This window comes from Miscanthus floridulus, chromosome 19 (assembly GCF_019320115.1).
Source record: "Miscanthus floridulus cultivar M001 chromosome 19, ASM1932011v1, whole genome shotgun sequence".
In the NCBI taxonomy this organism is placed as follows: Eukaryota; Viridiplantae; Streptophyta; class Magnoliopsida; order Poales; family Poaceae; genus Miscanthus; species Miscanthus floridulus.
Genome location: NC_089598.1, coordinates 100,178,799 through 100,240,085, shown reverse-complemented (window position 1 = coordinate 100,240,085; position 61,287 = coordinate 100,178,799). Strand labels below are relative to the sequence as shown.

The window sequence follows — 61,287 nt, the reverse complement described above, 5'->3', positions numbered from 1 at the left end:
CAAAACATGCACCGACCATGTCGAAAAGCCTACTGTGGATCATAGAGAGAAGGACAACAAAGGAAGACCAGGGGCTTACCGTCCATGTCCGCATGGAGCTTGCGCGCCTCGTCACGCCACCAGGCCACCTCATCCTCCAAGTTCTGGGCCTGCTCCTAGCACCGGCTGACCTCCACGGTGAGTCTGGCGGTCACCGCCTCTATCACGGCCTTTAGATCCTTCTCCCCCCAGAGCTCGCCCTCTAGGAGGTCCATCTACTATTGGGCGTTGTCATGCTCCTTCACCCATCGTTTCTTCTCCTTGTCATCCTTCTCCTTCCTTCGCTCATCTATGACATGGTTTGCCACCCTCATGGCCGCATGCTCCGGCAGCGGTGTGACAGAGGCCTAAAAGCCCAAATCCATTGGTGGCTCGATGAAGCTCGGCTCCAGCCACATCACGGGATGTCTCAGGATCAAGAACATGCCATCGGACTTGTCCATCGCCTCCTTGATGCACTGCGCAATCTCGCTATGGCAAAGCGGCCCCTAAGCGAGCACCGTCCCACAAAGTTCCTTGACGGGCACCATACCAAACAATGAGAGGGCACGTGCCATCAGCGGTGCCAACCTTCTCGCATGATATGCTCCAATGACGCCGGCCCCACGAAGGCCATGACTCCTTAGTGACACGACAGCCTCGAGGATGGCGTGCATCCTTTTCTTCTCTTTGTCGGGTGGCCCCCATGGCCACATCGGCGGCGCCTCTTCAATCAAGCACCCGGTGAAGTCCAACAAGGGGGCGGCGGGGTCGTTCTTCAAGTAGAACCACTACGCATGCCACCCCTTGTTGGATCTGGACAACTAGTAGGGCATGTACTCGGCCACCCACTGCCCTTGGAGGTGGATGCCCGCGCAACCCATCGGCATCGGGATCTCCCCGCCTCTATCCTTCTTCCTATGTAGGGAGATGGTGAAGAAGTACCTTGTGGGGGTATGGCCCCTAGTATCCACAAGACAAGACATGGGCCGCACCATTAGAGGTGGCTCAGTCCACAAGATCAAGGCGTGCATGGCACTGGTCGACGTGCACCACAAGATATTGTATAGTACTGAATATGATACTTTCCTTGTAACCCTACCCCTCTAGAGTATATAAGGAGAGACAGGGGTCCCCTAGTGGTCAGATCTACATCTCATATTCAATACAATATACCAAAGACACAGGACGTAGGGTATTACGTCGATCAGACGGCTCGAACCTATCTAAATCGCTGTCTCTATGCCTTGTGTCACCATCCGGTTCCTGATTACGCGCACCTCAATTGATCAATCTACCTTCGTGGGATACCCTTCGGAAGACTGTCGAGCATCTTTTATCGACAGTTGGCGCGCTAGGTAGGGGCTATGTGTGCTGATCCCTGGCAAACCAGATGGAAATTTCTTTACCAACGATGTCGTTCGTGGTGGCTTAGATCATCACGGCAGTGGCATTCGGCTGCGGGCAGCAGCGGATGTGGCACATGGTCTTCACGACATCCCTTTGCTCCTACATCCAACGCCGTGACGGGTTCTGGCTCAGTATCTACTGTGTCCTCACCTAGAGATTATAGCATCCGGCATGGGGCGGTATGCATCATCACGTGGTGGTATGCCACCAACCGATGATTCTAGAATCATCCCTCCAGTAAACAAAGGGGCATTCAAGATCTGAAAGGCATGCTGGCTAATTCTGGCTTGCATGCATGGGTTCATGATCTACGTCATCATGCTAGCTAATTATAGCTTTCACAAGCAAGCAAGGCCAAGGCGTATATGGGTATATACACACATGAACAGGTCATCCAAACCATGTCCGACTACCAGAGCCTGCTAAATCTATCATCGATGATTGAGTTTGACTGCAACTTAGACACGACGGGGGCTTTGGCTTCCACACTGATTGCCTCCGCTACGACAAGAGATTGACGTCTTCATGACATGACCCAATCCAGCATGCAAAGCAATCAAGAGTTGTATGTATTCATGCATGTACATTGCATGTACTCAGCATCAAGGCCATGGATTTATCTACTCCAACGACGACTATGAAGACAATGCATGCATCAAGCACGCTTTGGCCATGCCCCATCTACTCCGCCATACAACATTATTTCTCCGACCAGTCAATGATCTCCCTGAATCTCCTAAGGCCAATCACTAATATAAGGACGACGTCGTCTGGACTACTTACTCCAACCACCTACCGTGTCGCAATGATGATCATCATGAAGAACGGCGCTGTGACAACCGCAACCGCCGCCATGATGACAGTTTGAAAAGCTCAAGGGCCGGACAATTTCGTCAACGCCGACCAGATAACGCCATATGCCGCTAACCAGACGTTATGTCTAAAGCTAAGTCACGCTTTAATATTTTTCTAAATATTCTTCAATCTTCGTATATCACCATAATGTTTCTTCGAGCTGTTTTCTCCATGTTTGCTCTCCAAATGATTTTCTGAACCCCTAAACAGTCATGTTGATGCTCGGATGTCCCCAAAGACGGCCCTATCTCTGGCTCCTCCCTACACGTGCATGAGTATCTGCCCTCTACGTTATGGGTGGTCAGCAGCGGCTCCTTAGCGACACTTTGTTCTTCCTACACACACACGGGCTCCGCGCTCTGCATTATGGTTAACAGGCTAGCTAGGGCTAGAGACTCAGCTACACACTAACTTGTTGGGCGGTTTATATTAAATATAAATACATCTTCACACCAACTGATCATTGAGCTGCATACGCTATTTCATCGCCATTCTGATTTTTCTTCAGAGTTCATATATTTTTACATCATGTACTACCCGTTCTACATATTTGTATTGTAGGATCATTGTCCAGGTGATCAGACCACCAGGTGCTTGGACTTCTCCACCGATCAACTAGTCAGACCGCTAGGTTCATGGACTTCATCGCCGACTAGTTAATCAGACTGTTCGCCGGTCCTTTCTACTCAATGCTCACTTCACCGCCGACCAATTCACCAGATTATTCGCTGCTCATGCTTCATCGCTAGCTACGTCGGGTACTCCTCGGTGCTCGGACGTCGCTAGCTACACCAGGGACTCCTTAGTGCTTGGACATCGTCAACTACGTCGGTTACTCCTCGGTGCTCGGATTCTTCGTGCTCGGGGACTAAGTAGGCACACTTCACCCCACTTCACCTTGCGGACATCGCCAACTACCATGGGGACTCCTTGATGCTCGGACATCACTAGCTATGCTGGGGACTCCTCGGTGCTCGGACATCGCCAGCTACGCCGGGGACTTTTCGGTGCTCAGACGTCGCCAACTACACTGGGGACTCCTCGGTGTTCGGATGTTGCCAGCTACGTCGGGGACTCCTCGGTGCTCGGACATCGCCAGCTATGCTGGAGACTCCTTGATGCTCGGACATCGCAAGCTACGTCGGTGACTCCTCGGTGCTCGGACATCGCTAGCTATGCCAGGGACTCCTCGGTGCTCAGACATCGCCAGCTACGCTAGAGACTCCTCGGTGCTCAGACGTCGCCAGCTACTTCGAAGACCCCCTCAATGGTCGGATCTTGCTACGCCTCATCGGTGTGCTATCAAGCTACTCCATACTATTCGAATCAGGGTGCTAATCTTGGGCAGCACGTCTGGAGTCTTGATACGCACATGTCAGATGACGTCGGCAAGCTTTCAGACTTCTTTTTCTTTGACCCTGCTATAAGATTCATTCTTCAGCTTCTAGCAGGCTCGGGGACTAAGTGGGCACACTTCATCTTGCGATGAATGTGCGCTTTTCAATTTAGGACTCCGCTCATGGACTGGTTGCCTACTCGGTCGACCTTTTGCCTTTCTTCTACTTTCTGACCCTAGCACCATGTGACTACGTCACCTACTGTCAGGCTTGGGGACTAGCTGTGAGGGTATGGCCTCTAGTATCCATAAGACAAGACATGGGCCGCATCATCAGAGGTGGCCCAGCCCACAAGATCAAGGCGTGCATGGCACTGGTCGACGTGCACCACAAGATATTGTATAGTACCGAATAGGATACTTTTCTTGTTACCCTACCCCCTCTAGAGTATATATGGAGAGGCAAGGGTCCCCTAGTGGTTAGATCTATATCTCATATTCAATACAATACACCAAAGACACAGGACGTAGGGTATTACGTCGATCAGACGGCCTGAACCTGTCTAAATCGCTGTCTTTACGCCTTGTGTCACCATCTGGTTCTAGATTATGCGCACCTCCACCTATCAATCTACCTTCGTGGGATACCCCTCGGAGGACTGTCGAGCATCTTTTGTCGACATACCTCCACAACTCGAAGTGTGGCTCGATCCCCAAGTACCCCTCGCACATCGCGATGAAGGTCATGATGTACTAGATCCCATTGGGATTGAGGTGCTATAGCTTGACCTGGTAGTGGTGCAGCAGCCCCTGAAAGAACTTATGAGGGGGAATCACGAGCCCACGCTCGTGGAAGGGCGTGAAGGAGATGATGTAACCATTGGGCGGCATCGACACCTCCTCATAGCCAAGAACCAGCCACTCCATCATGTTAGTCCTCCCACAAAGAAGACCATGCTTGACGAGGCCCTCCATGCATGCGTGGGTGACGTCGGAACGGTACCACGACTCCATGGAAAGCGAAAACGGAGGAGCGAGGACTTTTTGGTGACAGCAGAGAAGCGAAAGCTATGGATCTAGGGTGTTGGCGGTAGACTAGCAGAGGCAGCAGATCTGAATGATGGCGGTGGAAAGGTGGTGAAGGCAAGAATGTAGTTTGGCGTGCCAAAACATGAAGGGGGAGCCTGCTATTTATAAGGCGGGGTGAGACGAGAGGCAAGCCATCCACCTAGATCAACGCGCCCGCCATGCCCCGTCACTTCACCCCTCTGGGAATCGTGCACACGCCACCCCTGGTGTAAGGTCGAGATGGCGACTAGAGGGGGGGGTAAATAGTCATTACTAAATTTAATCACGTCGGCTAATAGAAACAAATGCGAAATTAAAACAATTTGGTCTAGCCAAGACTATACCCCTCTATCAAAGTCCACAAGCACCTTATAAAGATCCTACTTAGACAACAAAGGTGTCGAGCTAGCTAGAGGTCACATATCCAATTCTAGGAGCAAGGTCATACAAACCTATGCCACTAGTATTTCAAGTAGCGAGGGAGCTCCTATACATGCTAGTAAGTAAAAGCACAAAGCCAACTAAGCTCACTAGCAATACTCAATAACAAGGCAACCAATGCCAAGTTAGAGAGCGCAAATACTTAGCTACACAAACTAAGCAATGTGACTAATAAGGTTACACAAACCAAATTAGCCACGCAAGGGAGCTAGTTTTATGCTACACAAGCAAGAGAACCTCAAGAAGTACTTCTACTTCCACCTCATCTAGTAGTGATGGTCTCACCTGTGATGCCTCACTAATGGTTGAGAACAAGAACCTCAAGAAGGAGGTCAATAAGCTCACTCACACCTTGGCTAAGGCCTAAGGCCTATGGTGGTGAAGACCGCTTCCTTATGTGCTTGGGTAGCTAAAGAGCTTCTCTCTATAAAGAGGGATTGGGCTATACCCCAAGAAAGGTAAGAAGGCCTTTGCTCCTCATAAGACTAGTTTTGTGAAGAATAATGGTCGGTTTTGCACTAGTTGCAAGCAAGTTGGTCATAAAGAGCATGAGTGCAAGAACAAGAGCAAAAATGCTAATGTATCCTCAATTAAGATTAATTCTTTTTATGTGCTTACTAAGGGTACAAATGGTGTGAAGGCTAAGTTCATTGGTAAACCATGGATGGGCTCAAAGAAGAAAGTCATTTGGGTACCAAAGAGCTTAGTAACTAATCTTCAAGGACCCAAGCAAGTTTGGGTACCTAAAAGGAATTGATCTTCTTTTGTAGGTCAATTACAAAGCCAGAGGAAGGCATTAGGTTCTTGATAGTGGGTGCACTCAACACATGACCGGTGATGAAAGAATGTTCAACTCAATCAATACCAATGGCAATGATGGTTATGATAGTATCATATTTGGTGACAATGGCAAAGGCAAGGTCAAAGGGCTTAGTAAGATTGCAATATCCAATGGCATAAGCATTTCCAATATGTTGCTAGTAGAGAGCTTGAACTTCAATTTGCTATCCATGGCTCAATTGTGTGATCTTGGATTCAAATGCATATTTAGGGTAGATGATGTACATATCATAAGTGTAGATGGCTCTAACTTGATCTTCAAGAGCTTTAGATATGAGAATCTATACTTGATTGATTTCAATGCTAGTGAAGCTAAATTATCTACATGTTTGTTCACTAAGACTAGCATGGGTTGGTTATGGCATAGAAGGCTTGGTCATGTTGGAATGAAATAATTCAATAGATTAGTTAAGCATGACTTGGTTAGAGGCTTGAAAGATATTGTGTTTGAGAAGGATAAGCTTTGTAGCTCTTGTCAAGCTGGAAAACAAGTTAGAAACACCTATCCTAAGAAAAGCATGATGAGCACTAGTAAAGCATTTGAGTTATTGCACATGGACTTGTTTAGGCCAACACAATACACTAGCATCGGTGGTAACAAATATGGCTTTGTGATGGCGGATGATTATACTAGATACACTTGGGTATTCTTTCTAGTGGACAAAAGTGATGTGTTTGCAGCATTCAAATCATTTGTCAAGGGCTTTCATAATGAGTTGAAACAACCATCAAGAGAGTTAGAAGTGACAATGGTAGTGAGTTCAAGAACACTAGAATTGATGAGTTGTGTGATGAATTTAGAATTAGACATCAATTCTTGACCAAGTATACTCCACAATCAAATGGCCTTGTTGAGGAAAAATAGAACACTCATTGATATGGCAAGGTATATGCTTAGTGAATATAATGTGAGTCAATCTTTTTGGGCCGAAGCTATCAACATGGCTTGCTATTGTAGCAACCGCCTCTATTGTCACCTATTGAAAGAGAAGACACCATATGAGCTCTTGAATGGTAGAAAGCCCAACATTGCATATTTTTGGGTCTTTGGTTGCAAATGCTATATCTTGAAGAAAGACACTAGATTGGGTAAGTTTGACAAGAAATGTGATGAATGATTCCTACTTAGATACTCAACCACTAGCAAAGTATATAGAGTTTAGAATTTGGATAGTGGTACTCTTAAGGAAGTTCACGATATTGAATTTGATGAAACCAAGGGTTCACAAGAAGAGAACGAGAACTTGGAAAATGTTAGAGGCATTCAACTTTCAAATGCCATGAAGAATATGGATATTGGTGAATTGAGGCCTAGGCAAGTGAATGATGATGAAGATGATCAAGTGCAAGTGCTCTCTAACTCAAATGTGCAAGATGATACAAATCAAGCTAGTACAAGTGGCTCTCATGACAATGAACAAAATCAAGTGGCTAGTACATCATCTCAACCCAATGATCAAGCAAGTGTAAGCAATCAAGTTTTAATACTCCAACCAACCAATATTGCAAGAGATCATCCATTGGACATTATTATTGATGATATTTCAACAGGTGTGCAAACTAGATCAAGATTGACTTTATTTTGTGAGCATTTCTCATTTGTGTCATCCATTGAACCAAAGAAGATAGATGAAGCCTTGAAGGATGTTGATTGGGTGAATGCTATGCATAAAGAATTGAATAATTTAATAAGAAATCAAGTATGGGAATTAGTGGAGAGACCAAAGGGACACAATGTGATTGGAACCAAATGGGTCTTTAGAAACAAGCAAGATCAAGATGGGATAGTAGTAAGGAACAAAGCAAAATTGGTAGCACAAGGCTATACATAAGTGGAAGGTCTTGACTTTAGAGAAATATATGCTCCGGTTGCTAGATTAGAAGCAATTAGAATCTTGCTAGCCTATGCTTGTGCCCACAATATCAAGCTCTATCAAATGGATGTTAAGAGTGTATTTCTCAATGGTTACATCAATGAAGAAGTATATGTTGAGCAACCTCCCAGTTTTGAAGATAACAAGAAGCCCGACCATGTGTACAAGTTGAAGAAGGCATTGTATGCTTGAAGCAAGCACCTAAAGCATGGTATGAGAGATTGAGGGGCTTCCTACTCTCTAAAGGGTTCATGATGGGCAAGATTGACACCACTCTTTGCATCAAGAAGATTGGAAAAGATTTATTTGTGTTGCAAATCTATGTTGATGACATCATATTTGGATCAACCAATCAAGACTTTTATGAAGAATTTGGAAAGATGATGGCTAATGAGTTTGAGATGTCCATGATTAGAGAGTTAAGTTACTTTCTTGGTCTTCAAATCAAGCAATTAAAGAATGGTACATTTATAAGTCAAGGCAAGTATATCAAGGATATGATCAAGAAGTTTGGCATGAGTGATAGCAAAACCACTAGTACACCAATGGGAACAAATGGCAACTTGGATAGTGATGCAAGTGGTAATATGGTGGATCAAAAATTGTATCGGTCTATGATTGGAAGTCTACTTTATGTGACCGCATCAAGGTCGGATGTTATGTTTAGTGTATGCATGTGTGCAAGATTTCAAGTCTCACCAAGAGAAAGTCATTTGAAGGCTACAAAGAGAATATTGAGGTACTTGAAGCATACACAAACTGTTGGTTTGTGGTATCTTAAAGGAGCAAAGTTTGAGCTAGTTCGTTACTCCAACTCAGATTATGCGGGATACAAGGTTGAAAGGAAGAGCACATCGGGCACATGTCAATTATTGGAAAGATCACTTGTTTCATGGTCATCAAAGAAGCAAAATAGTGTTATATTATCAACTACCGAAGCTGAATACATATCCGTCGATAGTTGTTGTGCACAAGTACTTTAGATGAAGGCCACTTTGAGTGACTTTGGAATCAAGTTCAAGAAAGTACCATTGCTATGTGACAATGAGAATGCAATCAAGTTGACCAACAATCCGGTTCAACATGCAAGAACAAAGCACATTAATGTCTACCACCATTTCATAAAAGATCACCAACAAAAATGGGACATTTGCATTGAGAGTGTAGACACCGACGATCAACTTGCCGATATATTCACCAAACCATTGGATGAGAAAAGGTTTTGCAAGCTAAGGAATGAGTTGAACACATTGGATTTCTCAAATATGTGTTGATGCACCCCCACTTATATGGCATGCCTCTCCTTCAAGCAATCCAAGGTAAAAGTTGATTAGCATAGCATACATCCTTGCTAAGGACATATTTAGTGCATCTAGACATCTTTCATATTTAATAGGCTCATTCATGAAAATCAAATGAATTTAATGCTTGTATGGTATCACTATTGCTTCTATGCTTGATTTGGTCTAGTGGTAGCGTATGACATGTTTGTGGGCTTGTAAACCTAGTGTTTAATCTAGAAATGCGCTCTAAGTATTTAACTCAGCATGGTACAAGATAACCCTTATTTGGAGGTGTGAAGAAACTTGTCCTTAGATCAAACCGAGTTAAATATCTTTGATAAATGATCTAGATTAGACCAAATTTGGAAAGATAATCCTCACCCCATTTGATTGATATTGATACTCTCAACCTATCTATATTTTGAACCTTTATGGTCATTGATGACAAATGAGGAGAAAAACAAAGATATTAGTACTATAGGGGAGAAAAACAAAGATATTAGTGTACTAAGATAGTGAAAAGACAACAAAGAGGGACAATTTGATATAGGGGGAGAGATATGACAAAGGAAAGGGATCAATTAAAATTTTGAGCACACAAGTAGGGGAGCAAGCTCATGAACTTGTATGGTGCATTTGAATGTGCATTTTATATGTTTGCTTGCATGACACAAGTTTTAAATTTCAATATCAATGCTTGTGTGGTGCATGCTAGTTGTAGGTTTGAATGATGAAATAAAAAACTAGCATGCATAGGTTATGTAGTGATTTTATTTCCAAGTGGTATCGAGCTAACCATAGTGCTAAGGATGATATATTGGTGCACTCCAATTGGTATCACGTTTCAAAGGTCCATCTTTTATACCTTAGCATCATTTGGTAGACATTGTCTTCTATATTTCCTATCTAAGCATATGTGCAAGCTATAATCCAAACTCTTAGCACATATGTAGGAGGAGCAATTGCTACCATATGGGGTTCATAAAACTTGTCTATATCCTTTTACACATGGTAAATATGCTTGGACAAGCAACATGGATTCAATTGAATTTCAATTCATATCTTTGTGTAAGGGTTGTCATTAATTACCAAAAAGGGGGAGATTGAAAGCTCTAGTTTGGTTTTGGTAAATTGATGAAACCCTAAGTGCTAACCTAGTTTATAAAGTGATTATGAAATGGGTAGCACTACTCTAAGTGGTGAAACAAATGAAGATCATGACATGACGATGGTGTTGCCATGGTGATGATCAAGTGCTTGGACTTGAAAAGAAGAAAGAGAAAAACAAAAGGCTTAAGGCAAAGATATAAGTGGTAGGAGCTATTTTGTTTCGGTGATCAAGACACTTAACGAGTGTGATCACATTTAGGTTTGATAGCCGTATTATTAAGAGGGGTGAAACTCGTATCGAAATATGGTTATCAAAGTACCACTAGATGCTCTAACTCATTGCATATGCATTTAGGATCTAGTGGAGTGCTAACACCCTTGAAAACATTTGTGAAAATATGCTAACACATGTGCACAAGGTGATACACTTGGTGGTTGGCACATTTGAGCAAGGGTTAGAAACTTCACCGATGGAGTGTCCGCCCGTAGAGTGAATCGCCACAACGAGGACTAGCTTGCCAGCAAGCAAGTGAACCTCGGTAAAAAATCATTGTGTCATCATTTGATTCCGAGGTGATTTGTTTTCATTGGTATTCATTATTGTGATTGATTGGTTCACTCCTCGACTCGGCGGTATAGCCATCTTGCTCACTTTCTTTATATTACCGTAAACTAGTTATCAAGCTCTTTAGTGTAGCTAGTTGTGAGAGCTTGTTAGTTTGGTTAGTGTGGCTCTTTAGTTAGCCTTTGAGAGCACACTAACTTAGTATAGTGACATAGCCATTGTGTGGTTAGAAACTATAGAAACTAGAATTGTGGTAGGTGGCTTATATTTTTAGTAGGCTAGCGCAATACTTGCTTCGCCTCATAATTATCTAACCAGTTTGCTAAGTGTTGTTGTAGAATTTTTTAATAAGCTATTCACCCCCCTCTAGCCATTAGGACCTTTCAATATCCCGTGGCCCGTAAAGGGAGATAAAGATCCTCAGAATCCTTCTGTTCGAAAAAGCCTATGAAGGAGTATCCTACTCCTCCACAAGCTCGGGGGCTACTATCGGGTATCAGTATAGGGATACCCGGAAGAAGGAAGCTAGTGGTCATGAACGCTAACTTCCTCGGATGGTCAAGAGCGTATCTTTGTCTCGCCTGGCCCTGAGAACAATATGGATTGACCGCTAAGGATCTAGAGTCAATCACAGTTGACCCAAGCCGAATCCCCGCGAACGGGATGCCGGGGCCCCACTCGAATTAACCCATTAATAGCTCACTGAGCACCATGGCTCATACATAGAGGAAAATCATGGCATGGCTCAACCCCTCCGGTTGCGGAAACTACGGACGGGGTGATGATCCCAAAGACGAGCCGACCCTCGATCGGACCCCCGCTACGTGTGGGGGCTTGAGAAAAGTTGGACATGCACGAAGACCGAACGCACGGTCACAGAACAATGGACCCCTGTAGGGGTCGAAATCAGGAAAGACCTTTTTCGACCCACCAAATCTCAAGGCTATACCCCCGAGGGGTTCGATCTAGACGAAAGGGAATCACCATCCCCAGGTCGCGCCGTGGGCGACAAAAGAAGGCCGGGGCCCTTAGAGTCCCCTTGTTCAGAAAAGCCTCTAAAGGAGTATTCTACTCCTCCATAGGCTCGGGGGCTACTGTCGGGGACCAATACTAGGGTACCCAAAGAGTAGGAACTAATGACCATCAACATTGATTCATCCAAGCAGTCAAGAGCACGACTACAGCTCCAACCGACCTCTAGGCACGCAACCTCCACCTTGCCCGACCTTTGGGGGAGGGCTCCGCCTCGCCAGACCCCTAGGGGAGGGCTCCGCCTCGCCCAACACCAGGCCGAGGGCTCTCCCTCGCCCGACACCAAGGTCGCGAACTCTGCCTCGCCCGACCCCTAGGGAGGGCTCCACCTCGCCCGACATCGAGGCTGCGGGCTCTGCCTCGCCCGACCCTAAGGCCGTGGTCTTCGCCTTGCCCGACCTCTGGGAGAGGGCTCCGCCTTGCCCGACACCGAGGCCACGGGCTCTGCCTCGCTCGACACCAAGGCCATGGGCTCCACCTCGCCCAACCCCTGGGGGAGGGCTCTGCCTCACCTGACCCCGAGGTCATGGGCTCCGCCTCGCCCAACCTTGAGGTCATGGTCTCTGCCTCACCCAACCTCTGGGGGCAGGCTCCGCCTCGCCCAACCCCGAGGTCACAGGCCTAGCCCAACCCCGAGGCCGCGATCTTTGCCTTGCCCGACCCCTCGGGTGCGTGCTTCATCTCGCCCGATGGGGTCCCATACTGTCGCCAACCATTCTAGGTCCAAACGTATGGGCCTAGGTCAAAACTCTAACGCTAAGGAAGAGACCAGCGCGTCCCGATGTAACCCGTGGCTATAATGGGCCATGCCTAGGGATTCACATCAGTAACAGCGTCGGGAGTACCGGTGCTGTTTGGCCTAACCCTCGTACGAACATTGACAGGCACGTCGGTTCACCACGACGTCCGCCAGGACAGAGTGGAGCGCCGTGACCGGTAGACGGCACCTGCGCATGGCGCTAGTGATGGATAAGACCGCGACGTGGCGCCGTCCCTGTTCACATCTACAATGTTGGCGGGGCCCGCATGAAGAAGAAGAAGGACCTAGCGATCCTGAAGGCCCTCTCCCCCTCGTTTCTTCTATTTTCCTCCGCTGTAACCCGTGCTTTTCCTTGGTTTATAAAAGAGAAAGCAGGGCGTTCCATGGAGGACTTGCATTGCATCGATCCAGGCCAGACCTGATCGAACCATCACGAACCCATCGAACCTCGAACCAATCAGAGCACAATAGAAGCACACGGCCGAGCAGCAACCGAGCTCTCGGCACCCGTTCATTCTTTCTATCAGAGACTTGGGACCTATCCCTCTCTCGTCCGTTTGTAACCCCTACTGCAAATTTTCCGTGCTAGTAACACGAGCAGTAGTGACGAACTGGACGTAGAGACGTTCTGTCCAAACCAGTATAAATCTCGTGTTCTCTAAGCACACCATCCGAGCCAGACATACAATACTAAAAATTTACTCGTTGGTGGTAACTCAAAACACCGACAAATTTAGTCATTGATTTTAATAGCTAAACTTTAGCAGGGGAACCAAACAAGCCATAACTATAAAGTTTGTATTATAATAGTTAAAAATTATTAGTCTAATTATTGATTAAAGTTTTTAAAGTTTTAATCTTGATACGCGTGCGCGCGTAGGCAGTAGTATGGACGATTATAAATGTATATATATATATTTTTTAAAAGCAAATATTCAAACTGAAAACTCTTTTAACTTCCGTACCGTTTTTTACACGGAGTGGGCCAGCCGACGGACTGCCACACATGAATTTAACTCGCACTGTGGCTGAGTGGTGACGCCAGCCACACTCGTCCGCTTTGTACAGTACCGGTGCTGGTTTCAACCAATCGGAAAGCCTGCACCCCCAATAATCACGATCACATTCACAGCGCCCCACCTACCCGTTTGAACCCTGTCGGTGAACGGTGAAGGATGCTGCTCCATTTTTGTCGGTGCAACGGGGCTCGGCGTGGTAGCTGCTGCTGTTACCCGTAGCGGGGTCAATCGGACGCTCGCTCGCTGCCGCTCTAGAAGCAGAAGAAGCGGAAGCAGGCAAAACCAACAGGAAGGTCCATGGGCTTTTGCTTTCGCCGCCGGCTTTTCTGCTCGAGTGCTGTTCGTTCGTGGCTACTGGAGGAGCGCGTCGAGCCGGCGATCGACATTGCTTGTATGTCACGTATACTAATAAAAAATATTAAATATAGATTAATTATAAAATCAATTATATAGATGAAGGCTAATTTGTCAATCGATTTTTTAAGCCTAATTAATCAATCTGTCATCAGCATATCTTTACTGTAGCACCACGTTGTCAAATTATGAACTAATTAGGCTTAAAAGATTCATCTCATAAATTAGTTGCAAGTTATGTAATTAATTTTATAATTAATCTATATTTAATACTCCGTACATATGTCTAAATATTCGATGTGATAGGAATTTTACGAGGACTACAGGCCTCAATACTCGGGCATCAGCCAGCCCACGTGGCCTCACTGTTTGTGGCAACTACTACTGGCTCCTGCTGCGCCAGTACGTAGGTCCGGATTTAATCTTGAGATGAGATGATGCAAGTACCTACTTGCATGGTTCTCGTTGTCGATGGTTTGGGGTTTTGCCGTTTTGGTCTCCACGGGCTTTGTTTCGGTTGCTCTCACGCAAGGACCAAGCGTCCGAATTTGCACGCATTACTATTTACGAAGCTCAGGCATAAATTGAAAGAAAGAAAGAAAAAACGTTAACATGAACAATAAACACTGAGTGGAGGCACAAATTAACAGACAGCAAACCCGCGGTGACTAATGACCTAATAAATGATAAAAAGAAAGAAAGAAAGAAACATCAGACAGTACGGAATCCATATCAAGTTTCTCAGGTGCATTGCTACTTAATGGTGTCATCAAGGATCCAAGTGTGTTTCCTCGATTTAGAATATTGATATAACATGAACAATTAATTAAATAAGTCAAGAGAAGGGCGATAATTTTTTTTTTTAGATTACAAAGAAGGACAATACTCCCATACTTAGATGTGTAAGTGTTTGATTGGATATTTGGATGTAATTGAAACTTTTATCCAAATTATTAAATGGGAGGGAAACTCGCCCAATGCAAGCAGGAACTTAGATGTATAAGTATTACTGTATTAGTGATACCTTAAGATCATCAGTTAATTGAACTAAAGAGGAGGATTTACTAGAAACAAAGTGGAGTCAAGTGGGTTAAGTTTTGGCATGAAAATAGATACTTTTCCCAAGCTTATAATGCCACAATCAAACATAGAAGAAAACAATCACCTCACTTAGAGATAGTCTTTGCAACCAAATATTAGACCATGAAGGTAAAGTTCAACTTGTATGGAAATCCTACAAGGGTAGACTAGGTTCGTCTGATTCCACAATCATGCACCTGAACCTTGCTCACTTGCTTAGTGCAAGATATGACTTGGACTGCTTAGAAGCTCCTTTTAGGCTTTCACCATGGAAGAAATTGACAAAGTATGGCCAATCTTCCATCCAATAAATCTCCTTAAGTTGATGGTTTCAATGGATACATTTTAAAGAAGGGAGAATTCCTTATTTGACATCAGACAAATGACCCGTTCCTTTTTTGGCCCTCAAAAAATTTTCGTTCCCTATTTGACACCGAGTTCAACTTTCATTCCTTATACGACACTCCATTAGATTTTCCATCCGGGAACCGTTAACTGCCCTGTGAAAAGACGATTAACAGTTCCCGGATGAAAAATCTAACGGAATGTCATATAAGGAATGAAAGTTGAACTCGGTGTCAAATAGGGAACGAAAATTTTTTGAGGGCCAAAAAAGGAACGAGTCATTTGTCTGATGTCAAATAAGGAATTCTCTCATCAATATTACTCAAGAGAAGTTGTCTCATCTTGCTGCTACGTTTGGATGTGCTGTGGGCTCAATGCCGTTCACCTATTTGGGGCTACCCATGGGTACAACCAAGTCAAAATTTGAAGACCTGACCCCAATGATGGATAGAGTGGAAAGAAGGCTCTCAGCATGCTCCACTTGGCTGTCCTACTCAAGTAGACTAGAAATGGTCAACTCTACGATCACACCCATTACCACCTATGCAATGTGCACTATCAAGCTGCCAAAAGGGGTGATCGACAACATTGACCGAGCAAGGAAGCAGTGCCTATGGAGAGGCAATGATGCTGAACACAAAAAGGGTAGTAATCTGATTGCTTAGGAAATAGTTATGAAACCAAAGGAGAAAGGTGGACTAGGTGTTTTGAACCTAAGATTGCAAAATGACGCCCTGCTCATGAAACACCTAAGTAAGTTCTATAACAAGGCCGACATCCCCTGGGTGCATTTGATTTGGAATAAATACTACTCCACCAAAGTACCGCATGTTGCTAGAGAATCGGGCTCCTTCTGGTGGAAGGATGTGCTCAGACTCAATATCATTTTCAGAGGTGTTGTCAGGTGTGAATTAGGCAATGGCTCCTCCGTCTGCTTCTGGGATGATCTATGGACAGATTCGGTGCTAGCTCAAACATATCCAAGATTGGCCTCTTTTGTCAGAAATAGGGGTGCTTCGGTGCTGGAAATCATGGAGGCCGTTGATCTTGATATCTTGTTCCTACAACCTCTATCACAGTAGGCTTTCGAAGAGCTTGAAACTCTACAAGCTCAGTTGCAAGATATACCATATGATGAAAATGCAGTGGATCAATGGATTCCTGTTTGGGGCAACACATCCGATCTTCAAGATCATTTGGAAGTCTAGATGCACCCCGCGTGTCAAATTCTTTGCTTGGCTAGTTCTGGTAGATCGCCTCAACACTCTGCGTAGAAGACATCTCGACGTCCAGGGCACTGATATATGTGTCATGTGTGACAGTAGAGACCATCGACCATCTGTTCTTTGAATGCACGTTTGCAAAAGAATGCTGGGAGACTATACATATCAACTGGGACACATCACTACCTCTGCTGGACAGGTACACCCAAGCTCGAGGCGCCCACAACATACCTTTCTTCACAGAAGCAACTCTGATAGCAGCTTGGGAGCTGTGGAAAGTGCACAATGACAAGATCTTCCAGAGAAGAGCCCCAACCCCTAGTATTTGGTTATCGAATTTCAAGAACCACTGTAAACTTCAGTCTGTTCGTTTTAAGAGGTCAACCTTGTGTGTTTGGCTTGTTGCTTTTAGCTAGATTTGTATGTAAGGCTCTCTCTCCTGTTTTAAATTAATTAAAAAGTTACTGATCTCCCCCACAGTCTTTTTGGTAAAAAAAAAACAATCTATAGGCTCCTTTCACCATGGAAGCAATTGACAAATTAGTGGCCAATCTTCCATTCAATAAATCTCTTGATGGTTTTGATGGAGACTTTTTAACAAAACTCCGGCCGGCACATTATCAAAAGCTATAGTCTCTGTGACAATCTATAGGATCTTAGTCGAGCTAACACGAAGCATTTTTGTTGCCAAATACTAAAACAATACATAAAAGTTATGGTATATGCAACAAGCCGATACATGCAAACATTAAAGAAACTTGCAAACTAATGATTTCAAGGGTACCCACATTCTTAAATTTGGGAGAAATGACTACACTTTGGGGATAGCGGTCGGCTTTGCTCCTTTGCTCGCCGGTAGCAATTCCTTTGTATTGCCAACCTTTGAAATATGGAAGGTTCTGTAAATGGTTGGTGAATTGAAGCAAAGAAAACATGGGCCTCGCCAAAGCCGGAAAGAGCGGTCTTCACCAAGATAAAGATTGTGAAGTACGAAAATCCGCATCTGGAGTATCTAGAGTACGAAGAGTGAGAGGCTGAAGCAAAGATTTTGAGGTGAAGGTCCAAACTAGGAGGGCCAAACTGTGGAGACCAATTGCAATGGCACGATTCAATTCTCAACACACCCGAGTTATAGTAACAATGCAAATGCAGTAAGGCAACAACCAACCTGATCCTAAATATTTGAATAATGTAGTTGTTGAGAATGGCAGCTGTATAATTATAACTTGCAATGGTGTGCCACCCTATAAAAGGGGTCATTGTAAATAATATGAAAACCATTTACTCTTTACACCACGCTCTACTTCTACCATTTACTCTTTTTTTTTGTCTTAATTATCGGAGAACCCACTAGATTTTCTTATCTCATACGAAACTCTTAAGTCTGAAACCCCCAAATAGACCTATACTAAATAAAGAGGGGGTGGGGAGGGTGAGATCATCAACAAGGCTACCCTCAAGGTTTATATCGTAAGCATTAATTAGATGACACATGATTTTTCATCGATTTGGCATGAACTTTTTTCTCAAACACGCAAAAGGCTTGCGTATCATTGTATTAAGATCGAGAAATAGTTTGGTTACACGACGCGTCACGCAATGGCGCACTAGGGGGGCATATGTTTTTGCAAGGAGCTTATCCCCACCTAGAGAAGTTTGAACAAGGTGATTACTCGTGTACTAGACAGCTGTGGCACAACCTTAAGAGGGATATCCTAAGGATAGCAGCTATATACGCAAACCCCTTTTCTTTGTAGAGCAGAGGAGAAATGCAAATACAAGTATTTATTAGGGGATATCCTTACCATCGATATGGAATAACCTAATTGAACATAGAGATGTGGATATCCTTAGCATTATCAGATGGTTGAACAGAAAAATATAGTGGATGTCTTAGGATCCTCGATTAACTAAGCTAAATGGAAGCGGTGGATACATGATCATTAATAATCAAATAAGTAGAGAGGAGATATGAATATCTTTAATGTCACTAGCTAATAATAAAACAAAACATGTGGTGGATATCTAGGTTCATCAATTATTTCGACAAAGAAAAACTAAGGATATCTTTAAGATTTTATCAATTACTCCTAAGCGAACTCTCCCCACCCCAGTGCAGACCAAAGGAAAAATAGGAGCGATGGATGTGGAATCCCTTGTGGTCATCAATGAGTCAAACAAGGAAGAGATAGATGTGGCTGTCATAAAAGGAGAAAAGAGGATGAGATATGGATATCTAGCTCCATCGATTAATCTAACGGAAGAAATGCAGCGGATATCCATGAATTAATCAGAACAAAGAGAAACCTTGGATACCCATATATCCTTAAGGTCATGCTTCATTTATTCTGATTAATCAATGACTCATGCATGGATTAACTTAACCAGAGAAGCTAAAATTTTTACCATGCAAGTTGCTCGCCGCGTGAATTGAACCCTAAACACTCGAAATCCAGATTAGCCACTGACCACTGTCCACTGTAACAAAGAATCCGACGCGTACGGGCCTCGGGTTTTGAGAGCCTGCGGTGCCGAAACGGCCCGCGCCACCGCCACCTCCACCTCCGTCTCCGTCTCCGTCTCCGTCTCCCCCACCAGTCCACCACGCGTAGGCGTAGCGGCGTTGGCGGGTACAGCTCATGCCACTTACCCCACCCGCCCCCTGAAATCACGAGCACCATGGCAGACAGTCAGGCAGACACCCCACACCACTCCCCTCGGATCCAGAGTTTCACCGCAGTGCAAAAACCTGCACCGCCCTCATTTATATTCTCTTCCATCCAGCCCTCGCCGCGGCAGATCGACCGTTCCCTCCCTCCCTTCCCTCGCTGACACTGTTTGACCCCTGCCGCTCGTGCCGTGTCCTCCAGCTAATAGGGTCGAGCGGCGAGGCGATAGCAGCGCTAGCTAGTGTAGCGCCGTACTACGCCACTCGCGAGATGGGTAGAAGAATGGAGGGCCCCTCCTCGCCCGCGTCCCTCGTCCTCGTCGTCGTCCTCCTCGCCTCGCTGCTCCTGCAGGCGCGCGCCGACGACCCCTACAGGTTCTACACCTGGAACGTCACCTTCGGCGACATCTACCCGCTCGGCGTCAAGCAGGAGGTACGCCCGCCCGCCCTCACTGCCTCTGTTCTACCTTGGTTCGGCCCTGCGTCCGCTAATGGCTGCGTGGATGGGATGTGACTGCGAATGCAGGGGATACTGATCAACGGCCAGTTCCCGGGGCCGCAGATCGACGCCGTCACCAACGACAACATCATCGTCAACGTCTTCAACAACCTGCCGGTCCCCTTCCTCCTCTCCTGGTAACCTACTACTATTACTACTACTACTAGTAGGCAGTAGCACCAATCTCCTGTTACCAATTGTGCTCTGTTTTTTTTACTGTCTCGCTTAAAAGCTTGCCTGCTCAAGATTGCCATGTTCTCTCTGAATGTTCCGGGATGCAATGCAATGCAACTGGTCGGCTCTTTTCTCATACGGAGGCCCTGAGTCGATGGTCCAGATTTGTAGTTGCAACGGCGTGATCCAGATCATGCTCTGAACTGAATCTTGCAGCCATCTCTGTTCTCTCTCTCGATGGAAGTTAAACGCTAGTGGCTCCTGACGTGCCCGGGTAAATGGGTAAATGCCAACTCCTTGGCACATGCTATGTCGTTCCTGGGACTAGTGGGATCGGTCTGTTTAGACATGGACACTTGTGTGAAGACGCCAGGCCTTCCAAGTGCAACTTGGCAGTTAAAAATTTCCTTGGATAGAGTAGGCGCAGCTGTGAATCTTGGTTGCCTTGCAGCGCTTGTTTTGTTGCTACTGCATGTCACGTTCATGTCATGGAGAGTGAGCTGTTTCAGGATAAAATTTTCACTACTCCCTTTTCCTTAGTAGCTAGTAGAAGAATCTGATACTGTTTATAATATATTAATATCCGCCTAATCTTTATCCTTATTAATAGTTCCCCTCCCTCTTTTACTTGAGCTTTCGCTTTCGTTCCAAATCCAGGATGCAAAGAGCACATGTACAAACAACGCATGCTTCCATAGACCATAGATCAGTGGGCCTCCAGTGGTTTTAGCATTGATAATTTGCACATTAGTGCGATCTGTGGCTTCTTTTGCCTTAAGAGAGTGACAAGAGTGACTCTTGCCACATTAAGGCGGTCACACGAAAACTGTATAAGAAAAAAAGAAGAAAATGTACATTGTCCAAATTACCTATCGACTGACTATACTGAGCGTTAAATGCATCAATCTCATGGCTACTTGATCATGGACCACTGTCCGACGCTGTCGATCAATGTCAATTTTCGAGGATTAACTGTTCCTCCTTTTTTACTGTTCTACATTGCAGGCAAGGAATTCAGCAGAGGAGGAGCTCATGGCAAGACGGCGTGTATGGTACCAACTGCCCGATCCCTCCGGGTGGAAATTTCACTTACAACATGCAGTTCAAGGACCAGATCGGGACCTACTACTACTTCCCTTCCCTTTTATTTCACAAGGCAGCCGGTGGCTATGGTGGCATCAGGGTTCTTAGCCGGCCGAGGATCCCTGTCCCGTTTGACCCACCTGCCGGTGATTTCACCATATTGGCCGGTGACTGGTTCAAGCTCAATCACACTGTATGTTTACATCCTCAAGTATCCTGCATTGCATATTACCGCCCATTTTAGTGCACCCCTAACACTGCAAGTACAAATCTCCGCAGGATTTGAAAGGCATTTTGGACAGTGGTAATGACCTGCCGTTTCCTGATGGCCTTCTTATTAACGGCCAAGGCTGGAATGGCAACAGATTTACGGTGGACCAAGGTAAACTATATAATCGAGTACATCAGACAAAAATGCCTGGTAACTGTTAATAATCTTCATATACGTAGAGTTGCGCTAAACTTGCTTGACACAATCTTGCCAGGGAAAACATATCGTTTTCGGGTGTCGAACGTGGGCATAGCAACATCAGTGAATATAAGGATTCAAGGCCATTCCATGCTCCTGGTTGAGGTGGAAGGGTCTCACACCATGCAGAGCACATACACATCCATCGATGTCCATCTAGGCCAATCATACTCGTTCCTTGTTACTGCTGATCAGCTACCTGCAGACTACTCCATAATTGTCTCCACTCGTTTTACCACCCCTGTCCTCACCACCACTGCCATCCTCCACTACAGCAATTCAAATGGTGCTGCAACTGTACCGCCTCCCGCAGCGCCTACAGTTGAGATCGATTTTTCTCTCAACCAGGCTAGGTCGATTCGGTAAGACTGTCACGATTCTTTCAATAATCTTAGCTTCCTCTGAAAACTTTGTTTTGGATATCATATCATACTACCTAACAACATTACTGTCTCAATTTTCATCAAAAAATTGTCTCCCCTGACTCTTTGCTCTTTGGTAACTTTTGTTGCCTACCTTCTGAACAGGTGGAATCTGACAGCGAGTGGACCGAGGCCAAATCCTCAAGGCTCTTACCACTACGGCCTTGTCAACACCACAAGAACCATCAGACTTGCCAACTCACGGGCAACCATCAATGGCAAGCTGAGATACGCAGTCAACAGCATCTCCTTCATCCCGGCCGACACTCCTCTTAAGGTCGCTGATTTCTACAAGATTCCGGGAGTTTTCATGCTGGGCAGCATGCCCGACAACCCGACGGGTGGCGGCGCCTACCTCCAGACATCTGTCATGGCGGCCAACATGCGGGACTACGTCGAGGTCATCTTTGAAAACACGGAGAACTTTGTGCAGTCATGGCACATCGACGGTTACGCGTTCTGGGTCGTCGGGTGCGTCTCCTAGTTCCATTCTTGCTGATCCTGACATGTTTAGTATCACTGGATCTGAATGACTGAAGATTGGTGTGATTTTGTTTGTTTCCGGATGATCAGGATGGATGGAGGACAGTGGACACCGGCTAGTCGTCAGGGCTACAACCTTAGAGACGCCATTGCTCGGTACACATTGCAGGTATCGTTTAAATTGGTCGCTCTCCGTGTGTGATTCGCCTTCCCGGATATGCAATTGCCATCACAGCACTGTTGCGGTGCCATAACAAGAAGTCAAGAAACACCTGTGCTTGCAAAAGTTGCTCTGATGTCTGAACTCTGAACAACCACTGATGTTCACTTGTGTTACACTGGCCATGTTTTCAGGTGTACCCTCAGTCATGGACAGCTATCTACATGCCGCTGGACAACGTGGGGATGTGGAACGTGAGGTCGGAGAGCTGGGCCAGGCAGTACCTCGGCCAGCAGTTCTACCTCCGCGTCTACTCGCCGGTGAACTCGTGGCGGGACGAGAACCCGATCCCTAAGAACGCGCTGCTCTGTGGCCGGGCCTCTGGGCGCCGGACGAGGCCTCTCTGAAGCTGAAGCCCTGAACCCAAGAAGACCTTGTCTGTTTCCGGCCACGAAGGGGTGGCCGGAACTTCCGGGGATAAGTTGAAGCTGAGGGTAGAGATAATTGAGGTGTTCAGATTGCTGAACAGAGTTCCTTTTTGCACTGTGGCGCTGATAATCGATCAGCTCATATATTATTTAACAATTGTAGTTAAAACATTCCGATCCCGGTGGATTTGTTGTATGGGAAGCTTTCTCGCTTCCTCGCTCACACCACTGATGATGATAATATTCATAGTTACCTGATTTTTCTTTTTGTTGCATACACGTCAGATTTCTCATCTATTCGAATAATACGTATATAGAAAGACTGATGCCGAGGAAACACTGAAAGTCGGAAACGAACAATACGTATGTAGAAAGAATACGCCTTCATAGCCGTGTAGCGTTTGACCTCAAAAGGCGCCAGCGTGCAAGAGAAGCGGACACTTTCAAAATAGTTAACGGCCGGATTAGTTGGATCACTTTGCAAAGCGCCCCCTAAACTTCCTCCTTCTCCCTCGTCTCCCCCAACCGCAAGCTCCTCCTTCCCTCTCCTCTCCCAGTCACTCTCTCCCGATCGCTCCCCATTTCGCGCTCTAAACATAGGCGAGCTCGACGCGCGTGCAGGGGCGAATCCAGCCATGAAGTTCACCGGGGTCATCACATTTATACAGTGGGTCATCGTCGTTGATGAATTGTGATAAATAGTAATTCTAATTTTGCCGAAGTCATCGGGGTCAGGCGACCCCAGTAACATAGGCTAGATTCGCCCCTGCAGCGCGTGCCCGCCATCGCACACGGAATTCCCCATTCCTCCGCGCGAATCTCCCCACAAGCGATCCCCACTGTCGAGACCCAATTCGAATCACCTTGGTTTTCTCTTCGCGACCGGCGAGGCGGCGGCGAGGATGCCGTGCTAGGCTTGGGTCGGAGGCGAGATGAACATCGTGCGCGGCGTCGCCGATTATCTCCGCAAGGCGCCACCTCCTCCTCCCCCCGCACCGGGCAGTGATGCGGCGCCTACCACCTCCTTCCCCGCCGGCGACTTCGACGACGCGCCCACCCCGTGCGTCGTCTTCAGGTATGCGCGAGAGGATGAGCGCACTCTCTCATTCACCTTCGCACTCCAATACCTTATACATAACGCGACTTGTTTAGTGCGGTGGCCGTGTGGGTTAGGTAATCCCCAATGCTCGTCGCGATTGTGCGAGATTCGAGTTAACTGTTGGAGAAATGCTGTGCCACTTGAAACTCATCATCAGTGGTTCAAAGCGGCAGTGAGCCACTGGGGCTTTGTTTCAGTTGCTAGTTTAATTGTATATATTGGCTCCTGACTGTTAAATTAATATTCCGGGTTGTTTAGCATGTTTTTGCATGCTCATTACCTGAACCAATCCACCCATTGGTTAAGAATGGTTATACAGACAATTTATACTGATGAGTGCAACCATAGGCTTTGCAAATAGCAGAAGGAAAGGAAACAGAAAGTGAATGTATATGTGCAAGTGAGATTTAAAAACGGGAAAAATATAGCATCATCTCAATTAACTGTAAAGCCTAAACAAAGACGAAATGACCATTTCTAATTTGCAGTTGCAACACCATTTTGCCGCAGACTACCGAAGCTTATTTGCCCCTGTGGCAAGCCAGGTGCATTCTTCATCGTTGAAGGCAGCAAAAACTTGTTTGTTGTGACCAAATACTGATGTTAAGTCATGATTCAGATAAAAGTAAACCACTTGTAGCCTCAAGTTAAGCTTGCCCGTGAGTCTTTCCTACCAAATAACACAAAGAACTGTATGATTGTAGCGGACTGCTTGTTAGTTGTTTCAACTCTTTTTCTTGTCTGATGAGTAAGATAGGTGTTGGGCTAGGATAGCCTACCTTAGTTTAGCTGGTTGGTGGTCTTTGTGGTCAGGCCTCACCCCTTTCTCAGTTCTTTTAGTTTAAGTTCTTCAATGTAAAGAAACAACCCCTCGCAGCCCGGCCCGGAGTGAGGTGGTGGTGTTTGTAAGGGGCCGATCCTTTTCTCTCTATAATGCAATGATACGCAGATCTCCTGTGTATTCGAGAAAAAAAAGTAAGATAGGTATATGGAATGACATTGCATTTAAAGTCACATTAATCCTTGCCAATTAAGCAAATTATTCATGTCAGCTTGGCACAAGTGTAGCATCTATATGCTGATTTTAATTCTATAAATAAATCTGTCATCAGATCTTGTAGCCTTTTATTTTTGGTGCTTGACTTGATTGCGTGAATGTTTCTTCTCATGATCTGTTATCTGGTTTCAGTGGTAGTCTGGAGGAGGGAGCCTTGAATGTACTTTGGAAGAATTATGAGAATGCACTTGATAAGGTACTTTTCTGAAAGCCTGGCAGTTCCCTTCTAGTTCTGCTTACAGTTAGGATCTTAAATTAGACACATATTGCCAATCTAAAAATTTGCTAGATGTTTCAATACTACGATGTAATGTAATGTAAGAGCCTAGAGGACTAGCCAGTGGCCATATATTTTAGTGTCCATTTGACTGTTATCCATGACATGACTTAGTAATGTGTCATCCAAGCATAACTTAGGAGATGACAGGAACACAAATTGTTTGAACAAACAAACATCTTTAAAAATCATAGGCTAATGATTAAAACAGTCTGTTTTAACGCTTGTTAAGTATTTTGGGCACCATGATTAGAGTTTGTTTGTGTGCAGCTAAGATTATTCTTTGCGGAGCAATATATGTTTCTCTAAAAGTTGAAGTTTGGTTCAACTTTGACCCAAAACTATCCTTAACATGATGATGATTCATTATGCTTTTTCTTCTTCCAAAGATGTAAAAGTCGATGCCTTAAATGCAATAACCCGATATTTGCTTAATGGTAAATAGCATTGATATTTTTGCTCCATGATAACCTAACCTGCTGTAGTACATAACTATTCCGCTGGCAATTGGTTCAGAATTTTATGCAACTACTTTATACAGTTATGCTGTATTACATCTTGTGCTCTTACAGGACGAGAAGGAAAAATCTCTTCAAATTTTTGTCTTGCAATTTGTAGAGACATTCAGAGATTGGGGACCACACCCAATTGAGCAACTGGTTGATCAAGAATTAGGAAACAATGAAACAATTGTAGGATGCTCTTGTGGGCATCCTTCTGAGGTCATTCTTATTCTGATTCAGGAGATTTCTCTAATTACATCAACTTTTACTGAAAGTAAGCGGCTTTATTCTATAGTGACTATTTATTGTGTGATATTCCTCCAATATTCTTTGATTTTTTAAATTCATAATTTTGATGTTTGTTGCATGTGGTAAGTCTCCCCACTTCCAGTCTATGTTCACGAAACAACTCTTTCTTGAGCATGGGTAGAATGCTCTTCTTGGACAAATTTGGCTTCTTAAAATCAAATTTTTGTGGAATTTGCTTCCTAGAAACCTGTTTTTGCGAGTGGACAATGCAAAGTTGTACCAATTTGCAAGTGGACACTGCAGGCGCTGAAAGTTTGGAGTAATATATACTGCTCATAGGGTTGTGGCTTGTGAGAAAACTGATGAAATGACTATTTACCCCTTATACCTGAACTGTTGCCATCAGCTTAAGTGCTACAACTACAAACATCTGAGTGGACATTATATATTTTAATGCTCATCAAACAGGAATTTTGCATAATATTGCTGTGTCCAAGATCTCCACAGAAAACGTCACAAAGCTTGAAAGCCCTTAACCCAAATTTTCCATCTTTTTATGCCCTTCAGGGCTTCTGGCCTTAATATATAATATGCTGATCGCTGAGAAACAAAACACGGTGGAACTTTCAGTGGCATAACAATGACCATAGCTTTGCTTAGTTGAAGAAGTAAAATCAGGTTTACTTATTTTTCATCATATGCCTTTAAAGTTTAAAGTAGTTGAATAAGGAGGAGGTTATTCCGAGGGTACTGCTAAAATGCTGAACTTTTGTTCTATTTGTTGAACACTTTTGCTTTATCTTGTTGAGTCATTGCACTTGGGGCTATTTTTCAGTTGTGTTGTGGCGTGTTGGTGTTTTCTCCCCTTGAACACACTGTGTTGGTGTTGCATTGTGGAATGTAGTTCATTAGAGGTAACCTTTACTGATTTGAAAATAAGTTAGCTTTTATAGCTCTGAACAGATGCTTGAGCAAGTTGAGCATTAATCAATGTGACTTAGTGCAAAAGGACACTATTAGAATTTATTTTCTGAATGAACAATATCTGGTAGAATGCTCACTTTGTGAATGAGAAATAGACTATTGTTGGTTTTGTCATTATATGGATTTTGCTTTTGACAGCTATTCTTATAATTTAAATCATATATTTTTAAAATAAATTTAAATCATGTTTGTTCTTTTTATTGCATTATTAGGTGGCAACAGTCCGGTATCTCCTACAATTCATCATTCAGGGCAACAAAATAACCTGGGTTTGAGCTCACAGATATTGCAAGTTCTGGAGTGTTTGGAAATTCTGACTCGCTCCTTGCATAACTGTAAAGTATTCAGCTACTATGGTGGTGTACAGAAGATTGCTTCTCTACTAAAAGGTAGGAGTTCAGTCAGGTGCTGATCACCCATTCTAAGAAGTGTCTGGGTACTGGATTCTTGTCCTGTCCTTTTAACCCTTCTTCTTTAATGGAAGGGTGATTAATGACTCGCAGCTCTCCTGCGTATTCAAGTTGAAAATTATGCATCATGTATTTTTTTAAGCAACAATTACACATCATTTATTCGTCCTCACTTTGAACAGTTGATTAACCCTAAACCCTGTTAAGTACACTCTTAGAACTTCAAATTGCTAATTTCTTAACTAATGAGCAGTTTTCCACCACCCTCTAAGAGGCTCAGGCCCCATGTTTCAAATCCACCACGAGTTTGGTTTTCTTTTATTTGTTTTGTTGGGATTTGAGCTGCTCATGACCTCATTGTATATATACCTCTTTGCTGTTCAGTGAAGTGTACATCATTATACATAACTTCTCAATTCTCTAACTAACATCTGTGAGTCTTTTTTTAATGGATTATATCTCATTAGCTTCCTTTTTTGGTATATTCAGCTGCTGTTGCTCAGCTCAAAAACTTGAACAGGTTGCTGGCTGCAGAAGATCAATCTTCAGATGAAGCAGTGGAAAATGCTAGGCTGATGCTAAATATACTTGTATGCATAATCACTATAATTTCAAACTTCATGAAGTTGGAAATAACTGTTGGAAGGATTCCCCATATTGCCGATACCACAAAGCATACCCCATCAAGCAACCATTTGGCTGCAGTCACGTCTAGCTCTCCTGATAGAACCATTTCTGATACACTTCGACATTGGCAGCAGAAGGCAATTGTTCTTGTGATGGAAGCCAGAGGTGTCAACTGGTTAGTAGGTAATAAAGTTATCTTTAGTTTTCTTTTGGGCTTATGTACTGTGATTCTGGGTATTTCTTTTAGATTATCATGGGGATACTCATTTCTTGGGTATATTGTGCTGATGCTATAGTACCTACTGGATTGTCATATAGGCCTGTTTACTGAAAAAGAAAAAAGATTCACTATGGGTGTAGTAAAATTAGGACCACTTCTTTGTCCCTTTTCAGTAAATTTCTAGTCTACATATTATGAAAAATACTAATAAAGAGGTTGTGCAATTAATGGTGCCACTGTATTTCCCATTCTTTTTTACAGAAAATCATATGCGCTATTATTGAATTATACCATATTTTTTTAATAAATCTCTAAATGATACTGCAGAACTATTACGTGTCGTTCAAAGGTTGAATTTGAAAGAGCAGTGCATTGATCTCACACTCCATTTTATTACTTTGTGCACTCTGCGATCAACTGTTTCTGGTACTCGTGCTCAGAATCATCTCAGAAGCATTGGTGGGCTGGAAATTCTATTAGATGGACTTGGACTTCCTTCTAGTAAATTTTCAGTTTTGAGGCAATCATCTATCTCAAGAAATGAAAGGTGCATTTTTGCAGCGCCATGGTTTACCATTATTTATTATTTTGTGCTTTCATTCCCTTTTCTATTTCTTATGCATAGAATCGCAAATTTGCTGCATAAACTTGAAGACAAATATTGACCAATGATTTTCTGTATTGAGCAAAATCTATTTTTCTAAATACTTGGAGCTAAAAATCTGATAGTATTAAATTTGAATTTGCCCAAATGTTAAATGTCTAGTAGTATTACATTCGTACTTTATACCCAAATGTTACTAGTCTGATAGTATTTAATTTGAATTTGGTACATAAATATTATTTGTGCATCATAGCTAAATTTGGTTTTTGAATGTGACATTCCTATTTTGGAATTTCAGCTTCAAAAATTTAGATTGTTCTGTGCTTTTATTCACATAATTGATTTCTCTTATGGTGCAGAATGGCTGAAAGTTTGAACCATACTCTTTTGATACTCCACATATAGTTTCTCTTTTATACATTGGTCTTACTGTTTAGGTTGGTGTTTATTTAGTTACAGAGGAGTCCATCCCTCCAATTTGTTTTTCGGCTTTTGACATCTATGCAAACTAACTGTATGGTAATATGTTAATCTTGTAATGAACATTTTACCTTTTTCTAATAAAAAAGGTCCACAGTGATGTATGAGAATCTCAATCCTTTAGGGCCTTATGGTTGTTTTCAACTTTATATAGTGCGATAGGTTTTACCTCCTTGTTTCTTGTGCACCTTTTATGCTCTAACATTTCTGTACTCTTATAGGGCTGAAATACTTCTGCTCCAGATACAGTATTTGCAAACTCTGAGTGAGGCAGTGTATCCTTTGTTTTCAATTACTTTTATGTGGACTTAGCATATGAGTTGTAACTTTCAGAATATTAATGGACTCTGCTAATATATAGTTCAGGACTTCAGGTAGATTCTTGGTCATGCCATAGGAGGCATTGATGTACTAGCTAATTGTTGAGTCCTTGACTTCTAATTAGATTTGGCAACGTCAACAATTTGAAAATTTTATGTGAAAATGGACGGGTACACAAATTCGCAAACTGCATTTGTTGGCCTGCATTTATGATTCAGAAGTTCCATCGGCAAAAGGATAATACCAAAGCTTCACCTACACTAGATTCTGTCTCTGGTCCAATTTATTGTCTTGATAGAACTGAATGGATTGACTACTCTATAAAATTGAGCAATGCCCTTTGTTCTTTTGTTCTTCCTTCGGAGGATATCGGACACTGTTCTGATGAAATAGCTGTCAGCCAAATTGTATTATCCATTCCATTGGCATACCTGGAGCAATCTGTGAGATGGATCATAAGGATTCTTATGACCGTCTTTCTATGTATCAGAGCGTGTACCAAGGAAACTGAGCTGCCAAACCACATAAAGTGAGTTTTTTCTTAATGTAGTCATGAATCTCCCTTTGAACCAGAATATTTAAGTATTTAACTATCGCGTTTCGTTAAGTTTGTTTCACCACAAAGAAGATATACTTTTTGGAATTTGACACATTTTCCCATCATAACGCTATGCTGGAATAGTCAGTCTTTCATCAATGGCAACTCTAACATATTAATTAGTTATATTTATTAGGTAGCTATTAATCTTCTGAACCCTGTAGTCAGTTGCAACTGCTTTCTGTGCAATAGATTAGTATGTTACCAGATAGCAGCTACTACTGTACAAAGTACTAACCAAATCCTGAACTCATTCTGCAGGATTTTTTCAAAGACCCTTCAATATTACGTGATTCGCATGTTCAAAAGAGTTCTTATTTCAACACCAGCTCTACTCCCAGCTTTCCGAGAGGAAGGTGTATGGGACCTGATATTCTCAGGGAATTTTTTCTACTTTGGTTCATCTGTAGAAGACACTTGTTTTCATACTGTTACAGATATTCACAATGGTGATGTTAACAGTAACCAAATATCTATTCATTCTGAAAGCTTGTATCGTACCGATGTTAAAATTCTTCAAGCGGAAGCTATTTCCTTCTTGGAGTTTGCTGCAACACTCCATGAAAACACATATAACACGGTAAAACTTTTGTCTTTTATAATGTAATATTGTAGGCTCAGTGTCTAGTCACCATTATTTTTTTTTCTCGAACACACCAGTATTTTGTTCTGAATCTCTTCTACTTTATTTTTCTTTTCATTGTAGCCAGAATGCTCGGCACTGCTAGATGCACTTGAACATTGCATTTCTGATCCTTTGGCAGTTAGCACTCTTCTCAAAAGCTTCCGTGTTATTCTACAACTTGCGACAGAACATACTCTAGCTTCATTTGAATCTTTGGATGTAATTACAAGAGTCCTTAAGGCTGCTTGCCGTCAGGCACAAGAGCTACGAAACTTCAGCAATTTTCTTTGTTCTAATGTCATGATCAGTCAAGATGGTTCTCAATTTAAAAATATCGAAGGCAGAACTGAGGACGCTCTTATATGTACAGAGTTAGCTTTGAGCCTCTTTATGGAATATGTCACTATATCGATAGATGGAAGAATTCTCGTTTTGCACAATGCTGACTGTATTGAGTGCTTATTTGACTTGTTCCATGAACAGAACATTCGAAAGCATGTGCTGGAGCAAGTTCTTGCCTTATTTAGGGTAAATCTATGCTTATCTTCTGTTCTAAAAAAGTTTATGTTTACCATAAGTTCTCCTTCAGTCTTCTTATTAATGTTGGGAGCTAAAATATGGTTCCCTGTAACCAGTTGCCTTCATCGTCAGCACAAGATCATACAGCAAAGTTGCAGTTATGCTCAAAGTATTTAGAGAACTTAGCACGGGCAAATGAAAAAGATAAGGTCAACACAGAGTTGTTAATTGACCTTCTGGTCAACATGAGAGAGATCATAATGATGGATCACATGGTAGGTTCCATAATGGTTTTGTATGTAGTAGTAGAATTACAATTGTTTTGCCATACCAGTAATGCATAATGGTTGACAAATGTGCTTCTATACTTCACTTTCTAGTACTATCAAAATCTGTTTCGCGACGAAGGGTGCTTTCTTCATATTATTTCCTTATTGAATGGAAATTTCAATAAGGTGACTGATGAGCGGCTTGTCCTTAATGTCCTTCAGACCTTAACTTTATTACTTGAAGGGAATGATGCATCTAAGGTAATCATATTGACACATGTGGTTCATGCAATAACTCTGTTTGGTGTGTGACAACAATCTTGGTTCGTTTTGTCTAGGGTGCCTTTAGGTTAGTAGTTGGTGCAGGTTATCAAACATTACAGAGCCTGGTACTGGATTTCTACAAATGGTCGCCAAGTGGGAGACTCTTGGATGCATTGCTTTGCATGCTGGTTGATTGCAAGTTTGAGTTAGATGAGAAAACAACTATAAAGGCTAGTAGTTATCAATCTTTTGAAAAGCTAATACAATATAAGTGTTTCTGGGTTCATTTAATTATGGCATGCTTCGTTCTTTCATTATCTTTACTAATATAATGTTTGCCCTATAATTATTTCAGAATGAAGATGCTGTTGTATTACTTCTAAATATTTTGCAGAAGGTCTTTTCTCTTACACACAGAGATGATAGTACCATTTCCTCTTATAATTCCCATTTATATGCTTTTTTCTTGACATCAACCAATTTCTAATTGGCAGAGCAGCACGTCACTTCAGCACTATGGGCTTGTAATCTTGCAGCAGTTGCTCAAGCAATCCATTACAAATAGAACCTCTTGTTTCAGAGCCGGGTTGCTTAGTTTTCTTCTTGATTGGTTTTCAGTAGAGGAAAAGGATGATACAGTTATTGCTATTGCAGAGTTAATACAGATACTTGGTGCACACAGTATATGTGGCAAGGACATCCGGAAAATCTTTGCCCTTTTGCGTTGTGAGAAGATTGGTGCCAAACACAAGCACACGTCTTTGCTTCTGACAAGTCTCAGTCACATGCTGAAGGAAAAGGGGCCAGAAGCTTTCTTTGAGTTCAGTGGCCATGATTCTGTGCGTGTTGTCCTATTTATTTAGCAATTTAAAATTTCATCTGTTGTGATCCATAGTTGATTTTCAAAGATTATGCGCATAAAACAAAGTTGAGCAATTCAGGATAGGACACCGAGTTCAATGGTAATTTTGTGACTGTCTCATTGGCATGTGGCCCTGAACCCCACGTCATTGAGATATAAAAAAACTAGACCAACCCAGGAGGAACCAGGTGGCATTTCATTAGGAAGAAAATAGGCGCCCAAATTTGCCTCGATGAGGGCTTGGACCTAGGTGGTCTGGGTATACATCCACACCCTTGACCAACTGAGCTAGCTCATCAAGATACAAATCCTGAATTACCACTGAATTTATTGTGAAGTACTTAATTATACTGTCAAAATTGTGCAGTTATTCAACACTAATGATTCTTTTGAATCCATGAGCATCAGAATGTGAAAGTACTCATCTCTCTTATCCTGCTACAAGAAAACATATATATAAATATATATAGTTTGTTTGAGAAAAAAACATATTTATAGTGTCTCATCAAGCTGTACTTTGACTGCTTCTTATCTCATTATATAAATGGGTCAATGCTAGTAAATGGCAAAGGTGTCGGCAATAGTAGCTGGAAGCTATTCAGACATGGAGTGCAAGAGAGGTCAGGTGCTTTTAAAAGCAACGGAAGAAGAAAATTAGGATTTTTAATATTAGGGATAGATTGTATTTCATCATGAACCTTTGAAGGCTTTTGATACAGATGTTCTGCCAATATTTTTTTTTTCACTTCATGGGCTTGGGCTCCTTTGATATTTTACACACTGAGGAGTTGAGGTTTTGGAGTTTGGCTGGGGCTCGAGGTGTGTCTTATCTCCTTGCCCTTGTGCCAATTGGTACCTAAAGTTTGGCCAGGATTGTTTTTTCCTTGTTTACTAGGTGCGTGAGTTTTATTTTCTTCTAGTGCTAGGTGTTTGTGTGTGTGTGAAGTATGGAGGCTCTAACCCCCCTCTTTTCTTCTTAATATAATGATACACAAATCTCCTGCGTGTTCGAGAAAAAAAAAACTTCCCTAATTCTGCTTTTAAAATATTTGATTTGTTGATTGACTGGCATTCTTTCTTTTTCCTTGACAGGGTATAGAAATAAAATCACCCTTTCTATGGCCTTACAATAGAGGGCTATCTTTTTCTTGCTGGTTAAGGGTTGAAAACTTCCCAGACAGTGGCATGATGGGCCTTTTCTCCTTTTTCACAGAAGACGGAAAGGGGTGCTCAGCTGTTCTTAACAGAAGTGCTTTAGTATATGAGGTAATTGTGATTTTATCCCCACTTTTGAATCAAATCAGGTTAGGTCCCATTTGGCTCCAAAAGGATTTTAAGAATCTGGATAAAAAAAAATCTAATGTGTTTTATTGGATTGTGTGTCTGTATGTTAAAATCCACTAGAATCTAGTCTGTTTGGATGGGCTTCTAGGATTCTGAGATTTTTTTTAATCCAGATTCTTAGAACTCCTTAAGAGCCAAATGGGACCTTATTCAGTACAGAAATATTTATTGGATGTGTATTTACTTTGCAACAAAGAAATGTGCCATTAGCTAACTAGTGTATAAACATGATTTACCTTTAGAGGGGCCACTCCTCAATCCTCACTATTGGAGCTTTTCTTTAATTATTAAACTAGTTTGAGCCAGATGGGTTTTGACACAAATTGATGATTTGGTCTGCACAACCCATAGCTTCTTGTGTAATATATTTTGATAGTAGATGTTAATATTTTTTTGCTAAACTTGGTCAAAGTTAGATGAGTTTGACTTAAGACAAAGCTAAAATGACTTAATAATTGGAAACGGTGGGAGTAGATGAGACCTTGGCTGCATCTGATCATTGACATTGGTTACATCAGTTAACCATGTTCCACTATTTATTGACTTCCAGCTTGCTTGACAAATAAATGGAAGTTGGCATAATAAAATCTCATTAGGAACATACTTGGTTTGTAAATAAATTTAAGAAATAGGTTGAATCCAATGGAACCATTTTTTTGGAAAAAAGAAGTGCTAATCTAGGCCATATGGATCCATTTGTAATGTTACATGATTTTGATGTCTGTACAATATGCATTTGACTCATGATGTAGTAATGCTGATTCCTGTTTGAAGAAATTTCAGCTATTTCTTATAGTTTTGTATGATATTTATGGGTTATGACTGATTATTTATAGGTTTTCAAACAATTCTCTAGCTATATTGTAATTTGCAGATGTGCAATACAGCTGAGCTTAGAGACCCTTTTTTTCCCTTTGATCTGGACTTTCGAATCTCTGGAGTATAAAGTACTTTGTGTTTGTTTTTTCACCATAGGAGCTGTCAATATCTTACTCTGCACAACTTGAATTTGTAACTTTCGCAGGAATAACGAACCCATGCTAAACTCTGGTCTTTCCCTGTTGGCAGTCTATCTATCAAAAACATCAGTGTGTTTTGTTACCACTCAAGCTCCCACCAAAGGAATGGAGATTCCTTTCTGTTACTCATACAATTGGGAGGGCTTTCTCTGGAGGAAGCCAGCTGAGGTGTTATGTAGATGGAGAGCTAGTATCATCCGAGAAGTGTGGGTGAGCAAATTCATCTGCATTTGCAATTTCAAATTACATTAAATTTGACTGAAAATCATGTGAGCTCCATTCTCCATTTTAGGTGTATATAATGCATGAATTAGTTATGGTCTTCTGGGCCTATGTAGTTCTAGAAAAAACTAGACCAACCCAAGCGGTGTTTATATATACCGCCCAAGAGGTTCAATGCAAATCCTTCCTAGTTCGAGCAGCAACAGATCGTCATGGTGGCTCACTGTGGGCATCGATGGGCCGCTGCATTGCTCGTCATCGTCGTCGACCCTCTTCACCGCCCTGTGGAGTCGCCATTGTTGGGAACCGCTGCCCTCCCTAGCACGCCCGATCCGCCTCCCCTCCCACCCCAGCACCGGTGCTTCCTCTGCCCTTGAGTGTGAACGTGTGGCTGTGGAGGAGGTCCTTGGGGATGCCGGGTTGCCGCTGTTCCGTTGGGGATGCTGGGTTGCTGCACCATGGTGGCTGGTCATCGTGAGTGGATGTCGGACCATCGTGCCGTCCCCCGGGCTTGCGACCACCATATGAACTGATCAAGGATCAGGATTGCGTTGCTGTCAATCAATCCCTCAACGCTCAATCCTTGACTCTTCCAAGAGCAATGCCGGTCACTGCCTATCCATATGATGATGCCACCCATGCTGCCGGTCCTCTTCACGCTGGCTCTAGATTCGAGTCCATGCCTACTGCCCCTATGGGACATCGCCACTAATGTCGCTGAGGGATGACGTGTGCGTGCTTGTTGATACGTCTGAGCAGCCCTGTTATGGTGGGCCAAATGTACCAGAGGAGGCAACGCACCACCAGTGGCTAGAATGCGGCTTCAGTTGGTTAGATCAGCTTAAGCTTGTTAGATCACAGGAGCTTTGCGTGGAGTTTGTTGGAAGTTTGTTAGCTGCATGTTTAGTTTGTTATTCCTAAATTAGTGACATGCTTGTAATTCGCCTATAAGGCAGACCATTTGTTTAATGAAGAGTTAACCTGGGATTGAGACATTCCGTCTCCCTTGGGTGCCCAGCACTGTTCACCGTCTCCTCCTTGCCGCCCAGAATTCAGGCGCCGGCCACGGCGCCTCCTGTTCGCCGCCGAGGATTCAAGCCTCGGCCAGCAACCGTCCACTCTTACCCCCTACGCAGCCTAAGCCGTAACAATCTGGTATCAGACTTCATGGCTTCCTCGGGACTTTCCGCCGCCGCCATCACGCCCACCACCGCTGCCGCTGCCGCCATCGCGCCCACCACCACCGACGTTGCCGCCATCGCGCTCACCACCGCCATCACCGGTGTCTCCGCCGCCATCATACCATCCGCTCAACCACCCCAGCCTACTATGGCCGCCATCCCTCTCAAGGCACTCAACGCCTTCACCGCCGCCATCCAGGGCCTGCAGACCCAGATGGGCGACATGCACCTGCAAATGGGCGCTATGGCCACCAGACTGGCGGCGATCGAGGGCCGGACATCCCTCTCCGCCCCGATGTTCCCGCAATATGGCCTTCCCGGCTATGGGGGCATTCCGGCCCTGTCGGCCTCCACGGGGCCGGTCATCGCCGAGCTGTTCACCGCGCCGCCGGCCACGGCATCACACCCGCCGCTGTCCGCGCCCGTCTCGACGTCGCCGGTCTCGGCATCAGTCGCGGCGTTCACGCAGCCGCCACCACCGCCGCCGACTCAGGGGGTCCCCATCACTCAAATTTTGTTCCCCCACTCACCGTCGCCAGTGCCGTCCCTGTCGTCCATCATGCAGCTGAGCATGCCCATGCCGTTCGCACCCATGACAACGTCGCCGCCGCTCCCGCACTTTCAGCCGGACACCGATCACCTGATGGTCCCCAAGTACCACAAGCTGTCGTTCCCGTCGTTCGACGGCCGGGATGATCCGCTTGGCTGGCTGAATAAGTGCGAACAGTTCTTCCGTGGCCAACAAACACGCCCGGCCGATCAAGTATGGCTGGCGTCGTACCACCTCACTGGCGCGGCGCAGCAGTGGTATCTCGTCCTCGAGAGCGAGATCGGCCGTCCACTTTGGCCGGCGTTCCGGACTCTATGCCAACAGCGGTTCGGGCTGCCCCTCAGCACCAACCACCTAGCCGATCTGGCCAGGCTGCCCTTCACATCCACCGTCGACAAGTACATGGAGGCGTTCCAAGCGCGCGCGGCGCACGCGGGTACTCTCGCCCCCCTGCAGAAAGCACAGCTCTTCACCGGCGGTCTTCCGGACCACATCCGCGTCGATGTCGAGCTCCATGAGCTGCAGACCCTCCAACACGCCATGCGGCTGGCACGCGCGTATGAGCGGCGCAATGCGCCGATCCTCCCCACGCTACCGGCTCCTGCACGGCAACACCGGCGTCCCGGGGGCGCGCCCGCGGCCCTCCCGGCTCCTGTGGGTTCTCAGGCAGCGCCCACGGCTTCGTCGCCCTCTGCCACAACTCCACCGCCGCGCGTCTACAAGAGGCTGACCCCGGACGAGATGGCCGAACGCCGTAAGCAGGGGCTCTGCTACAATTGCGACGAACCTTACGTCCGCGGCCACAAGTGCGCACGCCTCTTCTTCCTCGAGGCGGCGGACTACATCGTCCAAGAGCCCGAAGAGGATGACAACGGGCCGGCGGCATCGCCCATTTTGGCCGCTCCGTTCGACCCCGACGAGCCGCTCATATCCCTCTCCGCTATCACGGGGATCCGCGAGGAAGACACCATGCAACTCCACGTCCGGATCGGCGCGCACGAGCTGACGGCGTTGCTCGACTCTGGTTCCACCCACAACTTCGTCAGCGCCTCGGCAGCTCGGCGCACCGGGCTCCAGTTCCAGGACAGCCGAGGCGCCCACGTCGTCGTGGCAAACGGCGACCGCGTGGCCTGTCGGGGGCTTGCACACGACATCGCTCTGCAGATAGGGGAGGAACACTTCACGGTGGACTGCTACTCCATTCCCCTCGACTGCTACGACATGGTCCTCGGGGTTACATGGCTGCGCACCCTGGGCCCCATCTTGTGGGATTTCGACGACCTCTGCATGGCATTCAACCACCACGGCCGGCGCGTCCTGTGGAAGGGCATCGGGTCGACCCGCACGGACATCCCACCGACGGGCCGTCTCCATGCTGCCCGCGTCCACGCCGCCCGCGGCACAGAGTCGCAGCTCCTGGAGCGGCTACTGGACGCCTACACCGACATCTTCGACTCCCCGTCTGTCCTACCGCCAGCACGCCCGTGTGACCACCGCATCCATCTCAAGCCGGCCACTGATCCTGTAGCCGTACGTCCTTACAGGTACCCCCAGCTACAAAAGGATGAGCTGGAGGCGCAGTGTGAGGCTATGCTGCAGCAGGGCATCATCCGGCCCAGTACTTCCCCGTTTTCGGCGCCTGTCCTTTTGGTCAAGAAACAAGACAAGACCTAGAGATTCTGCGTCGACTACAGGGCTCTCAACGCAGCCACGGTGAAGGACAAGTTCCCCATCCCCGTGGTAGAGGAACTCCTGGACAAACTTCATGGCGCACGCTTCTTCACGAAGCTCGACCTTCGCTTCGGGTATCACCAAGTCCGTGTCCATCCGGAGGACGTGGCCAAGACGGTGTTCCGCACGCACCATGGCCACTTCGAATTCTTGGTCATGTCGTTCGGCCTCTCAAATGCACCATCGACGTTCCAAGCCCTGATGAACTTCGTCCTCAAGCCCTTCCTACACCGCTGCGTGCTCGTCTTCTTCGACGACATCCTAATCTACAGCACGTCTTGGACCGAGCACCTGCAGCACCTCCGCGCCGTCTTCGATGTTCTGCGCGAGCATCAACTGCACCTTAAACGCTCCAAGTGCGCATTTGCCTCGTCGTCGGTCCAGTATCTTGGCCACGTGATCTCGGCCGAGGGCGTCGCGATGGACAGCTCCAAGGTGGATGCCGTCCAGGCCTGGCCGCAGCCGCGCTCTGTCCGTGGCTTGCGCGGGTTCCTGGGCTTGGCCGGATACTACCGGCGTTTTATTCAGAACTTCGGCTGCATCGCGGCTCCGCTCACACAGCTGCTCAAGCGGGACCAAATGTACCAGAGGAGGCAACGCACCACCAGTGGCTAGAATGCGGCTTCAGTTGGTTAGATCAGCTTCAGCTTGTTAGATCACAGGAGCTTTGCGTGGAGTTTGTTGGAAGTTTGTTAGCTGCATGTTTAGTTTGTTATTCCTAAATTAGTGGCATGCTTGTAATTCGCCTATAAGGCACACCATTTGTTTAATGAAGAGTTAACCTGGGATTGAGACATTCCGTCTCCCTTGGGTGCCCAGCACTGTTCACCGTCTCCTCCTTGCCGCCTAGAATTCAGGCGCCGGCCACGGCGCCGCCTGTTCGCCGTCGAGGATTCAAGCCTCGGCCAGCAACCGTCCACTCTTACCCCCTACGCAGCCTAAGCTGTAACAAGCCCCATCTACCTTCGCTGTTTGGTCAGCTCATCGTCCTGCTACGGTTCATCGGCTGGAAGCTGGTGATTATGTGTACTCGTGTGTCTCTGTTAATTCTTTGGACCCGCGCCTCCTTCCACGGCTTTGATTACGTCCACTTCAACCTCAGAGATACTTCGGTGACAAGAAGGGCCAGTCGTCTGCGTTGTCCCACTACGACCGCTGGGGGTGTTACATTATATTTGGTAGTTAGGATTGTAATTCGATATTGCCATATGTATCCCAGGAGATGTCTGCCCCCCTGAGTCTCTATACTCTATATGTACCACTCAAGAGGCTCAATACAATACGTCCATGTATTATACGCAATCCTTCCTGCTTACAGGAGGAACTAGGTGGCTTTATATTTTAGAGTAAAGTGCACCAGCGGTCCCTAAACTTGCACTGCTGTGTCATCCTGGTGGTGACACAGCAGTGCAAGTTTAGGGACTGCTGGTACACTTTACTCTATATTTTAAGTGGAAAATATACACCCAAATTTGCCTTGACGAGGATTTAACCTTAGGTGGTCTAGGCATACATCCATACTCTCAACCAAGTGAGGTAGGCTCTGATATAGCCTATGTAGTCCTGGCAAACCACTTCACAAAATGTTATTTGACAAATTAATGTATCAAAGTTTTTATTTAGCAGTGTGCAGCACAGCACAGCTGCACCACTGTTGACGAACCAAAATCCTACAATTTTCGTTAGAAACTTTATCATAATCACATCTTAAAAATCCTAACAGTGTTTGGTCTTTTGTTTATGAATTCAAATTTTCATAAAGTAATGATGCATTCGTGACACTACAATTTATTTCATGTCTCCGTTACCAAATGAGTGTTGTTAACTTGTTTTACAGCATTTACATGTGCTATATATCTTTTAGAACTTTGATATCTATCTGAAGTGGCCACATGGAAATTTTGTTGGTAGTTCATCATGAAAGCTATTTACATAAAATATTTTTTAATAAGTTTTGCTGATTTGTTTTTGTGCAAGTGAAGTTTAACAACATCAATACTTATTTAATAAAAAATCACAACAACAACAACAACAACAAAGCCTTTAAGTCCCAAACAAGTCGGGGTAGGCTAGAGTTTAATAAAAAATATTTTTTTTTAAAAAAAATGAGAAAAGGCACCAATCAAGATCGCTACACATCGGATACATACTGAATACTAGCATCTAAAGTACCAGGTTCTTTTTTTCTTGAACATGCAGGAGAGCTGCGTATCATTATATTAAGAAGAAAAAGAGTCTAAGAAGACTCAAAATAAGCCCATTAGGGCATGAGTTTACATGAGCGATTAGCCAGGAAAACTATTAGACATGTATAGTCCTGTATACATTGTATACATGTCCAAATACAATGTATACAGAACTATACATGTCTAATACTATACATGGATAGCTATCCTATGCAATTGATCCTAATGGATCCTTTCCTAATACCCGCCAGCAGTCGTAGCGGTAGGATCACGGACGCACAGACTGGTCCGAAAGTCGGCGAACAACTGTACAGGAAGACCCTTGGTCATGATATCCGTGAACTGGTGCGCCGAGGGAACATGGAGGACGCGAACCTGGCCCAGGGCCAGCTTTCAATTGATCCTAATGGATCCTTTCCTAATAGATATGCTGATTTAGTCGAGAATTCTCTGGAAGGAGATGGTGTCCAAAGATGCTGGTCTTCCACTCCAGGAGTAAGGACCACCTGAAATAAGATCTCCCATAATTGCAGGTATTCCAATAGAGCTTCTGTTGTCAGACCACCCCTAATATCTGAACCACATGTTATCCATCAATGCTGTACGAACTGTTCTTCGGTTTAAAATTTTCTTAGGCACATACCTATACAAGGATGTCGCAAGGTCTGTCAAGGATTTCCCATACACTCATTTATCACACCAGAAGAGTGTCTTGAATCCATCACCCACAATAGAAATAACCGAAGTAGAGAACATTGCCACTGAGCGGGAGCTCTCTGCACTGGGTACGCCCTTTTTAGAGAACATTGCCACTGAATTAGGATGCACCTGAATGTCAAGACCAGCCCATGGATGGCAGGTTGTGTCTTCTTCAACCATAACCATCTCATTCTCAAAGCCCCAGCCAAGTAATTCCAAATCAAGTATTCCCAGACCTCCTAAATCAATTGGCCTCTTGACCCGGCCCCATGCAACAAGGCAATGACCTCCACTAACCTCCCTGCAGCCTTTCCAAAGGAAGGATCTTCGACTCTTGTCAATTGCTTTAATTACCCATTTAGGAAAATTCAAGGCGAGGAGAGGTTCTTATTTTGTGAAGTTGCTTTTCATTGCAAATTATCTGTGTTTTGTGCATGCTTTATGTTTTTTGAGTTTTCATTTAACACTATTTGTAGCTTGTGATACTGAAAATTTGTCCTTCGTATTTTAAGGTATGCAAAATTCAACGAAGCAATGACTCACTGCACCATTGGCACAGAATTGATGCCTGTTGGTGACGAATCTATCTCAATTGGTTTCGAAAAAACTTTTGCCTTCACAGGTCAAATGGGCCCAGTCTATGTGTTTTCTGATGCACTTTCTTCAGAGCAAGTGAAGGGCATATATTTTCTGGGACCAAGTTACATGTACTCTTTCCATGGTGATGATTGCTACAGGGGAATTCTTGATGCTAGAGACGGCCTTTCATCAAAGATAATTTTTGGTTTCAATGCACAGGTTCAAATTCTTTCCACTGACTTACATGATATATAACTTATTTCATAAATTCTAACACTCTGGGTCAAGTAGTGGTGGTCCATCTCTGTAATTCTAGTGATGGGGCTTGTTCTACTCATGAGTTTTTAAGTGGGTTTACGTATCATATAAACCCAAGCAAAAAAAAAAAATGAAAAACCAATACTAGGATCAAATTTTCACCATGGTTGCAGCTCAAATCTTCACAACTACAAGGCAAGTGTGCCCCCTCTAATTTGCTCTAGCTTCGCCACTGAACCCAAGTGAATTGCTTTATGTGTCCATAGTCCGCCCTCTTTGGGGGCTGGGTCTTAATTTTTTTGAGCCCTCAGTTGTTACACTTGCATTAAGAGCCAATATCTTCAGATTTACTAATATTTTTTTTTTCTATTTTCCCCTTGTCCCTAGGCTAGTGAAGGTCGGAGTTTGTTCAGTGTGTCATCAGCACTCGATAGTGCTGACAGAAATACATTTGAAGCAACAATTATGAGGGGGACAAAGTTATGCTCACGACACTTGCCTCAGGATATTATTTACTGCGTTGGTGGTGTCTCTGTATTTTTCCCACTCTTCACTCAATTTTTTGATGCTGCAAGTGATATTGAGAAATGTTGCCATACATCTGTTATCAATGATAAGTTAGCGGCTGAGGTCATTGAGCTAGTCGCAACTGTTCTGGATGGAAATGTATCAAATCAACAACAGATGTATCTACTTTCTGGGTTATCTATTCTAGGCTTCTTGCTTCAATCAGCTACCCCACAGCTGTTAACAACCAAAACTCTTTCCGCACTGAAGTATATGTTTGACATTCTGAGGAAGTGTGGTAATCTCTCTTCCCCTCTCCCTCTGTGTTCGCATGCATACAATAAGATGTACATTACTTATACTTTTTTCTGCATATTCAGGCATGTCAAAAGTTCTCCTCAAAGATGCTATCTCACAAATTTATTTGAATCCTCAAATATGGGTATATGCAAGCTATGAAGTACAAAGGGATCTCTATTTGTTTGTGATAAAATATTTTGAAACAGATGGAAGGCTTTTACCGCTTCTATGTGGACTTCCTTGGGTTATTGATATTGTGTGCCGATATTACTGGGAAAAGGCAGATTCTAGGCATGTTGTTGCTTCCAAGCCTTTGCTTGATCCAGTTACCAAACGAGTTATTGGAGAGAGACCTAAGGTAGTTGAAATTCGCAAGCTTCGTCTTCTCCTTCTGAGTTTAGCAGAAATGAGCTTAAAGTAAGCACTTCCACCTCCTACCAAGCCTTTTCCATTCCATAGGTAGTAACCTTTTGTTTGATCCCATCTATATAGAGTTTGGATATCTTTTAGTATCGTTTTTGCCACACATCACATTACATTTTTCATATGTTTCCATAGCATTCCGTAGGCATCTTCTATTCTTAATATGACATGTTGGTTCACAGGCTAAAAGTTTCTCCAGATGACATAAGAGCGCTTGTTGCTTTTTTTGAGAGGAGTCAAGACACAGCATGTATCAGCGATGTACTGGACATGATCATCCGTGCTCTTTCACAGGGTGCAGTTTTTTCATCATTTGTTGAGAATGTAAATTACCTTGGTGGTTGTTGCATTTTCATTAATCTTCTTAAAAGGTAATATATTCTTACTTTTCTCAACCTAGAGCTAATTTCTACAAGTACTACGGCTGTTTGGAACTAAGTTGCTTGATAATGTAAATTATGAACTGCTTGACAATCTGCAAGACAAGTAGGCAACACATTAATTTCAAGTTGTTATTCTCTTTGACTAAAGTATATAATGAGTGTATTAGTGTTCATCCTAACCTCTTAGGCAAAGGGAAAATCCTGAAGTTGTAATGAACTTAGATCATTGGTTGAATAGGCTGGTCTCCTGCGGTAGGTGCTGGACACCTGACCGACTTGCATGCCGAGGACTTAAATTCATGCCTGCCTCTTCTTAGACCAAGCCGTGAAGTCTATCGACCACCTTCTCATATCCTGTGTGTTTGTGCGACAGTTTTGGTTTATCTTCTTGTGGAATGTCAGGATTCAATTCCTCTATTCACAGCCAGGTGAAAAATCTTCTGATGACTGGTGGGTTAGAGTTGAAGGTTTGGTGGATAGTCAAGTTTGAAAAGGCCTCAATTCTGTTATCATTTTGGGTGCTTGGTTGATTTGGAAACACCGCAATAGGTGTGTGTTTGATGGTCCTGTTCCTAACATAGCTGCAGTCATGATGCTCACTTTTGAGGAACTACATCTCTGGGGTTTAGCCAGGGCTCGAGCAATTTCTAATCTTCTTGCCCTTGTAGCCGAAGGTTGTTACTTTGTGGTCTAGTCTTAGCTCTAGGTTGTTTTATTTTTTAGTCAAGGTGCTACTGTTTTTCCTTTTCTCTTGGTTGTGTGTGGGTCTGTTCTTGTAAGGGTTCTTATTCCCTTGTTAATATCATGGTATACAGCTCTCCTGCGTGTTCGAGGAAAAAAAATAGGAGATAGATCTTTGGAAAGAATGGGGAGGAAGAACATTGGGAGAAGATTTAATTCATTATATACTTAATCAAACCACTGAATCCTGATCCCATATATTATATGTGCTATGTATTGTAAGAGAGATTCATCTGTTTGTTTCTTGTAAATTGTTCTTCAAGGGCCTTCTGTTTGCCTTTATTTTTATGTGAATTGTGCCTCTAGATTTTGCATATTGTTGTCAGTAAAAAAAAAGACTTGAAAATGCATAATTTCTGCATGCATAATATATATTTAACGCACGCAGTTACTTTTTGGTAAATATCTGACACTAGTTTTTTCTTCAGGGAATTTGAGCCAGTCCGTTTGTTGGGGCTTCAGCTCCTTGGAAAACTTTTGACTGGGATTCCTTCTGAGAAGGAAGGAACGAAACTATTTACCCTACCCTTAAGGAAGTCTAGACCCATGTCTGTAAACTTAACAAAAGAAATAACAGCTGCACCTCAGTTGTTCTTGAATACAATGTCTGAAAGGCTATTCAAATTTCCACTATCAGATAACTTATGTGCCGCACTTTTCAGTGTTCTTAGTGGAACCAGTGCACGACAGGTTATTGTACTAACTTTATGTCATATTGTTTTTTCTCTCTTTTTTTTTTCTGTTTCACCAGTATTAACCGTATATGTGATCTGCTGTTTTCTCTGTATAGGTTCCCCAGGAAAATTCTCAATCTGATCCATCAAGGGATAGAAATTGCAACCTTTTAAGCTTGCCACCCTTTTCCCTTCCTCATATTTTGATCTGCATCTTTAGATTTATGCATTCTTGTAAAGATTCCTCAGAACGCACAAGAATCTTAAATCTTCTTCTTGGTTTGCTGGATTCAAACTCTTCAAACATTGAGGCATTAATGGTACGTACTATTTTATTGGGTCTATACTTGTTACTTATTGTGTGTTCTGTGTTGATCCTGGAATTTTTATCAGGAGCACAGTTGGAACTCTTGGCTTGAAACATCCACAAAGCTTGATGTATTCAAGGACTACAAATCAGTTTCTAAACGCGAGCCTGACGATGTGAAGACAGATGAACTAAGTCTTGTGAGGAACTTGTATTCTTTGGTCCTTTCATACTACCTGCGCTTCGTTAGAGGTGGCTGGCATCAACTTGACAATACTGCTAATTTTTTCCTCTTAAAAATTGACCAGGTTGGATGCTGTTTCATCCCTTTTTTTCTTTATGTGATAAGCTTGGTGGTGTATGTTGTTTTGCACTAATGATGATATTGTGATTCATTAACATGCAGGGACAGCTATCAAGTTCTGATTTGCTGAGGGACATACTTGATGATATTGCTGGGAGCCTGCTTCAGAAATCTGTGGAAGATAATATTTTCCTTTTACAGCCTTGCTGTGATAACGTTTTACATTTTTTGAACCTTATACAGGAGCTGCTTGTCAGTCAAATGGGAATTGGGCTATTGGTATGCTTCTAAACATACTTGTATTGATTGAACAGAAAAATACATGTTAATACATACATGAGCTATATCTTCTTTTTTTCTCTCGAAAGGACCATACATAAGCAATATCTGTTCCTTTCTTCTGCAGTTTCTATCTCCCAGTATTTCGGAGGAATCTTCACATGATAACATATGGAAAGAAGATATTAAGTCAACAGTATATGATATTTTAAATACCGAGAGCAATGGCCACTTTACAAGGTACTAGTTCAAATCTGCATTCCCCATTTCTAAATATGTGTCCAAACATTTTGTAATAGCTACATTTGAAATGGATCCTAAGGGTCATTAGTGCTGGAGCTGATGCATGTGCTTTCTCTGGTCAAAACACCACTGCACAACGAACTATGTAGTCTACTAGTTTTTACGAATCTTTTGCCAGATAATAGTAGCGGCTGCAGTGTTTTATGGTACAAAGCTTCAGGTCACCGCCTTGTTCATTTGGATAGCAGTACAAATGATACATGGGTACTAGGTACCCTTTCAGTTGTCTTTCTGATCACAATCCATGAAAGGTGGTGCCAACTGATTTCAGATGAGACCTTCCAACAACAATCATGGCCATTAGTCACAACTCGCAACATGAAACACTAGGGCTTGTTTGGATGCCCATGTATCGACCTCAATCCATGTGGGTTGGAGTGGTTTGGTTAAATTCCACACCAAACCACTCCAACACCCATGTATTGAGGTGGATACATGGGCATCCAAACAAGGCCCGATTGATGCATCTCAAAGATAGGGTTTCAACAGCGCTGTCATTCAAGGAGGTTGGACCTTATGGAGACAAAGAAACATGTGCGTCTTTGAGGGAGCTCTTCCATCAGTCCAAAATGCAAGGTGCCTCTTCTTGAAGGATCTGAAACTTTGGGAATTTGCTGGAGCCCGTAAATTCCAGGACCTAGGTCTATGTCGGGTTGAGGGGTTAGTTTAAGTAGCCTTTCTCTGGTTGTGTCCTTTTTATTTATTGGTGATTGTATTTTTTTTTTTCCTAAACCTCAGCTGCAGTCCCTTTGTTCTCCTAAAGTGAGACGAAGTGGGTTTTCGTTTTTTCTCTCTCTAAATTAATACAAAGATATGCAGCTCTCCTTCTTGTTCGACAAAAAAGGAACACTAGGGTGGCAAATTAATGATTGTGTCCTTGCATTCACTAGCCTAGGTACTATATCATTTGTAAGATGTACATTTTTTTTTCCTCATAACGGAGTGCTCCCTCTGATTCCAAATGCTGGTCGTTTTATACTTGTGCATAAGGATTAAGGAAGTAGAGCAAATGATCTTAGTGCCCTTCAACTAAAACGTACTGCATTAACTTAAACACATATGGTATTGGTAGTTGAACATTCAACATTGACACTCAAAATGAAGCTAACAATTTAACCAGTGTGTTAAAGTTCAGTGAGTGCAAATTTGTTTTCCAGGATCTAAGGTGACCTAATATTGTCATATGAACATACACCATTTTTGTACCCTTCCATTTGAATTTAGTTTTGTGAAGTTTGCAAACTAGAAGTAGTTGGGCACTGGCATTGCCGTTAATTACTGTGTTAATTCCCAGTTTGCTTTGGACTGCTTGCAGATTTTCTGATGTAAATAAAATCAGTGATGATTGGTGGAACTTCTTTGACAAGGTGTGGAGTATTATACGTAATTTGAATGGAAAAGGACCAAGCAAAATTGTACCAAAGGATCCAAATGTTGAGGTTGCATCTTTGGGGCCAAGGGCACGTGGACTGGTGGAGTCTATGAATGTCCCTGCTGCAGAAATGGCTGCTGTTGTATCTGGTGGTGGAGGTATTGGTACTGCATTAGGTATAAAAATGAACAGATTTGCTGAGAAAATTACAACGTCAAGGGAAGAGATAATTCCAAGAATTTTCTTCCACCTTGTGATTCTGTACCTCTGCAAAGCTGGATTAGAGAATGCATCCAAGTGTGTTCTACAGTTCATGTCGTTGCTTCCGATTCTTCTTATTTCAGATGATGACCAAAGCAAAAATAAGTTGCACTTTTTGATATGGTATGTTTGATACTCTGAGCTCCCTCTGAATGTGTATGAAACATTCTCCTTAAACTTTCTTTTATACAGGTCTTTATTAATTGTAAGATCTCAGTATGGGCAGCTTGACGATGGCGCTCGTTTCCATGTTTTTTCGCACTTGATTCTTGAAACTATCATATATGGAAAGCCCATGTTGGTCACTAATATCTTAGGAAGAGATGACTCCGTGGACACCACCAACAACAAGGAGACTGGCTTCATCCTTAGCTTTATACAGAAGGATCGTGTTCTTGCCGCGGTTTGTTTCTTTGCCCTTTTTTTATCTTTGTCTGGAATTGTTTTGTTGGCATGTACAAAATGAGAAGTTCATCACTTTAGGAGGGTGTGTTTCAAGTTTTGTGCATTTGATCAATTCTGCTGTTTGTTCAACCCCGCACCCACTCCAACCAATGATCAGCTTTATTGGTTTACAGGCTGCTAATGAGGTTAAGCACATGAAGGCTGTTCAGGCTGATCGCTTAAAGCAGCTGCAGGAACTTCGCTTGAAGCTTAACGAGTGTTCTGCAACGGAGATACAGCTAGTGCAGGCCATTGAAGATGAGATACATTTTACTATCACTGCTGCCCTTTCAGCAGATGACAGTAGAAAAACAGCTTCTCAACTTTCTTTTCGTGAGGATCAACAAATTATCACGGTAACTGAGTCTTTCTTATATTCAACCAACGCAAATGCTTGTTAAGGAGAAAATTTGTCATGCAGTAACTATTTGCTTTCTGTATCAGGATAAGTGGATACATATTTCCCGTGCTCTGATGGATGAGAGAGGACCATGGTCTGCTAACCCTTTTCCAAATGATGTTGTGACTCACTGGAAACTTGACAAGACAGAGGATAGATGGCGGCGGCGGTTCAAGCTCAAACGTAATTACAAATTTGATGTACGCTTATGTCAACCTTCACAGTCAAGGAATGAAATTACAACGTCGTCAGCTGACCAACCGTACATCAGTGCCAAAATTCCTGAGAAAATGAAGCGATTCCTTCTTAAAGGAGTGCGGGGAATCACAGAGGACAGTAGTTATGAACCATTTGAAGACACTAACGATGCGAGTGAATCTTCCCAGAGTAATCCTTTAGAGAGCCAAAACCTGAATAATGCTGCAGATACCTCTGATTATCATGCTGCTGTACATTATAAAAAAGAGCCATCATCTACTAATGGAGATAATGATTATACAAAGGTAAAGAAAAAGTTTTAGTATAAATTTAAGCTGAAAGCAGAAAACAATTGTTGATTTCTTTCTGTTCATTGCCCATTTTGCAGGTGCTATGTTCAGTTCGTTGTGTTCTTGTAAACCCAAAGCGAAAATTAGCAGGACAATTGGATATCACACGAACTGTCATGCATTTTTCTTTTGAATTTTTGGTCGAAGGAACTGGAGGATCATCTGTTTTCAGCAAGTTTAAAGACAAAAAAGATTCAGACTGCAAGAACGAGCTGGGAGGTGTGGACAGACTTGATGGATGCCGAGACAGTATGATTGAAACCAATGGTGTTTTGATGCAAAACCAGTCTAACAAGATCAAACGTCACAGAAGGTGGAACATAACCAAGGTATCTCTCTCTCCTATACTCCTAGTCTTTCCTCTCACTTGCTCACTCTCTTAATCTCCTTCCATACATGCTTACAGATAAAAGGAGTTCATTGGACACGCTACCTACTGCAATATACTGCAATGGAGATCTTCTTTGATGATTCAAGTGCACCTATATTTTTAAACTTTTCCTCCCAAAAGGATATTAAAAATGCTGGGTCTCTGTTAGTTTCTCTTAGGAATGAAGCTTTGTTCCCTAAAGGAAGTACCAAAGACAAAAATAATATCATTTCATTCGTCGACAGGCGAGTTGCACTTGAAATGGCTGAGAATGCCAGGGAAAGATGGAAAAGGAGGGAAATCAGTAACTTTGAGTATCTTGTGATTTTAAACACCCTTGCTGGAAGATCTTACAATGACTTAACTCAGTATCCTATATTTCCATGGGTATTGGCTGATTACACCTCAGAAAAGCTTGATTTCAACAAGTCATCGACTTTTAGGGATCTTTCAAAACCAGTTGGTGCGTTGGATGAAAACCGCTTCAAGGTGAGGTTACTATTGCATACTTATTTGTATTTGTAGGCTATCATCACCTTATCATAACTTCATGTCAGTAATGCATTATTGGGCAGGTTTTTGAAGATAGATATCTTAGTTTCTGTGACCCTGATATACCAAGGTTGAACCTTAATTCATTTGTTAGTGTTTTCCCTTTTTTGAGTTTACTCTTTTTGCAATAACGACGATGGTTGTTTCCTGCAGTTTTTATTACGGATCTCACTACTCTAGCATGGGAATCGTTCTTCATTACATGCTTAGGCTCGAGCCATTTACAGCTCTGCATCTAAACTTTCAGGTTGTCACTTTGCTCATCATGGAAATATTTATCATGCTTAAAATTCGAACACATACCTCTTATTTTCAAAACATTATTCACAAATTTGTGAATCGATAATTTCTTTTGTCGTATTTCACCACAGTTTTAAAGAAGCAATCTTGTCATATTGTTTTACATTATGCCATAATTTCTCCTGTCGTATTTCACCACAGTTCAAAAGAAGCGATCTTGTCATATTATTTACATTTATGCCTGTCTGACACTTGTGCAGGGTGGCAAGTTTGACCATGCAGACCGTTTGTTCCAGAGCATTGAGAGCGCTTACATAAATAGCTTATCAAGTACAAGTGATGTCAAAGAGCTTATTCCAGAATTCTTTTACATGCCCGAGTTTCTTGAAAATTCAAATTCATATCATCTTGGTGTTAAGCAGGATGGGGAACCTATAGGCGATGTTGCTCTCCCTCCATGGGCAAAGGTAATAGTTCCTCTTGAAGGTAGTTATATTTGTCATAATTCCTTGAGGATGAATTATTTGTCCTGCTTTTCTAATGACAGTTAGTTCAGCTTTGCAACTGTTAGTAAAAAACTGTACTGTTCTCAATACACAGGATATATCTAGCTTTCTCAATATAAAATAGATTTTCTCATGAAAGACATCCCAGGCTAATTTACTTCACATAATGTTTTCTTTATATTCTGACTTTGACCATCTTCAGTTCGCAAATTCAACCCTAATAAGTTTAGCATTGCAAAGAACAACTTCTGTATACTGTTATGTTAGCCCAGCTTCATAGCATTCATTGTCAATTTTGAAGGTGATGACATTATGTTTCCTGCATTTTGGAAAAAAAATCGTGAATGGTACAACATATCACATTGCTTCATCATTCTACGAAATTCTTTTACATGCCCGAGTTTCGCATACATGTTACATTTCGTATCCCATCTAATATTTTACTTGTGTTATATGATTATTAACCCATACAAAATTGTAGGGTTCGCCTGAAGAATTCATCCACATCAACAGAGAAGCCCTTGAAAGTGAATATGTGAGCTCTAATCTCCATAACTGGATTGACCTCATATTTGGTTACAAGCAGCGTGGACAGCCAGCTGTTGAGGTGCAACTGTGTTGCTATTTCCAGCATCATTGAAACACTGTTAGTAGAATATTACCTAACTCATGCATATATTTTGGATAGGCAGCAAACATATTTTACTACGTGACATATGAAGGTGCAGTTGATCTAGAAAATATGGATGACATGTTACATAAATCTGCTATTGAGGATCAGATAGCGAATTTTGGACAAACACCAATCCAGATTTTCCGGATGAAACATCCAAGAAGAGGACCTCCCATCCCAATTGCTCATCCACTGTATTTTGCACCACAGTCGATAACATTAACTTCAAGTGTTTGTAGTACAGTCAGCCACATGTGTGCTATCCTATTCATTGGTTTGTTGGAGAACACTGTTGTATTGATGAATGAGGGACTCATATTGTCAGTAAAGCTGTGGTTAACAACACAGCTGCAGTCAAGTGGAAATTTCACATATTCTGGACCACAGGTTCTCCTTGACTAAAGGCTAAATGTTAAAGACATTGGTATCCCAGTAAATTTGTGTTTATTACATTTGCTCTTTTTTTTGTAGGAACATTTATTTGAAATTGGTTCAGATGTTATCTCTCCTCGTAAAATTGGCACTTTCCTTGCCGAAAACGTTAAGTTTGGAAGACAATGCTTAGCAACAATGCAAAATAGTTGTGATAATTATTTGATTTTATGTGGAAATTGGGAGAACAGTTTCCAAATAATTTCTCTTAGTGATGGAAGAATTATGCAGAGCATCAGGCAACATAAGGATGTTGTTAGCTGTGTTGCAGGTATTTAAGACATTTAATGAGTTTATGCTTATCCATTTTCTTTAAACTTTCCTGAATTAAGCTACTAGATTTTGGCTGTAAGCAAAAATAACTGTATTCAAATAAAGAGATTCCAATAAAGATACAGATCCCTTTTTCCGGCTTAAGCCCCTTGGAAAGGACAGTAGTGAGTTGATGTCTCCTTATTGTGGTTTTGGCATGTAACATAAGAGAACTTCTAATACTGAATATAGTCTGTTGGCCACTGCATATAACATGATGCAGCCAGACCATTTGTATGTTTTCAGTTCGGTGATGATATCTAATTAGATATTTTCTGAGTAAGGCAGCTCAGCTAGGCTGCCTTTTTTCTGTCTTCATTATGTTTCCTGCATTTTGAAAAAAAAAAAAACTGTGAATGGCACCATATCACATTGCTTCATCATTCTATGAAATTATCTGCTGTGTTCTCCTTTTTTTTGTCGATATAAATAAGGCAAAACAAACTTTTATGCTGCAGTTTCGTCTGACGGAAACGTGGTTGCAACTGGTAGTTATGACACAACTGTTATGATCTGGCATGCATTTCGAGGAAGACCAATTGATAAGAAAATGAGGGGTGCCAATTTTGAACTTTCAGAAAAGGAACATGTTATAGTGGAAAGGCCTGTTCATATCTTATGTGGTCATGATGACATCATAACATGCTTATTTGTTAGCACTGAACTTGACATTGTAATCAGTGGTTCAAAAGATGGGACTTGTATTTTTCATACACTGCGTGAAGGGAGATATGTTCGGTCCATCCAGCATCCTTCTGGTGTTGGTTTATCAAAACTGGTAGCATCACAGCATGGGAGGGTGGTATTATATTCTGAGAATGACCTCTCCTTGCACATGTACTCCATCAATGGACGACATATTGCTTCTTCAGCAACCCTTGGACGTCTCAATTGCATAGAACTTAGTTGTTGTGGTGATTTCATTGTTTGTGCTGGTGAGCTTGGACAGATAGTCTTACGCTCAATGCATTCTCTTGGTATTGTTTGGAGGTATGATGGAACTGGGAAGACAATTACTTCCCTAGCTGTGACTCCTGAGGAGTGCATCCTAGCAGGAACCAAGAATGGTAGACTGCTGGTATTTTCAATAGAAACTCCTCTCCTTCGCAGGGGGAGCATGCAACGAAATAGAATAAAGCCCTCCACAACTGGTTAAGTCATTGGCTGCAACATATCCACCGAATGTAAAAAATGACCGCTTCATGCTGTAGGCATAAGGTGTGTCAAGTTTTAAACTTAGTTGCTTTTCTTATTGTTTTGAACAGCAGGGCCTTTTTTGATGCTATAAATTCCGTACACCATAATTATGTTTTTTTATTTACCTTATTATGTTTTAGTGCCCTGTAGAACTAGTCCTTTAGAACTAGTCCTGTGGTCATCTCATGCACCTGCATGATGAACTGCATGCACTCACTGTTAACTGTTTATAATGTAGACCAAGGCAAATATTTAGATATCTTTGCCTGTTTTATCAGGAACTATTAAGATTGTAGTAACCAAATGTTGCCTCCTGTAGGATGTCCCCCCACTAGATTGAGAAAGCCAGATGGTCTTACAGAGTAGAGGCGGGAAAGGGACACATTATGACTTGGGACGTGAACTTACAAGTTAAGCATGAGCTTGCCGAATTATATGAGCTAGCTATACTCTTATGCGAAACATTGAACAAGAAAAGTAACTAGAAAGCATTTAGTTAGAGTTAGTGATGTTTTAATATTTACGTAGTGAACTAGATCTATGTTATGTTTGGTAATTCAGAAAGGTATTTCACCTATCAGATCCAAAAATGTCATGTCAGGTTTGGTTCTAGACTCTGTAAAACATTTTTTCGTCCTGGTCACTAGTAATCTGCCAAGTTCATTTTTATTGACTTGGATAATTTAGCTCAAGCAAACTGCTGTTACCTTTTCTGTTGTTTGCTGAAAGTACTAAGTGCTTAATTTCCTTGAAACTCTGTGCAGGTCATTACCAGCTTATAGAACTGTTCTCACGACCACGTAGTCTGCACATATGAAGCACGCTTTTGTCATTTGTGAACACTACCTAAATTAAAGATGGCATTCAGGAATGAGGATTGTCAAGATATTGAGCTGGTGATGGTCCTTGAGTACTCAATCTGACAATATATCGAACTAATGCCGGGAACACTGGTTAGCCCTAGGTCCATAGTTGATTTAAGGCTAAGGGTAGACGCAAAGAATCTTCACTTCTTAGCCTTCACTTGGTAGGCACTGACATCTATCACCATTTTATTGTAGCATTTCACTTCGTTGGTGGAGGGGTTAGGTTCCGTGCGACAGTTTGTCTGTGTAGTATATATATGTATTATATTACTCTGTTCCTACTCTGCCTTCTGCTATGCTTGAGCAGGAGAGAGCACCCATCGTATTCGCTTGCAGATGGAAAACAGGCGTCGCCTGACGCCTGGTGCCAGATTTTGGCACGAACCAGCTAGTTCCGATTCTGTTCCGGAGCGCATGGCCACCATCCATTTCCATGCCTCTTTGGGCAGGGATAAGCTGGCTAGGAAAAGTAACGAGCCTTTTACCTGTGACATCGCCTATGGCCTTGTTTAGTTTCAAAAACTTTTCTCAAAAAGTGCTATAGTAGCCATTACATCGAATCTTGCGATACGTGTATGGAGCATTAAATGTAGATGAAAAAAACTAATTGAACAGTTTGGTTGGAAATCGCGAGACGAACGTTTTGAGCCTAATTAGTCCATGATTGAATATTAATTGCCAAATAAAAACGAAAGTGCTACAGTAGCCAAATTTCTAAATTTCACCCAACTAAACACAGCCTATATGCTATGGCACTTTACTTTTTTTTTACCTTCCAAGTCATTCTGTCCATTTTTCCATCTAATGGTGTCAATATGCGCTGCAAAAAATCCCAAATGCCCTTCCCTCCCTTCTTCACCGTGCGCTTGTTTGTTCCTCCGCCGGTTGTCTTCCTCTCATCCTCCACCGTGCGCCGGGGCAGGGGCGGAGCCTGTTAGGTTTAGTTTTAGGTATATTCATCGGATCGGGATACTTAGCATAGTAGTAATAGATGTTCGGGTTTCAGAGAGAGAGAGAGAGAGGGGTGATAGGTCGCAAACCATCGAATGCCGTAGTTGTTGAAGCTCCGGCCGGGGTTTCGTTGACGGACGCCATCTGCGCGCCGGCAGCGACGGTCGGTGGAGAGGGAGTCGGCGCTGTGGCGTCCTCGGTGGCGACGTGCGCGTCGGGTGGCGTTGCCGGCGTCGGTGGTGCTTCCCGTCGCTGGCAGCGCCCCTTCTCAAGATCGGGTCTAGGGATAGGATATCGGTGGGGTGACTGGCGGCGCGGTGAACCTCGTACCGCGAGCCCCGGCCCCCACCTTTCCTTTATAGCGCTGTGCGACGGGGGCCCACCAACCATGTAGGATTGGGCGCCCCCGATCAGGGCGCGAGGACAAGGCCCAGTTGGTGGGAGATCAATCCTAACATTCCCCCCCTTGATCTCTCATCTATTCTTCGTTCTTTAATTTCATACTCAAAACTTTCAATTCATATTTTTCTTGCTTCCATCCTATTTCATCACAGATTAGTGCATAGAACTGTCCCATCGTCACAGCAATTAGTGCCGTTAGACTAACAGCCACAATACACTTCTCCGTTTTGAAATGTAAACTTTCTTTGGGCCCTTCGTATGTTCGGGAATCATAGGCTTTCCCTTAAACCCATGCCGGCTACGTGTTCTCTGAACACGTTGGGTGGTAAGCCCTTTGTGAGCGGATCCGCGAGCATTTTCTCTGTACTTATATGCTCAAGATTTATTATATGATCCTGAACTTTATCTTTCACAACATAGTACTTTATGTCAATGTGTTTGGCAGCACCACTTGACCTATTGTTGTGAGCGTACTGTACCGCTGGATTGTTATCACAATACAATCTCAGTGGTTCATTTATATCATCAATCACTTTCAATCCGGGTATGAATTTCTTCAGCCAATTCACCTGCCCCGTTGCCTCATAGCATGCTACAAACTCGGCATACATTGTCGAGGATGTAGTTACGGTTTGTTTGGAGCTTTTCCACGATATAGCCCCTCCTGCGAGAGTAAATATATATCCTGACATGGATTTTCTTTCATCTTCCGCATAATCAGAATCTGAATACCCCTCTATCTGCAGGGTATCAGATCTTCTATACGTAAGCATGAGGCCTTTCGTACCCTACAAATAACGCAGGACTTTCTTCACTAATTTCCAATGTTCAATTCCTGGATTCTTTTGATATCTGCCAAGTAACCCGGTAACAAAAGCTAAGTCAGGGCGTGTACACACTTGAGCATATTGTAAACTTCCAACAGCTGAAGCATACGGTACCGCTTTCATTCGGTCAATTTCATATTGGTTCTTGGGACACTGATGTTCCCCAAATCTATCGCCCTTGACTATAGGAGCAGGTGGAGGACTGCACGCATGCATACTAAATTTCTTCAGGACCTTTTCTATGTATGCCTTTTGCGATAATCCTAGAACCCCTTTTCTCCTGTCTCGGTGAATCTCTATTCCCAAAATGAACGAGGCATCACCGAGATCTTTCGTATCAAAGTTTGAGGACAAGAATTTCTTTGTTTCTATTAGTAGATTGATATCACTGCTAGCAAGCAAGATATCATCCACATACAAAATCAGGAATATATACTTTCTATTCCTGAACTTTGCATAAACGCAATTGTCCTCAACATTTTCTTCAAACCCAAAACCTTTTATCGTTCTATCAAACTTCAAATACCACTGTCTTAAAGCTTGTTTCAATCCATAGATTGATTTCTTCAGGCGGCATCCCATATTTTCCTTTCCTTTTACGACAAAACCTTTCGGTTGTGCCATATAGACATTTTCTTCCAAATCCCCGTTTAGGAAAGCCGTATTTACATCCATTTGATGTAACTCAAAATCATAGTGGGCTACAAGCGCCATTATAATTCTGAAGGAATCTTTACATGAGACTGGAGAAAACGTCTCATTGTAATCAATCCCTTCTCTTTGCGTGAAGCCTTTCGCCACAAGTCGCGCTTTAAATCTTTCTATATTCCCTTGGGAGTCATATTTTGTTTTGTAGACCTATTTACAGCCTACTATTTTGGCTCCTTTAGGAATATTTTCTAAGTCCCAAACTTTATTGGTACTCATTGATTTCAATTCATCTTCCATGGCCTTAAGCCACTTTGATGAGTGGTCGCTTCTCATGGCTTCTTCAAATGAGGTGGGATCATCCCCCATCTGACATTCTTTTGTTTCATAAACTTCATAGTCATCAGTAATAGCTGATCGTCTTATTCTTTGAGACCTTCTAGGTGCCTCCGGCACTTGTTCCACATTGGGCTATTGTTGTTCTTCCTCATGTGCAACATTTGGTTCTATAGTTTCCTCAAGGATAGGTTCCTCAAGGACAGGTTCCTCATGTTCATTCATTGTCGCCATGGGAGAACTTACAACGGGTGTTGGCACTACAGTGTCCTGCACTGTCGGTGCAACAACAGCAGGTAGCGTGAAGAATGGTTCTTCAACCATCGGAGTGGGTACATGTACCCGCTTCTCCTGTAGGCTGATTTCTTGTGCTACCATGCTCCCCCTGATCATGTTGTCCTCCAAGAACACAACGTGTCTTGTTTCTACAATCTTCGTATGTCTGTCAGGACAATAGAAGCGATATCCCTTCGATCTTTCTGGATAGCCAATAAAATGGCAGCTGACTGTCTTGGAGTCTAACTTTCCTATGTTTGGGTTAAACACTTTTGCCTCAGCTGGACAGCCCCATACACACAAATGGTTAAGTGAGGGTTCCCTTCCTGTCCATAATTCATACGGTGTTTTAGGCACCGATTTACTTGGTAGTCGATTAAGTATGTGAATGGCGGTTTTTAGTGCCTCCATCCATAAACTAATTGGTAATGTGGAGTAACTCATCATGCTTCTTACCATATCCATTAAGGTACGGTTACGTCTTTCAGCCACTCCATTCTGCTGAGGCTCCCCCCGGTGTGGAGTACTGAGCAACTATGCCATTTTCCTGTAGGAACCTTGCGAATGGTCCAGGAATTTGGCCATATGGGGTATGTCGCCCATAGTACTCTCCACCTCGGTCTGATCGTACTATCTTAATTTTCTTATTGTGCTGATTTTCAACTTCAGCTTTAAATATTTTGAATTTATCCAATGCTTCTGATCTTTCTTTAATTGGATAAATATTGCCATAACGAGAGTAGTCGTCTGTGAATGTTATAAACGAGTCATAACCATCCACACTTTTCACAGGAAAAGGACCACATATATCTATGTGGATTATTTCTAAAATTCCTGTGCTTCGTTTGGCATCTTTCTTAATTTTCTTGACATACTTTCCTTTGATGCAATCAATACATTGCTCTAAATCTGAAAATTCTAAGTGCGGGAGAATTGATTCCTTAACCAATCGTTCCATTCTCCCCCTCGAAATATGGCCCAAGCGACAATGCCATAATTTCGAAGAGACAGTATCAATTCTCTTTCGCTTCTTAGTTACATCCGCAGATGGGGAATCATTCACATTCTCATCACATACATTGTTCGCATTCTCAGCAAGAGATAATAAATAAAGCTTGTCTTGTCGGAAGGTAAGACCAACACATTTATTATTAATCAGTATCTTACACTTGCCATCACCAAAATGGCAATCAATTCCATCATCATCAAGTTTCAAAACACTTATCAAATTTCTACGCAAAGAGGGAACATAAAGTACTTCTTTAAGTCTAAGTACAAAACCATTATTCAATTCTAAAGAAAAATCTCCAATGGCTTCAACATTGGCTTGCACTCCATTCGCAACTTTAATCGTTCTTTCTCCTCTTTGCAAGGTTCTCGTCCCACTTAACCCCTGTAAAGAATTTGCAACATGAGTAGTTGCTCCTGAATCAACCCACCAAGTGGATTTGTCATAACATAAATACAGGGATTCATCTACAAATGTAATAAATTCATCACCTTTCTTTAGCAGAGATTTCAGAAAGTCTGGACAATCCCTCTTGTAGTGTCCCTTCTTGAAGCAATGCTTGCACTGATCTTTTCCAGCTCCACCATACTGCTGATTCTCAGAATCCTAGGGTTTCTTTCCCTGTGAACTGGAGGAAGAGGTCTTATCTCACTTAGGTTTCCCTTGTGGTTTAGAATTCTTGCCATTAAAGTTCTTTCTTTTGTTGTCCTTCATAAAATGAGCAGATTCACCTTGTGAGAACTTTATCCTCTCCTCTTCTTGAGCACACATTGAGATGAGTCTTTCTATGCCCCATCTTTCAGGCTACATATTGTAGTTCACAATGAAGGTGTCATATTCTTTCGGCAAAGAAGCAAAAATCAAATGAATCAGGAAATCCTCCTCCTTCAAATTCATTTCTTTTAGCTTGGATGCCGTAGTGTTTATCTTCAAAATGTGCTCTCTTATGCTACCACCAGTGAATTTCTCATTCACAAGCTTCTTAATCAGTGAACTTGCTGTGGCCTTAGTAGACCCAGTAAACTGACTCTTGATTTTCTCAAGATATTCTTTGGCAGTAGCACATTCAGGGATTGAGCCCCTTATCTGTTCTTCTATGGTGGCTTTGGCTACCAACAGGCACTCGCGGTTGGAGAGAGTCCATTGCCTATGTTCAAGGTCATATTTCATTCTTATTTCAGCATGATCACGCTTTCGAGAAGCGAAATCAGCGTCAGATTCATTGTCACCTCTCACCGGGTCCTCTGGCTCAGTAGGACACGGTGAGGTGATGGCAAAATCGACCTCTCCCAACGCAAGTTCTAATTCATATTTCTCCCGCCACACACGGTGATTGGTTCCGTTGAGTGTCAGGATGTTGGCAATGTTCACAATGCATTTGCCTCCTGAAATCACACCAGAGTAAGTAAGAAACATTTATACATAAAATTCCATGCTTTAACTCAACGTTGGTCAAATTAAAACTTATAATTCATCCATGCAAACATTTTACATCACCGTTGGGCAGAAGTAAAATTAATGCACAATTTCTCATGGATCAAAAATTATAATATTGTTATTAACAACGTTGGTCAGAAAATAACAGTATCATAATCGCATCAAAATTATCATAAATTCATTTCTCTTAAAATTAAATTATCCCGTTGGTTCAAATTTAATCAAAGAGAACAATAATTATCATGCACAGCGGAAACATTAATAATCTTTT

General features: G+C 43.1%; 2 protein-coding genes across 7 annotated transcripts; both read left to right on the top strand.

The window, feature by feature from the left end:
- Positions 1–19,414: 19,414 nt before the first annotated feature.
- Positions 19,415–23,237, top strand: LOC136526872 (L-ascorbate oxidase homolog). Its single transcript, XM_066519446.1, has 8 exons — positions 19,415–19,714; positions 19,808–19,917; positions 20,960–21,230; positions 21,317–21,419; positions 21,523–21,868; positions 22,034–22,399; positions 22,502–22,580; positions 22,766–23,237. The coding sequence occupies exons 1-8, from the start codon at positions 19,553–19,555 to the stop codon at positions 22,976–22,978; spliced, it is 1,650 nt and encodes a 549-aa protein (XP_066375543.1). The 5' UTR covers positions 19,415–19,552; the 3' UTR covers positions 22,979–23,237.
- Positions 23,238–23,624: 387 nt separating this feature from the next.
- Positions 23,625–55,589, top strand: LOC136526871 (BEACH domain-containing protein B-like). Of its 6 annotated transcripts, none has more exons than XR_010776610.1 (40): positions 23,629–24,074; positions 25,288–25,351; positions 26,005–26,209; positions 27,381–27,557; positions 28,068–28,388; positions 28,753–28,972; positions 29,731–29,784; positions 29,955–30,359; positions 30,690–31,008; positions 31,135–31,581; positions 31,689–31,847; positions 31,953–32,102; positions 32,180–32,335; positions 32,461–32,502; positions 32,600–32,944; positions 34,060–34,233; positions 35,380–35,540; positions 42,412–42,697; positions 43,124–43,541; positions 43,750–43,960; positions 44,149–44,337; positions 45,519–45,780; positions 45,881–46,084; positions 46,158–46,379; positions 46,478–46,654; positions 46,782–46,894; positions 48,273–48,713; positions 48,783–48,993; positions 49,169–49,390; positions 49,479–49,937; positions 50,021–50,311; positions 50,389–50,841; positions 50,928–50,974; positions 51,058–51,151; positions 51,405–51,611; positions 52,132–52,257; positions 52,339–52,710; positions 52,795–53,026; positions 53,526–54,285; positions 55,029–55,589. XR_010776610.1 is itself a non-coding variant. In XM_066519444.1 (39 exons), exons 1-39 carry the CDS (start codon positions 23,932–23,934, stop codon positions 54,221–54,223), a joined length of 9,603 nt encoding a protein of 3,200 aa, XP_066375541.1. In that variant the 5' UTR covers positions 23,629–23,931; the 3' UTR covers positions 54,224–54,353. The 6 variants fall into 6 exon arrangements, 2 of the variants coding, with proteins under 2 accessions (XP_066375542.1, XP_066375541.1); XR_010776608.1 differs by having other exon boundaries at positions 43,624–43,960; XR_010776609.1 differs by lacking the exon at positions 55,029–55,589 and adding an exon at positions 54,584–55,016 and having other exon boundaries at positions 43,624–43,960.
- Positions 55,590–61,287: the final 5,698 nt, after the last annotated feature.

What these genes read in the sequence shown, in the direction of transcription:
- LOC136526871 (XM_066519444.1), top strand. Translation starts at nt 23,932, where the DNA reads ATGAACATCGTGCGCGGCGTCGCCGATTATCTCCGCAAGGCGCCACCT. An exon ending in AGTTCAGTGGCCATGATTCT is followed by an intron (nt 32,945 to 34,059) that starts GTGCGTGTTGTC and finishes TTTCCTTGACAG; the next exon opens with GGTATAGAAATAAAATCACC. An exon ending in GTGGAACCAGTGCACGACAG is followed by an intron (nt 45,781 to 45,880) that starts GTTATTGTACTA and finishes TTCTCTGTATAG; the next exon opens with GTTCCCCAGGAAAATTCTCA.
- LOC136526872 (XM_066519446.1), top strand. Translation starts at nt 19,553, where the DNA reads ATGGGTAGAAGAATGGAGGGCCCCTCCTCGCCCGCGTCCCTCGTCCTC. An exon ending in CGCTCGGCGTCAAGCAGGAG is followed by an intron (nt 19,715 to 19,807) that starts GTACGCCCGCCC and finishes CTGCGAATGCAG; the next exon opens with GGGATACTGATCAACGGCCA. An exon ending in GTCCCCTTCCTCCTCTCCTG is followed by an intron (nt 19,918 to 20,959) that starts GTAACCTACTAC and finishes TCTACATTGCAG; the next exon opens with GCAAGGAATTCAGCAGAGGA.